The sequence below is a fragment of the Pieris brassicae genome, chromosome 3 (assembly GCF_905147105.1).
Source record: "Pieris brassicae chromosome 3, ilPieBrab1.1, whole genome shotgun sequence".
NCBI classification, from domain to species: domain Eukaryota; kingdom Metazoa; phylum Arthropoda; class Insecta; order Lepidoptera; family Pieridae; genus Pieris; species Pieris brassicae.
In genome coordinates, this window is record NC_059667.1 from 7,675,387 (window position 1) to 7,747,475 (window position 72,089).

The window sequence follows — 72,089 nt, forward strand, 5'->3', positions numbered from 1 at the left end:
TACGAGAGTCATAGTTTGTATCTCTAGTTTTGGTATACTGTGCGGAAATAGGTAGTAAAAATGCATTTGTTCACATAGATTATAAATTTACATGTATATTACATGGACTAGTCCTGTAATTGATTCGATTCCTAGTCCACCAGGAACTTCCCGTCTATGTGTGCAGAGTTGCTTCTATAGTGAAGGAAGACATCGTGAAGTAACCGGTATGCCTTAGACCCCAATATTCGACGGCGTGTGTCTGGCACAGAAAGCTGATCAAACTGCCTATTAGAAAACAAATGATCATGTCACAAGACATAAATAGATTTATAGTGTATGGGCGATACGGTGTATACGATGTAAAATGTTTGTTTTAATACACAAATGCATTAAAATCAAGAAATCAGCTTATATGCGGCCTTATCCGGCAACGCGAGCCCTCTGGCGTTAAGCGTGTCTATAGGCAGCGGTATCACTTAACATCAGGAGAGCCTCCTGCCCGTTTGAACCCTGTTCTATAAAAACGTCTCATAAAAATGCAGCTAATGTACTGAAAAGTTATTCTAAGTTGTCTAAGTCGAATTTCAAAGCCCAAAAAGATTTTTGTGATGCCCATTCTGGCCCCGTGCGAGTACACTGTAATCCCCCAACATCAGTCATTTATTAATATAAAGGCTTTTAATACCATTATGTCATTTTATAGCTTCCAAAATTGACAACGTTATGAAACAAGAAAATATTGCCTGTGTAACATTTATTGTCGTAGTTATTTTTTTAATGTCCATCCAAAAATGTGAATAAAATGCGGGTCTCATAGTATCTCGTAAGCGTTGATTTAAAAAAAAATCTCAAAACACTATTTTTCTTTTAAAATCTTCCTTGTCTATTAAAATCCCTTATTTTTTAATTATTATTGAATAAGGATTCCCGGCCTGTCTTAACCAATAAAAAGTGTAAATCCTCAGTAATGTTTTATGTGAATTAACCGAAATATCACAACTATTGTTGAAAGTCGTTACCTTGCTAAAATACTCGAATTTCATGTCATACAGGTGTTATAATTTCTGTCTAAAACTGATTTCCATATATACGTTATCTGATACAATATAGACTGTTAAATTTCGGATTTGAAATTTATTGAACGCCAATTAATTGATATGGGTTCCGATTTAATAGTTTATATCGTGACTAATTACATATACATAACCATATAAATTTAACTATTATGAATAAAACTTTTGTATTGTTTTAAAATTTGTCTACTACCACGATTATTAGCTTCGGACTAAAGCAAGCGATGCTAAAGTGTTTACCTTCTAATAACAATGCAATCGCTTTCGCTATTAAAAGTTGTAGATTACAAGCGTCGCCTATCTTTGCAATTAATACTTTTTTTTATACTGAGGCCGAAAGTACGAAACCGTTTAACTCAAAGTCAGCCGGCTTTTGCTAAGCATGGTCTACCCAGTCAGATATTAGATAGTCTAACGCTAGCCAACATAAACTAAAAACTTCTTTTATATGCATTTGTCGCGCTTCTAAGCACTGACTGTTATGGTTATATTAATACAAACCGCAGCGGTGTTCTAATGTGACATATTGTGATTCTATTATATTATTTTGTAAAATAAAGAAAAAATAATATCAACTCAGGGTTAACATACCTTATTATGATATTCCAGTGGCGCTACAACCTATGATAATTTTGTACAGACTCACTAGCTCACTAGCTTAAACAAGAAATAAGTGAAATAGGTAGGTTGGTTTAGTAATAAGTATTGCAATACTTTAAATGTTTAAATGAGAAAATGGTCACTCATGTGACACTGCAAGTACATAAATAATCAACACAAAACAATATTTATTGGGTTTAACACAACAATGTTAATTATTTGTGGCTTATACATTCATTAAGGGATAAAGGTTACTTTAGCCATATAAATTTAATCTGTTATTTGTCCTGTTAATTAAATTGAAGGATAATAAAATGTCTTTCACTGAGTTATGCTTTCTTTAGTTGTTAACTGATTGGAGATTGTTCGGATAATTTTGCAAATTACACCGTTCTTTATATTACAATTTTTTACCAACTATATGCGATAATTAATTAACTTTAAGTACGCAAAAAATATTGTTATATCATAAAGTGATTACGGGTTCATAAAAAATATTGGCTTGAAGTTTAAATTATACTGTCATGCGGAAAATTTATTGTAAATTTCATATATTTTAGGATCGAACGAGATGTCACCTAAGCCTAACCAAGTAAATTATGGCGGAATTAATATTTGGTTTTATGAGACGTCTCATTAAATACAGAACTGACATATGTCATGCACGGCAAAGAAATGTATTAAGAATTTTTTGAATTCAATGACATTATCGCACAGTACATGCTTTAGGACGTACGGTGTAGCAGGATATTTTTTTATAAGTAATCGCGCTTGTAACTCTTGGGTATAATTTTCGTAACTTTAAGGGATCTTGAAAGAAAACACTTTTTAACCGGATGCTGAAGGTATGTATTATTATTATAAACTTTTCCATCCATTTCCAATAATAAATAGCTTCAATCCGGTTAAAAAGTGTTTTCTTTCAATGTGTAAAAGCTATGTTAACAAAAGACAATACTATGTAAGGTATCTGTTCGTAATTTTCTAAAATGTAGTAAACAATGTTACATTCATTCAATTAACGGTCGCATTTACGCTTCACCCGTACCACTAAATGGCACGGCTGAACCACTAAAGGCTCTCTGTCACAACGCCTGGACAGTGGATGTTGTTTGTGATCCCTACGTTGAAATTCCTATAAATTCATCGCAGTTTTGGCATGTCATGGTATCGAAGGAGATACAGAGTTGGGGATTACCGCGAAATATAAATCCCAATATTAAAATCCAAAACCTTTTTCCCATACGTGGCGAACTTGCCTAAGTCCCTACAGCCTACGCAGTACTCCGCTAGACACTGACTATCCAATTCGGTTCTTTAAGGGCCAAAGTTCATCCATTCGATCAATGTCTAGCACCGGAACTTTTACAAATATGTTTACTACGTTGGGTCTGCCTTATTGGATGATACTAATATATTTTCTATATAAACAATTTTTTGTTATTATGGTATGTTATTTTTAATATTTTACACATTCGAAATAATTGAATCTGACATCATATACTGCGTATTGTGAGCTGCTTATGTATGTAGACATCTAATAGATTGTTTCACAACTTACAAAGTTATTTGCAAGGACATCGTATCTGGTTGTACGAGTCGCGAATACAGCATTATCATATGTCATTACTATCCCAGCTAATAATATAAATTACAATGCTGAATTTCATTGCAAATGTTTAAAAAACGCATTTTTTTACGCTTAGTCACGTTTGGTTTTTTGGCAGTGTTCGTTTATCACTGGCAGCATTTCCTTGCTGTATATCGATACTTATTCGTTGAGCTAGGAAGCACCAGCTCTGGGGCCGCCGGTACTATATACCAACTTAAATCTTTAATTAACGGCTGTGAACTTGAAACCCACTACCCAGAGTCTCTTCTCCAAAGGGAGCAAAATCCAAGTTGGAGGAAATACTCTTATATTTGTCCCGTTTATTATTTCCTGCCTACTAATGTTATAATCATTTTAATAGATTTAGTTGAGATCTAAATGTATTAAAAATGAGTCTAGACGAGTTTTATAAAAAAAATCCGATAATGTTAGATTGTAAATAAATAACTATGAATAAGAGAAAAATCTTTTCTAGTTGTTGTTTTGATGAGAAGCTTTCTGTGTAAACTAAAACAGCTAAAATAATGTAAAACATCATTCAATTTGATTTGCGTAGACAAAGTTACGTCACACAAGTTTTTATATGATTTGTTTATATTTCATATTGTTCGTTTTGAATGCAATAAAATTACTCACCCATAAGGAAATAATTCTTCAGTATTTGTTAATTTTTTATCAATACAAATAATTATACACGCGATAAATGTACTAAAACGGAATTTCCTGAAAAATATTTTATTGTTTGGTGATAATTGACTATAATAATCAGACATATAAGTTACGTTATATAAAAATTTCAATAGGATTTGTCTAATGTTTATCTCTTAGTATCTGGGGTTATATTAGGGTGGATTACAAAATAAATTGGAAAACAAAAATGCAAAAAATGAAACTATGCAGCATAACAGATATTTATATAAAGATTGAGTGCTTTAAACGCAAAAAGAAATCTTTGTGTGCGTGCTAAAGAAAAAAATAAGGTTCATAAGTTACAAAAACTAATTAAATAATACATCTTGTTACAAATACATATACATTTTTTAGATATGGAGGAAACCATAATTAGGTTTTAAAAGCTAGATTTGCAAACGAATTTTGTAATCCACACGAGTGGTAAGAAGAAAGTAACGTGGTTCATAAATAGTTTCTTAAATGGTTTAAATCAAAAATATTCACCGCAAATGTAAAAAAAAAATGTGGCGCCAAAACCTTATTCGGTCGGGGCTTTAGATTTCTGTGTCTATTTCATGATCATTTGTCGATCAAATAGGCAAGTATAAGTAAGTAAGTGATCACCCTCCTGTGGCTGATACACGCCGTCGACTTTTCGGGTCTAAGGCAAGCCAGTTTTCTCATGATGTTTTCCTTCACCGTTCGAGCGAATGTTAAATGCGCACATAGTCAGAAAGTCCATCGGTGCACAGACGGGGATCGAACCTACGACCTTGGGGGTAAGAGTCGCACGCTGAGGCCACTTAACCACCACTGCTCACCGCAAATGTAACCAACAATAATAAAAAGATAGTAACTGTGATTTATTTCGTAGAATTTATGTGTTGATTTCGTGAATTACCCTATTTTTAATGCTTTTAACGACCTGGCCTATCGCAACCTTGTCGATAAAGCGATTCCATTAGGTTGTGTCACGAAAACTGAAAGGTATTCGTGATTATATATAGTAGTTATACGAATTTAGAATTACGTGCGTGCGAATTAATGTTATTCAATAACACTCCATTATTACTTCATCTATCTAAGAGTACTGTTTACTAGTTAACTAAACTTTGTTGGTTTTTGATGGTTTAAGTAATAATAATATTAACAAAAAAACGGAGAGTAATAAACGTCTGTAATATCTCTCTCTTCTTATGGTCTTTCCTCCAACTTCGTTCCCTTTGGAGTAGAAACTCTTGTGCCGTGGGGTTCAAGTGTACAGGTGCTAATTAAAGATTTAACTTGGCACCTCGTACATAGTTCCAGTGACCAGAGCTGGTGATTTCATCGCTCAACGAATAAGTATCTAAAGAAGTAAGGTAAGAAAATTGTAAACACTGTATATTTGATTGTTATGATTACTAAGAAAAACTGTTTTATCTATAATAAACTGTATATTTTATGGTAATTAAATAAAAGATAAGCTTTAATGAAATTGGAGCTAGTATTAAAAGTATTTTTGGAAGTTAAATAAATGAGACTACACATAAGATATCTTCTCTCCATAGCTGTGTAATGATCCATATGCGGTGCATAAATATGATGCAGAAATGTACTTACTTATATATAATAATAGGAATAATAGGAAATTTTACATATTACAAAATAATGTAATAGTTTACCTTATTAATGAAACGGAACTCCTTGCCTAATAAATGTCCTTGCAATGTGGTAATTTATCAGACCTCCGTATTTACGTGCATGAATTGTGACAATTCTTGGAAATATTTCAATCAAATAGTCTTTAGCTAATTTCAGCAAATGCCGAATGGCATCTACGTAAGATAAACTTGTAAAACAAGGTTTTTAACAGTCGAGGCTTAATTATAAATGAAACATTACTTTCCATGCATCAATATGTCAGATAACTTAGAGGCGCTAAATAGTCACCAATATTTAGAATTTGCTAACCAAAATCATAACACGTTTAAAGTGAAACATCGGCCTGGTAGGCGACATAAAAATTAACTTTAAATAATAATAATAATTAACTTTGTATCGGTCGATTACAAGCAACGGCGGCGAACAAGCGAATTACAGGCAACCTTAGTAAGGAAAAAAAGCAATATGATGGGTAAAGTGCATAACCAACTGTTATAAAAAAACTATAGAATCGTTTTTTGTTAACATAGCTTTTACACATTTCCCGTTGACACACACACTTATAGTTGAAAGAAACACCTTTTAACCGGATTAAAGCTATGTATTAATATTATAAACTTATAATTAATACATAGCTTTAATCCGGTTAAAAGGTGTTTGCTTTCAACTTTAGAATCACCAACCATAGCCTAATACGATACAATTAATAAAATGAAACAATAAAATGAAAAAATGTACACTATTTATTCCTTTTCTTTTACACTACGGGGACAGATCCCCGATACGACTTATACTTTGTGTTATATCACTCTCGAAGGCTATTTAATAATCAATTTTATATATATTTATATACGAACTTTTTAGCGCGTCTAAAAGTATCAGGAGTGCCAGCGAAAAACGATAACTTTTATTTATTCGTTTCTTATTCCGACTATACTTTAAAAAACAATTATACCAATCATATAGCCAAAGATAGAAAGCGTAGTAAATACAAAAAGGTACTAAAAACTACGTAATACATAATGCGGCCATGCTGTGTGATGGTGTGAAAGTGAGGTTATGCACGTGAGGGTGTGTATACGGGGTGTTCTCATAATGCTGGTGATTTAGATAGCATTTGAGCAAATTCCGCAATAGCCTAGACAATTTAAAGCTCAAATAGTGGTCGTTGTTTATCCGGGCTACGGGATACAAAACTGAGTTTTTATCGAAATGAAGTCTGTTGTCATATATGCTAACTAGAGCAATGAGTTGAAAAATGCTTGTAATTACAAACATTCAGATAAAACTTATAATCCTCTTAAGCAATTATAACTTTATTGCATGAAGATAAAAATTGAAAATGTTTGACGCGTGAATCGTTTTTGAATAATATATGCCGTGAAGCTCAGACGGAAATGCAATTTATTGCTTCTGCACGGCTGTTCCCGTCGTGTCGCAGGTACGATAGTGACTTTTAAATCAAGAGTCAGGTTTTCACATACGCTGTATATTGATTTGCAAAGAAATATATCATTCTATTATACACAGTCACACGTAGCTATCTTATATATGATCTATAAAAATCGAAGACCGTCAGGCAGAGAGACCATTCCTATTAAGAAAAAAAATATCACAAGACACATACAAAAGCCTTAGATAGTCCCTGGTTTCTTGTACCTAAACAAGGTCTTTTTACTACTTCAAACACTTTCTACTTAACGTTTTGTTTATAGAACAGGGGGCAAACAGACAGACAAATAGACAGTCTCAAAGCCAGAGGGCTTCGAAGTACGTTGCCGGCCTTTTAAAAATTGGTACGCTCTTTTATGGATGGAAGCCAAGTCGAATTGGCTCGGAAATACATTAGTTTAACCACCACATAGTGGTGGTGGGCGGCAAATACTGTCTTAAAAAATCTCAGTTGTGGAACAACGGACGTCGAGTTGGAATTGCGTATTCTGTGTCAACGTCGAATTACAAGCGATGACCAGGAGTGAGGTACCATCTTGCCACACCTGGCTAATTTACCCTTGGAGGCCTATAGCAACAGGATCGTAATAAAGATTGTTATTTAATATTCTATAAGGAAAAGGAAACTATTAAAATACGTAAAAATATTTTATGATAAATTGGTAGGCTGCACTTTTAGCAAGACACCAACAAAATAATAGTGAATAGAAAAATCATGATCTATTTAGTATGGAAAAATTGTGTAGCGCTCCCATGGTTTATTAAGAATTACAAGGCGTGTGGTGGGAGGGGAAGCACATTCCACGCAGGTGCCAAGTTGATTTCTGCGTGTAGTAAGGGGAAACAGGAAAACGTAGTAAGAATAGTTTTTGTGTTGTGAAATCAATGCGTTCGGGCTGTCAAAACTGACGTTATCGTATTCTTCTCGTATCGTACTTGACAGGACTATAGCAAAACGTACTCGTACAGTGTTAAATTAAACCACCACGTAGGAACAAAATTAGTTGATTTTCGAGTAATAGCCGGTCTTTAATGTCCATATTCTTTATTTGTAAAAAGCAGAATCTTTTATTACTGTGTCGATTAGTTATTTTTGAAACTTATTAATATATACATGACGTATTTTAAAATATTTATTTTTAACGAGGTTACACGACATTTTATTTACCCTTAAAATTTCTTTTTGAAAGTTTTTATTTACAAAACATCAATGCGCAAACGTGCTTAGAATTTGAATGAAGGCTTTTAGGTCAAAGATGTAGTCTGTTGATAGACTGCTAGGGGCTTACCATGAGCTTTTTAAAACAATCCAGTTGAAATGCTTATGAGTTTGTTCCTAAATTCAATAGTATTATTTCGTATTATATTATAGTATTATTCGTATAATAGTAGTATTATAAACTGAAACGTATTGAAATCGGAAGGCTAAACGAAAGAACGATAACTTTTGTGGTTCAGAACTTACATTCTGAAATGTCAGACTTGCTTCGACAGATGATTCTATAATAATTAATAAAATCTTAAAACCTTTTTAATCATTGATAAATCATATTATATTATGTTTTAGTATATGTAATTACTTAATAAAAAAACAAGTCTTTTGATATATATTAAAGATTCGTAAAGATTTTTGGCGCTATAATTACATTTTTAAACGATTTCGTCAAATTTGTTTGTATCAGTTAATTATTTAAAGTTTTACAAATTGTTTAACTTATAAATATTATGGTATAAGTATTGGTTTTCTTGATATTAAACCCTTTTTTTGCAAAATAGATAACAGAATAACTCGAAAATCATAAGTAACTTTAATATAAAAAATTCCTTTTAATTGTACATTTTTGGTTGGTACATTAACATTAGTTAATGAATTTCATATAATATTATTACAATTGGACATTTAAAACTTGACCAACTCCTTAATAATTTATTTATTAATTTATACGTTCTGTTACAATGCCCAAAAAAAAAATACAAGAAAATATGACATCACAAATTTAACACACACATCAATTGTATTAGAACATAAGTAATCCATCAAAGGAAAAAATTAAAACAAACAAACACAAATTAAAAACTAAGTAAAACTAAAAAGATAAAAAATAAAATACCAAATAATAACCTTAACTAAATGAAAACTTTAACCTCATTAAGAGCATGATAACCAGGTTGAGAGACACATTGGTGAAGAAGAGCTCCTATGAAATATATAAATATATGTTTATATCCAATTTAACATTTCCTGAAGACACCTTTTTCTATAGAATATACAATTCCTGAACATAATGAGGAAAAGTTTAATAAAAACTACAAATGACATTATAGCATTCTTTTTTATTGTCAACTTAAGAACCAGGCGGAGGTGTCTTTTTCTTTTAGTTTTGACCTAGTTTTCTTTTAGTCTAAGCCTTATTTAGATTCCTATATAAGGTTTTGGTGTGTCATTCATTATGCATAATATTACTCGAAATTATAGTTAAATTTGCAAGAGACTGATAAAATACACGAATCCACGCGAGCGGAAGCTTGTTTAAAATAATATATGATATTTTATTGTATGTATAATAATGTAATCTTAATAAACTGAATGTAATCTTAATAAAAGTACTCCAACGACTTGTTTTTAAATTGTTTTTATTCAGCTTTCTGTGCCTGATTATTAGATTATTAGGATTTAGACACTGGTTTCGCTGTTTCGCCGTATTAGCAAGTATACTTATGTTTTGATCACTCTCGACACACACTCTCGACAACGAGACAAAACATATATTAAATCATTCAAGTTCAAGTACACAGGCACTTATTATAGATTTAAGTTGGTACCTGGTAGTACAGGTGGCCCCAGAGCAGAGCGCAGAAAGCACAATTTCCTCGCTCAACGAATACAGCGAGGAAATGCTGCCAGCGTTAAAGGCACACTACCATGAATTTTCTATTTATTCACTTTTATGTAGGTTAAGAAAATCGTAAATCCTGTATATTTGATTGTTATGTTTAGGTTTTAATAAACGATATATTTACCTTTATAATAGTACCTACTACTAGATTTCATAATACCTTTGTTGAATAGGCAAATATTCCTCAGCATTACACATCTAGGTAATGTTGAATTATGAATAGTTGGAAATTCCGTCTTACTCAATTCTCAACGCTCATATAAAAGGTACTGGAGATATTATAGCTTCAACTTACAATAGATTTTTCATTCGTTAACAGTTTACTTGGGAAAACAAAAGTTTTCTTTAGTTTTCCAAAGTAATTTCTCAAGTATTTTACTTAAAATTAAGCACCTTTAAATAATAAACACGATTTTCTGACGAGACGCAGATTTTTTAAATAAGAAACAATTAAATTCTTCAAAGGTATATTAAACTACTATACAATAAAATTAAATACAAAACAGTGGCTTTACAACTTTTTTAGGTCTGGGCCTCATATGATCATGTAACAGATACAGTAGTGTCTCTATCATGATCATTTGTTAATCTAATAGGCAAGCAGCCATTTGTGCCTGCGCCTTTTTGGGTCTAAAGCAAGCCGGTTTCCTCACGATGTTTTCCTTCACCGTTCGAGCAAATGTTAAATGAGCACAAGAAAGTCGATTTGTGCACTGCCGGGGATCGAACCTCATGAGAGTCGTACGCTGAAGCCACTAGGCCATCACTGCTTATTAAACTACTGTATATAATCCAAATACTTCGAATTACATGTTTTTGTAACTCAAGCGACATTTTTTTTTTAATTTGTTCACTCAGATTAAGGGCTTAGTTACTAACATTGAATAAATCAATTTGTATTTAATAAAATTAAGACTCGAATGCAAAGATTAAAAGATTTTCTTCATTACGTTAATACAAAGGTTGTTGTACTTTAAAAAGAGAACGGTTCTCGCTTAGAAAGGTCATGTAGGTCAGGGAATATTAATTATATCTTCATAGGATAGAAGTTACATTAGATGACATCACGTTTCTTGTAGAGAAAAACAGAGAATTATTCAAGTAAATAAATAAAGGTTACATTAACAGCCGTTTTCAGAGTATTTTTGTAAGATTTTGACTCAATTTAATCTTTAACATTTATAGTTACTATACTAAGTAAACTATTTTTTTTTCAAGGACCCCTACGTACTAGCCTGTCGGGCACGCAGTCAGCCAGATATGTGACCGAGTAGCTAGGTAGCAGGGGAGTGTCGAAGTCTCCCCTTTCTTAAAAAGGGACATTATTAACTAAGAGGGTTGGTGTCTCACGCCAGGCCCGGGCGACAACTACTCCGGAAATATTGTCATGATATTTATGGGCGAGTCGGAGCCGGACAATCTTGCCGCAGAATTTTTCCAGCTGCGATCTGTGCCTAAGGAACATGTCGGATAGTCCTAAGTAAACTATTACGATTCTATAAAGCAATAATCGGGGCGCTATAAATAATAGAGGAGTTTAGTTGTACTCTATATTAACCACTCGAGTACAACAATAGAATATAAGCGAAATAATGAAATGCTAATTGCCATGTAGCAGTTGAAGAGAGTGCCTACGTCTGGCAATTCTCTCGGGGCGTAACTCCGACGGTTTTTGTAGTTACCACGCTTATAAAACTGTGAACCAGTAAAAAGAACCAAAATATACAGCCTAGAATGGTACTTTAGAATACCTCATTACCTATTATAAATATTGCACACATGGAAGGCACGTGTGATGACATATTGCCGCTGAATGCTGTGGAATGGCGAGCAAGGAGACTAATTTATGACCGTTTACACTGGGTTATTTAATCACCGTTAAAGAGTATCAAGTCTTCTCCAACTAACCTTTTACACAACTGGGTTACGTTATCTGGTTGACGTTCTAAGTGTTCTTCGTGTCTCTTCGTCTTGTTCGCATGGTAAAGGAATGAAACATCATGCGTTTGTTTTTCCAGAAAAAGTTACTTTCATAAGATCAGAGTTGATAATGGCAAGATTAACTATTAGACTTATACTTACTATTATAATTAGTTTAGCAACAACAAATTCACTCATACATAAGGTATTGGTCGTCCTTTAATTATATATATATTTTTAAAATATGTGTTTATTCATTTTAAGTACAATTGCATTACAATGTGTAAGATTTGGGAACTCTTTTAAGTAAACATTACCTGTGTCAGGGTTTCCAGCTCTTTCATTACAAACTTAATTATACATTCCTTAAAATATTTAAATTATATTTATTTTCTTTTGAAATATTCTTTTATTTTTAAACATATATTAGGTATATACACGTAGGTACACGTTTCTGACAGAGTGGGTACTAGCATTAGAAAATGTTTATCATATTTTGTATTAAATAAAGTTTATTATACAATTTGCACATGCTTCAAAATTTCATACCATCTTAGTAAAGGCCTTTAATTATATTATAGTTACAAAGCCACTTAGTGCCAGCTGGCGTGACTGACATAACTTTGATAAATACTCACGGTTAAAATAAACTAAGCAAAATAACGTATAAACAAAATTAAATACAATAAAATATAACATTGACATTAAACAATTATATTTTGAATGTAATAAAGCAATTATGATTAATTCATTTATTAAGAAATGAATAAGAGAACAAAAAATAAAGTTTCACGAGTTCAACGTGCAGTTTAAAGTATTACTAAGTTTAATATTGGTTATAAATGTAAATTATATATCAAAATTTGAAGAGTCTAGACATATATGTGCATGACATTGATCTAAAAAGGTACTTCTATGCTTTGCGACTTAAAACTTTTATTAAACCAGGACCTATTTGATTTTAGAACAGTAAGCTAAGGAGGCGATCTGAACCACAATAAATAGTTTTAGATTTGCGTCTTTTATTTTGGGATCTCGTTTCTCTCAGTAATGTACCCACGTAATAATAGTACACTTGTACTTAATGTAAGTATATAGTAAAAAAATAAATGACTATCAATTGGCTCCTGAAAACGAAAACTACAAAATACTGAGGCACAATCATGAATTGGAAAGCCATTCAGGTTAGACACTCTCTACGCCCTTGACTTGCGAACTGGTAGTAAATGTAAATTTACAATTATTTTAACTTCTTTTTTGACGTTTATAGGTGTATTTGTTTATCTGTATGAATAAAGGTATTTTGAGTTTGAACAAAATCTGTTTAGGACAAAAAAGTAAAAAGTTAAGTTAAACTTGACCATAAAATAAAAAAAAACCTTGCCATATTGCGGAAACGTATGCAGTAATATACATAAGATGTCATTATTGATTGTCATTGTCGTTATCTGTAAAAGTGTGGTGAGGTGTCGACTCTATTGTGCGTGGTCTAATTCTTGGATAGTCTGTGACATATGTGCGTTAAAATGACAAAATTGAAAATATTTATAACGAAAAAATTGAGAAAAGAATGTCTATAGGAATGTACCCAATAATAATCTCAAATGTCATGCCAATTTGCATGTATATACTTAGTGTTGCTATAGTCATAGTTTATTTAGCGCTCCAGAGCAGGTTTTTTTTTATTTTATTGGTCTGGCTTTAAGTATAAAGATTAAACTGGCTGTGGGAACCGGAAAATACAAATATTAGTCACACCCAAATATGCCACCAATTAAGAACAATAGTAGTTCGATTAGGAAATGCGTCTGTAGTTACACAGATTAGTCCTTTTAAGCATACGTAGAATATGTGTGATATTATATTATACCTCTGTAGTAAAACATGTCGAAACAATTAAATAGATAAGAATTATTTATTGTACTTTTTATTACCTTTAAACTACATTTATCCTTTGACCTCTTTCCGCGCCTTGATAACATAATTTTTCGCCGTTAAGAATAACTGTAAGACAGGTCCGGATCGAAATTGTTTAGATGACAGCTAGCGGTGTTGAACATTTTTGGTAATTTTTTTTGTCTTTTTATAATTCAATTTACGAATATTTTCGAGATTTCATACATATTAATCGATACAGGTAGGTTAACCTTTGTTCGTGATTTACGTTCATAATGCTTTTGGCTTTTGGTTGCTTTTAGAATAATGTCAAATGTTTTTTGGTCTTGCTCGAAGATGACTGGACGAGTTTGCAATTATTTAGACGATGGAAACTTTTGCGAAATGTTGCCTCGGACCGACGATATTGATGGATTCTTGAAGCGTATACATGTGGCATCCTCTATACATGATCGTATTTGTTAATAACCGAAACAAGAATTGTGTTTGTATTTCACATATGCGACTTCTCAAAGGGGTTAAGAAACAACTTTCATTGGTTCGTTTATCAAACGCAACCGTATTAGTAAATATATTTTATAATATTAATTTATCGAGAGTTTCTAAAAAAATCGCACAATGCCAGGTTGGTACAAAAACGTTAAATAAAATGAAATACAATTTGGTTTAACAGAAAAAAACTTAGTCCTGGATTAGCATTTTACAGCATCTGCCTGGATATTCCGAGGAGTATTTGAATAAAGAGGTTTTTGTGCAATTTATGGGTAAATAAAACGACTATGAAATCTTAATGGACATTTTCCGTCACTCCAGGCAGTAGTAAAGTGTTACGAATTATCTCTATCTTTTTTACGGTACTTTTATGAGGCTTAAGGAGCGGTCGCGTCCATAAAATTCCATAAATGGTGACTAGTTATATCCTTTTATAATTACTACGCAGTCAAATTATATGATTATAATTGTACAACAAATAACTGCTGGTCGTTGATACACAATTTATATTAATAATTAATATTAAGCCTCGATTGACAAAACAGGCACACATTTGTTAATCGTAGGGAGAAGGAATAAATAAAGAAACAACGGGAAATGTAAGACTGATAATATTTTATTATTAAGATTATATTATTTAGTGTAATTATTTAAAACTGAGTAATACTACTGATGTTATGCGAAAAGAAATAGAAGTCAGAGCTCTTATATTATAACAAAGAATAGTAGAAATAATTTAACAAGTAATGTTATTCTGTGTGGGCAGTGTATATGGACAGTTCGCGTAAAGTTTATAGTACGCACAACTTACGAAATATTGAGAGAGTAATTAATTATAAAATGAAACTCGGCAATATAATTACAAGTACACCTAATAAAGCAAAAATATAAGAACATTAAATGAACGATCAATTAGTATGAAGTACTCTCGACAAAGTATCTATTAGCAACAAATTAGGTATAAACAGATTCACAGCTGTGAATCTTTTTTAATATCATTTGTTTTCAATAAAGAATTTGTTAATTTAATTGAAGTTATTTAAATATGATTATTAACTAAGTCATTAATTATTTGAGTTGTTGGTTATTATATTTTTGAGTCCACGGTCTGATCCTCAGCCTCCTAACACACTCCGTCGACCTTAATAAGGCATGCCAGTTTTCCTTGATCTTACGTGTGTTAATTTTTTTATAACTAGACAAGTAGGTGATCATCCCTCCGTATGACACATGTCGTTGGTTTTTGGCTTGAAGGCATGCCCGGTCTCGATTTTCTTCTCACCGTATGGGCAAGAGTTAGATGCGCACTTAGACCGTAAGTCCAATAATGAATAGCCGTGGATCGAACCTATCCCTACCTCGGATGAAAGTTGCACTCTGAAGGATAACACTTCCCACACAGAAATAACAAATAATAACAATACGTGTTCAATTCTTTTTTTTTAATTTCTTTTTAATGTAATAGGAGACAAACCTGGTGTTAAGTGATACCGCCCCGCCTATGGACATTCCCAGAAGGCTCGCTGAAAGATTCACGGCGGACGAGAACGGCTTTCTTCTATTATTTGTTATAGGAGAGAGCTCTGCCTTTTATTTCTTTTATCATAACAACAGTATTATTATTTATGGAATTTAAAATAATAGCTGTTTTTAATCATTTATATTAAATTTGGAAAGTAACCTAGAATGTGGACCATAAATATCGTGAATTTTGGCACATTTGCCACCTACTAAGAGACATGACGGTTAAGTTTAATTTTATTCACTCCTCCGATTTTATCTTAGCAGCTATAAAGAGGACATTGGCTCAAACAGTCTTTGGGTTTTGGCCATGTGCATAAAACTTATTTTTTTCTGAAGAAACGGTGAGATAAAATTATAATGTTCCTGTATAAAATGTATTGTATTAGATTGTAAAAATAATATTTTAATAATGGTTGATATTATACGAAGAATACGTTAAATAATACGTATCCTGGTTACAATTATTCATTAAGTTTTAAGCAAAAAATAGATTACGAAATTACTGTTATAGATTCACAAATTTAGAGTATCGCTTTTTACTCAGGTAGGAGTGTCCTTTACAATTGACAAAGGAGGATAATGCTTATCATGCCAATAATTATTTCTAATTTTTGTTCTTGTATTTTTTAAATATTAAGTGTTGATTTTGATGCTATATCTATCTTTTTTAATGTTTTCTATTAGCCAATCTTCATCAGATTATCTTGCAGAAGCTCTTCCTATTACATCTTTTATATAATTTTTAGCATTTATAATTGTTTACGGTTATTATCATTATACTGTATGCATGTAAATGTTTTCTCTCATCAATTGACTAACAAAATATTTTAGTGAACTTACAAACCGGTTCCACAATTTGAAGTATAATCTAGTCTTTAAATGGTAAATTTATTAGAATTTAAGATTTAGGTCTCACAATTAAACCTAATTTTTTGCACTTTAATACTAATTATAATTTTAAATTTGTTACAAAAAAATATCTAAATAATTTAAAATTTGTGAACTTCAACATCAGCGTCTGAGATACAGTCCACCGAAACATCTTCAAGATGTATAATTTTCTCGACATTTTCGTTAAACGTGACAACTGATTTTCTTCTTGGACGTACCTTCTCCCCAAATTCATCATTATCAGACTCATCAGCGTTATCTTTTAACTTATCAATTGATTGAATTACAATCGGCCATTTGGAATCAGTTTCAGCAATATCAATTATCTCAAAATTTTTAGAAGATGGCTTTTCTGGTACTTCTTTGGGGGCATCAAGACGTTCTTGAAGCTTTTTTTCACTCTTTCGTAGTTCCTCTATACCTATAAGCCTTGGTGTTGTAAATACAGGTTCCACTTTTGGGGATTCGATGGAATCGTTTCGTGAACGCAAACTATTTTGGTCACTGAACTGGTCGTAGTCGTTCGCTATTTTCCTGTAAAATAATATGTTACTAAACTCTTCAAAAGTTTTCTATTAGAGATTATCATTATACTGTACATCGATGTCAGTGGAGTTTGTTTTAAGTTTCACATTTTTTAAATTTCGTTGAAAAAAATTTACCAAGTATATATCAGTAAAGCTTGTTTTTACATTTATTAATTTGGTGATAAAACTATAAATATTTCGGAGGAAGATATTTTAGTACCTAGTTATAAAAGTTACCTTTATATTTTAAAATTCAATTCATAATAACGTTTTAAAACACATGAGAACTATTGGCATGGATCAGGAACGTTTTGTTAGATTCCTATATTTAAATTGAGGTTAAAACGTGACGTTTTTCAATAAGACAGTACAATTATTTTTTGTAAAAGACTTACCTTCGCAAGTAGAACCATACCCCGAAAGCTATAATTATGATAAGAAGTAACACTGCCAGTACAATAGTTGCCGCTAACAATCCAATCTCACGTTCAAAAGCAGGACATATCTGTAGTTCATCTAGATGATCTTCTAGTGATAGGATACGGGCCAAGCTGACCGTTGCTATGGTGTTACTAAGATCACTGTAATTTTTTTAGTTTTAGTTTAATCAAGTTTTAGTTAAAAAAGTTCAACCAACAATAAAATAATTGAAAAACTGGCAATTCTAGAGGTAACTAATAAATGTATTGCTATATTGTTACCCTACTCAACACTGAGGTCGTGTGTTCGAACTCAAGCTGTTCTTTTTCCTTCTAGAGGTGGGTCGTTCGTACCTAAAGAGAAATGTTGGCCTAGTGGCTTTAGTCTGCGCTTCTCAACAGCGAGCATGGGAATCGCAGGCACCAGCACACTTTTCTTTCTATCTGCACACTCGCTCGCGCGGTAAAGGAACATATTATGACAAAACCGGCATGACTTAGACATAAAAATCGAAGGATGTCAGGCAGAGGCTTTCCTATTTAGAAAAAAATAATCACGAAACACATACAAAAACCTTAGGCCAAACACTAAATATAGTGCCTGGTTTCTTTAGGTACCTAAATATTCATGTCTTTTTACTACTTTAAACACTTTTTATTTACCTATTTTTTTATAGAACGGGCAAACGGGCAGGAGGCTCATCTAATGTTAAGTATCAGATACCAACCGTCACCTATAGACAGTCTCTAAGCCAGAGGGTTTTCGAGTGGGTTTGCCTTCCTTTTAAGAATTGCTATGTCCTTTTCTTGAACTATTTAAGATCTTAAGACCACGGCAGTTAGGATGTTAGTATTAAAATTGAAAACTTACTCGGTCAGTTGTGTGACATCAACAGGTTCACGCTGTTTTAGGCCATAAACATAAAGTCTTAACGAGGCTCCATTTGTATTTACATCACGTCGCATCCTTGATTTGTCTCCTTCGTTGTCATAACGGCTTTCCGAAATTACGGTAGTGCGAAGTGGTTTTACATCATAACCAACAGCCTTACTCAGCTCATCCAGTATTGTTATTTCATCGTCAAGAAATCTACTTGAAACTGTTAGAACCGCAATCTGATTTCTATCTAATAACCGAACCTGTGGATTATTTTTATAATTAAATAAGGTTAATAATAAATTGGAAAATTACCGGACGAATTGGAAAATTCTTTCTTCCTTATCACCGTAACCTGAGGCTATTATATTTTCAAAATAAAAAAAACAAATGTCTGGCAGTGCGAAGCCGATATAGGCAGCTTGCATTCATAAAGGGCTTGTTAGGGTGAGTTAGTTTACTACTATGGCGGGACACTAAGTCTTTGTGTTTATGAAACAAAAGTATCATAACCAAGTAATATAAAAGTACATAATTAAAGATAAAAAAATGCCTATTTATTAGTCTCCTAAGCTAAAACAAACCAGTACTAGTAATATACAATTACTATAGATAAAAATACAAGCATTTAGCATTTTCATTGTTAAAGTAAGCTTCGCAGTGTATATTATATCTCAAATCTTCATAGTAACCAAAGTTATATATTTATTAATAACCACCAAAACGACCACACATAAGAAAGAAAAAGAACCGCAAATCAAAGCCTAGGTTAATAGAGAATAGGTGCAGATAGCGTGCAAAAAATAATGCTGAGTATACACAATAGGCAGAACCCAATATTTGTAGGCACAGCCTAAAACGATGTACAATGTGCATTACAGTGTCAGCAGTAAATAATATTATGTAAACAGTTAAGGTCAACTGGATAGTAAACAATGCTCTCTGAAGTTTACATTATTAAAAGATACTTCAAAGATTTGGGGTCAAGAACCGTTATTTTGTCAGATTTATAAGACTCTTTAATTAGTGCCTTTAATTTATTAAGCCTTTTATCGCCTGATACAGTGTTGAAACAGCAATGATTTATTTTAAATAAAGCTAATGTATATTAACGGTTTGTGTAACAAAGCGACTTTGAAAAGTGTATGGTCTTGAACATGTTAGTTTTGCAATCAGGAAAATTATGTAGGTAGTAAATTTATAATGGGTATGAATATGACTAATGATACTGAACATTATAGTTTTTTTCATTGAATTATTATTCATTTATGTGGAGCAACGTTGCATCAAGAATTATATAACAATGTTAGAGATTAATAGGAGTGGCGGAGAGTTCCTTGCATGTTGAATTCGTCCGGTGTATATATTAGTCTGAAACAACGGACTTTGACCTTTTAGTTAATTGTATTTATAACATACAACCAAGAATCTTCTGTTAAAATTAAGTTAAAGAAATGTTTGTGATAAGGACTTACAACTTATATGTATTTTTTGTTTTTTATATGTATGATTTTGTATATTATTGTAACGAAGTGTAAAAGTGTAAACAACGGATAGTTACGATACATGTATTTACATTAATTAAATATAAAAAAGTACGATCAGACATATACTTTGTTTTAAATTGCACAGTTAATAAAAGCTATGTCACGAACTCTTAGCTCTGTAGATCGGTTGACTAGTACATTTTGAACTTGGGCGTTTGTAATATAGAAAAAGACAGTTTTGGGTCTATGACACATAGATGCTATCATAGCTACGTGACGGCGGATTTTTCACGAGTCTAACAGTAAAAATTGGTGCAAACAGGATACAAGTTGTCACCAGAGACCCAAACCTCGTGAGACTGGTTTGGTGCAGGTTCACATCCTTAATGGCTATTGGCACGAAAATTTACAGAAATGGTCTTATAAATACCGAATGAATTTTTTGTTTGACTCATGCGACCACATCATAAATTGTTGTTCTGCGAAAATGTCGTGAGAAAATGCTTACTCGCAAGAGTTATAAAGAAACAAAAATTTCGGTTTTAGAAGATTAAAATTTTTAAACATTTAACAAAATAAACAACCACGTACAACCCCAGACCGCAATCATTGCTTAATTGCATTTAAACTTATCCTAGGTTTGACTCCGGTAAAACAACAGCTGTTCTGCTCAAGACAACAAGAAAATTTCAGAAATACAGTTGCGATTTATGTATCGGAAAGCTATGGAACTAATGGGACAAAGGAGGACCTTTTTTATTATTACTAAAAGTGGCGTAGTAACATTTGAACTTTGAACCTTATCATATCCAATATTCATAAAAACTTGTACGAGAGTGGAATAAATAATTGACCCCTATTAAATAGTTTTATGAATTAAATTTATGTCTCTTCTCGAACTCTGGAAGCCGATCGGCGTAATAAGTAGCCCATAAATCACCAACTGACCCAAATTTCTTGCAGATTTTATTCGAATTTTTGTATTAAATATTTTATATTCCGATTTATTCGACACTGAACTTCAACTGTGTAAAATTGGATAAGAACTTCTGACGTTCCTGTTAACCTCGAGGAAAAAAAATGTGCGTGTAATAGTTGTCACGCAAGAACTGAGACTTTTTTATGACCTTATTTTACGTTAAATAAGATAAAAGGCTTTTATTATCATAGAAATAAATACAAATAATACAATTATTTCATTTTACCTTATTTTTACCATATTACCTATACAAATAAGTCCTTCAAGAAGCAGTAAGCATATGGCAAGATTAACCCACAAATCTCTACAACATAATAATCCATAAAATCGCTATGTTCATTGGCCTAGGCTGTGTCAAACAGTGTACCAGGATCATACATAGATCCTGAGATAAAGTAAACTGTTACTAATCTTTATAATATACTTTTATTTTATTCCATACAAATACAACACAAAACCCAAAGATATATGGAGCTCCCACGGGAAAAAGCCTCCTCCAAGGCATTCGACAATTTTCGTTCATAACTAATTATTTTTGAATTTTATGTGGCTAAGTCTTGCCTACCACGATTGCTTAAAATCATTTGTAAGATTGAGTTATAAACAATGTACATTGTTTATAAAGAAATATTTTAAATAAATTTATTTCTATTATTAATTTTAAAAGAATGTGTTGTTACTTAAATTTCTGTGTCTTTAATAAACCCGCAACATAGGTTACATATAGACCTATGGGAAACTGTGGGAGAGAAAATAATAACATTTCTTACCGTAATTTCCACAGACCCCTTAAGCCCGGTGCCATTTCGATCAACAGCATCCACCACTAGCCGAGTATTATCTTCCAAAGTAACACGATTCCTCAAATGAACGGAACCAGTTGTTGGAGATACTACGAACCTCTCATCCGAAGTCATATACCGTAACAATGCATTCTCTTCTATATCAGCATCAGTCGCCTGGAACAATTGTTATACTGATTAAGCTAGCGAAAGGCATTAAATGCGCTAACGTCTTAGGGTATTCCCAAGGCACAAATTAAATTCTCCCAGCATTAAAAGTCAGGCCAATGTTCGATCCGAGACTAAATAATACAGATTTTTTACATATTATAACGCAAAAGCAGTGTTGGCCTAAGCTCTCAGAACACACATCCCTGATCTCCATCAGATCTACGATCTCCATCGTAGGTTTTCTCCGGCTGTGCACTAGTGGACTTTCTGTTTTGGTGTACATCTGAAACTAGCTCATGGTAAAGGAAACCCGGCAGAAGGAACTATGAATAAAAATGGATGCAATCTAAGGCCAAGACCCATTTAGGATTGTTATTTAAAACGAAAGATTTGTATTTTGTAAGCAATAAACTCTAAAACGATTGGACCGATTAACAAATTCTATAATGCAGATATTTCCAAATAAAAAAAAATGCTATTATTGTCTATTGCATTATTTTTTTGGTTTGAATGCACAGAATTAGTTTTTAATTATTTGTCGTATTTTTACTACGAAACGTTAAAAATGTATTGGATATTATATACAACGCTGTGACATGAAACATTATAAAATTTTATTTTAATTAAAAAGAAATGCTTTTTACCCATATCATGCAAGTACCATAAAGGATGTGTATCACAAAGCTAAATACGAATGACAATGCTAAAAACAGAGACAAGTTATATTCAATTTAAAAAGATACAAGATTGACAATGTTTTAATATATATAAAAAATTACGGGTTGACACTTGACTATTACATATAATATAATAGCATATTGATAAATATTGTTGATTGTGATTAGCGGAGAAAAAAGAACACACAAGACCTTGGCCCGATAATGAAATAAAATTTCTTGATACGGCCGTTCGAAATTTAAAGTTTTCAGGTGTTATAATATAAGACAAATCATTCAACATAATAATAAATAAAGCTAAAAGATTTCAAACATTTGCATTCGGCTGTTCGAAATTTGAAATTTCCAGGTGTTATGATTATTACATTAAATAATGCCAAAAAAAGAATCGGACGAAAATGTTCGCTGTGTGCTAATAAGTTATAACACTGATGTAATATTATCTAAGTGTTTTTCAAATATATTCTTGCCAAAACCATATGCAGTAAGAAAAACAAAATATTTTTAGACTTCAATTGATAAGTGTTTGTTTACTCAATAAATCTTGCTATAAGGATGTAGATAGTAATAATTTTAAGATGCCGTGCCATTGAGGTGAGTCACGACACAATTTTAATTTTATTACATTTTAGTATACATAATTCACTTTGAAATTAATACAAATCCGCTTTAGAATGCAATTGATTGTCAGTTCTAAAGAACTATTTGATTGTTTTATCAATTCGTAGTAACTTATTTGATTATGAATTCGATCGAGACTAGTTATATTGTATAACTTATCTCTTTTCCTTATGGCATACACCAATTTGACAGAAAGAGACGAAAGAGTACTAAAGGGTTACTGGTTAGCTGCTCGAGCCCGATATGTTCTATACATTTAGTATAGAATTTTTATTTGGTAGAGGGATTGGTAAAGGCAATTGTTTTCAGTCTGTGAAGAGTCTATAGTTAAGTGTTTAGAGAGCAGACGAATACATTTCTTGATGTATGTTATATTTCTTATTTATTTTTTATTCACATACAAACTCCTTTAATTCAATAAAAACGTAAGGAACGAAACGTAAATGTTGTGTACAGTATTGGTATGTTAATACAACTAAAATTCAAATGACAAACTCCATATTTGATCCATCGCTAACAAGTTAACATTCCATTTTTGAAAATAGTTCTATAGAAACTTTAAATATGTTTTTTTTTATCTTTAGGTAAATGTACTGTCCATCCATACGTCTGAACATACACATCTTTTTAAGCGCCCCCTATATCCTCAGCAGTATTTGCAGATAATAGCAATACTAATGCACTATTACACAATCCAAACAATGGTTTTAAACATACTGGGATATGATTATATTAAGTCCTTTAAGAACTTAAAAAAATAACTAACTAAGAAAAAAATAATTGAGCGTTTCACTTTGAGTTGATTTTTGTAATATTCCTCAGTTTAAATTAATACATAATTTAATTTAGTTTTAAGGACACAAAGGTAAGCATTACTTTAAACAAGAGATATTGTAAGAAGCCACAAGAAATCCTTTCTTATAGCGGTCCTACCCCGAGGGCTTTTGCTCTGATTGAAAATGCTAATGAACAATTGTTTCGGTTCAGAATTCGTGTAATCTACACCAAATAAGTATATAAATGATATAACCAACGCAGCAGTGCTTATATATCCAAACCTTTCTAAGTAGTCCCGTGATAATTTAACATAAAATTGAGAATATAAGACAAATTATTCAACATAACAATAATAAAAACAGCAAAAATGTTTGAAACATTTTCTTTCGGATGTTCGAAATTTGAAAATGTTTAAAGGTAGTTTAAAATTGGGAATAGTATTCAGTTTTGTTTCAGCTTTCTGTTTAAACTCATATATTTATTGTTCTGTCTGAAAGTCATTTATAAACGGACGAGACTCTCCGCCACTCTTTCTAATTGCCAACTGTTTTATTTACGAGTTGCAATCATTTCGTCTTGTCCCACATGACATGGAATAAGTCTTAATAAATTAGATTAAAAAATAAATCAATGGTGCTACAATCTTCCGCTACGCCCCAGTCTAGGCCTTAGATTTCTGTTTCTGTTTCATGATCATTTGTATATCGAATAGGCCTTCTGTGCCTGACACACGCGGTCGACTTTTTTGGGTCTAAGGCAAGCCGGTTTCCTCACGATGTTTTCCTTCACCGTTAGAGCTAATTTTAAATGCGCACATAGAAAGAAAATCCATTGGTGCACAGCCGGGGATTGAACCTACGACCTCAGAGATGAGAGTCGCACGCTGAAGCCACTAGGCCAACACTGGTCCTAACTTTCATAAACTTGGTTTTAAAGTAGCAAAACTACGGTTTAGAAACTTCTGTTAAGTCCCGAGTCTGAAATAAATTAGATTAAGCAAAGTTAATAATGTGTAATAGAAAAATTATGTGATAATTACCGCGTTAAGGATTATATAGTCAGTGCTTGTGGTGGCTGGTCGGACTTGAATCAGTTTAAATACTATGTTATAATTATTATCTTATTTTATTCATCTCTTTACGTGTTTGCGTGTTGTTAACAGTACTGTGAGCGCATGCTCATATTTCACTTGCCATGTTGGAGGTGAAACGTTAAGTTTTCCAATTTTTTTTATTGTTTAAAAAATAATAACAAGTTATAAGGAACGCGAGGTACCAGTTACAAACATTTTGTTTAAAAAAATTGCGAAATAAAAGAGTGAGTGTATTGCCAGTTCTTCTGGACCGTTCTACAACCTTGATTTGAGAACTGGTACATTTAAATTATTATTTTCACAGGTACATTAAGTTACCTACATGAATAATTGCAATTAAAGTTTCAATTTTATCATAATTTGAGTTAAAGGAAAATATTATTTACCTCAGTTAAAAACAAGACGTTTTGTTATCTAGTGTAGATAGAAGCAGCCGCAAAAAGGATGATTAGATACTCCTCCACAAAGGGGCGAATGAATACTTTTATAAAATCCGGAATATTAAAATCTATAAAGCATGAAATTAAGCAAAGAAATAAGGTGAAACTGTAGGTCAAAATCGATTTTTTTATTGCTTACACTACAGCTACAATTTTATTTATTGATAAAGACATATAAAAATAGATATATAATCATTTTAAATTTAACAAAGACAGGTTACCCAAAACAGGTTATATGAAGATACATGCTGAATCACAATTCAGTTTTGTAGGCCGTGGCATTGTTTGAATAAAGGAAAAGTTTGGAAGTTTTAATTTCTTCGTATTTCAAAAGATCCACTTTTGTACTTTTTTCGAATCTCGAAATTCTTTGTGAAGTTTGTCCTTCTTATGCCACTTAGCAAATAAATCAACATAATCATTAAATAATCGAGTCTTTTATTTCTTTCTTAAAATAGTTATTAATGAGATTTTATAAACTGTAGGAGGCCAATATGACTTCCATTTCCATTCAATTGTTAGATACACTAGTAAGTCGCGTAATAGCTTAAAATCTATTTCAGTACTTAGATAGTTCCTTTTCAAGAACATTGGCAACTATACTAATCCCCATTATATCCCCAATATTTGACTCAACGAACTAGAAAAGTATATAGATTTGAATTTAGCATATTATGATAACGTCAAAATATGAACTATTAAAATTACTTTTATAGTTAGTACTTACTTTTAACTCGGCTATTGCTCTTGGTAACACAATTTCTGCTAAATCACCGCTTGGGTACCCAACTGTCACTGAATCTGCTTTAAATTTCGGAGCATTGTCATTTATATCCCTAACTATTAGGTTTACCAGAGTCCTACTTGGGTTATAGGAGATACTATCTGTTAGAATCCATTTATTGGAACCATAATTTAGATTCTCAACGTTAGAACGCTTGCTTCTTTTATTACAATTTAGGTTCAGTTCCACTTGAACTTGAGATACAGGCATGAATGCTATGGAGTCGTGTTCTCTGTCTATGGAACGTGTGTGTAAACCTTCTGAATCCACGTAAAGCCAATTTTGGTCCAATGGCCATTTATTTGAAAGGCTGTATTCGCAGTTCGGATACTTCGTACGGTCTAGAGGTACTAGATTTAGGTGTGGTTCTTCTTCATCGCGTTCTAGAACGAGTAGAGGTGGTAAATTGATCGTGGTTCCAAGTTCGACGATTGTTAGCTGAACCTGTAATATAATTCATAAACATCATTTTCCTTATATTAACAATTATCAAGTTACTGAAACATTTGTTTCATTAATAATTTCGGTTTTAATAAGAGTATAATTTTGTTTGGTATGAGTATTGGCCTAGTTCCTTTAGAGTGTGACTTTCATCTCTGAGCATGTAGGTTTGAAACCCAGCTGTGCACCATTGAATGTTTTGCCTATGTGCGCATTTGACATTCGCTCGTGAAACGGAAAACATCGTGCTGTGTGCACCGTAAGCTATCACCACTTGTTTATTAGAAAAAATAATGGATTATGAAACAAATACAGAAAACTATGTCTAGATCTAAACCCCCTGGTTGTAACGCCCCTATTTTTTATATTTTCATTTCGTCAGTCTATTTCTTTTTCTTCTATCTTAAATTATTGTTATGAGGTGGTAATTGCCTATAAAATCAACTGTGCAGGGAATAAAATTGTACTACAGTCTAACTGACTAGCAGGCCCGAAGGCAAGAAGTGACTGAGTTTTTGGGGGAATCCAGCCTAGCTTCTTCAAGAAGTTTTCTGGGCACTTCGCTTACGGAGCGACCTCACTACTCTATGATTTCTACGCATTGGGAAGGGCGTGACGTCATCGTATTGATTTAAATGTAGGTTTACTACGAATTACACCAGCAATGCTTCATGCCTCATGCGACTTTATGCGTAGATGGTAAGTGAGCAACTAAGGATATTCCACTTACCGCTGCAGAAGCAGAGACTTGTGATATTCTTGTTCGGGCTATTGCTTTGAAACTGTAGACACCAAGATTAGCTGAAGCTGATAGATGTATCTCTCCATTGCTATTGACTGTAAGTCGTTGCTTTAAGTGTTCTGAAAATATTATTAAAATGCCTATTATAATATTCAAATTTAAACTTCGTATAAGTTTAAAATATAATTTAATTTTTTACTTTTTGAATTTTAATTGGAAATTGTTTAGCTTAATTGGACGTCAGCATATTTGCTTTGTCTGCCGTCTATAAGGATAAATTTTAAATTTAGAATTTGATTTTAATTAAAAATTGTGAAATTACAAAAGAGACACGAAACGATTCTTACGTTGAATTAGGGATTCATAAGCTATGGTGTAGAAGTGAGCAGGCACTAGGTGCTGGTGCACCCATACATCAATTCTATCATCAAAGATTTCAATATTAAGTTTAAGAGAAAAATATTTTGAGAGGGTTATATGCAATTTGCTTATAAAAACAAACCGGTATTATTATCGCTAACAGAAAATATAGTACCGGCAAACTTCTTGAGCATTAAACAAGGGAGTGGGGGAAAGTTTGCGCCTCGCACACAGAGCGCGACACAAACGTCAACTAATTTACCAATCACGCGATCGACACGTCACTCTCGCGCCGCCGCGCTCCACCACCTCCGAGTGATACCTAAAAATCGCTTCTGCGCAGGCAAGGAAATTTGTTCAACATGTTTGCCGGTATCTATACGAGTGACCCTGTCATCACACAGCGTTGTATTTGGTATCTCAATTGAGAGTGTCTCCTCTGCCTTAGTATATATCTAGTACAAATGTATTTCACTTTATAAGTAATATCATCATTGTTATTCTTAATATAGCTGTGAATATAAAATCATTTTAAATCATAACGTTAAATCAAACTATGCTATGTTAATTAAAAAAATATATTAGACGAAACGAGGTTGCAAATATCAAAACTCATAGTTACAGAGCTATTATAATAACTTATGATACCTATAAACAAGTATTATAGAGGATATGGAACTCAAAAAAAAAATGTTAATTATAAATTGTATATGTATCCTATTCAAATCATTAATACGAATTAATTAAGAGGCAAGCTTAACTGTTCTGATCTGTTTTACTTTCCTTTTCATTATTATTGTTTTTACAGAGGCACTTGAGCAGTATTGTGAAGAAACCAGCATGCCTTAGACCCAAAAACTCGACGGTAGCATCGAGGCGGATTACCTACTAGCCTATTGCTCATGTACAGAAGGCTGATGACAAGAACAAGGGTTGTTGCGGTTTTTTTATTTGTGGAGAAAGTGTCGTTTTTGGAACCCAAAGGATTCTACATAAACCGCTCTAGTGGTCCAATCCTGTAAACGTCCTCAGCATAGTATCCTTAATCAGCACTTGCCCTTCGGATAGCGCTATATACAATATTGATTACATAACTTAAAAATACCGTGTCACTATAACCCCTAGGATCTTAGACTCCTAGTGATCACTTTATTGTTGTTTAGGCAAGTTGGTGATCAGTGTTCTCTGAATGACACACGCCATCGACTTTTTAGGTCATATGCCGGTTTCCTGACGATGTTTTCCTTCATAATACGAGCGTTCAATGCATATATTACACTCGTTGATGGCGTTCGAACCCTCACCCTCATAGTTGAGAGACGCACGCTCAGATAATTACTAATCAAAACTGTATAGATACCGACAAACATGTTGAACAAATTTCCTTGCCAACGCAACACCGATTTTAGGTAGCACTGGGAGTGGGGGGCGGTGGTGCGCGGCAGCGGGAGAGTGACGTGCAATCGCGTGATTGATAAAACAATTGACGTTTGTGTCCCGCGCTGTGTACGATGCGCAAACTTTCCCCCACTCCCTTGATTAATGCTCAAGAAGTTTACCGGTATTTATACCAAAAACTTTCATTAATTATTTAACTGCAAGAACATTCTGTGTCTGAAACAGGATGTTTTGCTTCGTTTTCTCATATTGTACACTTTATATTTACTAAAATATTAGGAACAATAACATTAATATTAGATGAATAGGCAGTATTAATATCATAATCTCAATGCGAGATCGACTGCATAAATACCTGTATTCAATATAATTGTATTGTTATGAAGACAATAGCAATAACTAGGATATTAATTTCATATCACATACGATATATGCTTAGTTCGTCTATACTTATATATTAAAGCTTAGGGAAAGTAATAGTTAGCAACTTTATTATAGGTTAAAACATATTTATTAAAGTTATGAAATCTGATTCGAATAAGTATAGTAATTAACTAACCTAACTTAGGTAAGGTATTTTAAGTACGGTATTTATGTAGGTAGGTTACAAAAAAAAATTTAGGCTTAAGCTACAGATTTCTGTATCTATTTCATGATCATTTGTCTACCTAATAGGTAAGCAGCTTCCTGCGCCTGATACACGCCGTCGATCTAAGGCCAGTTTTCTCCCCATGTTTTCCATTACAGTTTGAGCGTATCTTAAATGCGTACATAAATGGAATGCTGGGACACCGGCTGTATCCCGGCTTGTATAGGACCTACGACCTTAGGGACGGTAGTCTCACAATGAAAAAATAATCAATGGCGCTACAAACATTGAGGCCTAGGCCTCAGATGTCTGAATCTGTTTCATGATCATTTGTTAAACTAGTAGGTAAGCAGGTGATCAGTCTTCTGTGCCTGACGCACGCCGTCGACTTGTCGTGTCTAAGGCAAGCCGGTTTCCTCACGAAGTTTTTGGCGTTATTAACAACTTACTTATACCGGTATTTCGACCCAAAGTTGACAACATGGGTAAAGCACAGACGGTTCTGAATTGCTAAAAACATTCATGTAAATAACATATAGGGAATTGTCTTTTGTTATCATGGCTTTTACACATTAAGAAAACACTTTTTAAACGGATTGAAGCTATCTATGTATTATTATTATAAACTATTTTTTTTAAATTTAATTATTTACATAATTTTAAAATTTAAAATTTCCGATGTTTCGCGTAAGCAACAGCGTGCGTGGTCACGGTGGCGGAAGCGGTCTTTTTGAAGTTATACAAGTCTTTGGCGCGTTACGGAAAAATTATGAGAGTAAATTTTTACGATGTGCGCGCACAAAAAACCGACATCCTGAAGTTTTAGTCAACATTTTGTTTTGTAATATTTAAATAAACTTTTTTTAACTAGATTAGTTACAATAAAACTTTCAATGTATTAAATACCTTTTTTCTATTGTTCGTTTCGTTTTTTCTACAATCGTAGAATAACATTTTTAATATGTCAAAGAAGTATAACTTGTAACGCGTTTACATAAGTACCCAAACGTTTTTTTATATTTTCTGTAAATCTTTAATTTCTTATTGTTTTCTTGAAAAACATTTATTTCACCATTTGATTTGGATTTTATATTTGATGGAATAAATTATAAATTTAATGTATCTGTATGCGATAAATCGCTGTTTGAAACAGCGATTTATCTAGATACATTTACATAATACAGAACTGACATTTGCCAAGGTGACAAATGTCAGTTTGACTTTGACTACCTTAACGAGTAGACGGTAAAACCATAGATTAAATTATATTTATGGAGAGTAATATTTGTAATGAGTTGTAATTTCTATACATTTCTTCTTTGTAACTCAGCAGAGCTCTCAGAAGAAAACTATTAAATGGTGACTGCTGATTTGACGTCACACATTGGGTGTTTTTTTTTTTGATTTCAACAAATAAATATAATAGTGACCCAGAAATAATAAAGCTTGGGATAGCTTACACCCTTCTGATAGACGATAATATATAATACTACTAAAATTATTTATACTGCACCCACTGCGTATATAAAATATATTGTAATATTTTATTTGTATAGTCTGTAATTCGCGCGAATGTGATAATAAAATTGCGTAATAAAAGATTCCAATGGTACATTAACAATTGAAGGAAACGTAATAAAATTATTCAAAAATGCCTTGCCACTACCTTACGAGTCAGTGATATCATTAAATTTATCTAGATTCAATAAATCTTTTCATCTTTTGTAATTGACATGCATTATGTATTCGACGTGTGTCATTATGTTAAACTGTGACCCGCGGTTTTGTTCGGGTGTTCGTTTTTTGTTCCTGATTAATGGCCGAGAAGACTTCAACGACAACATGTCAGAGAACGAAAGAATTCTTTAGTACTACGTGCGTTTTAGTACTAAATTTATAAGTAGGTTTACATATTTTGTAATCCTATAACTAACATAAATTGTATATAACAAATTACAATTATACAAAAGATATAACCAAATGTGGAATATATAATACATATACATAAAGAAAGAAATCAATAATATTATTAAATATTTTTAATGTTAGATACCTAATTCTGCTGTGTTATATGATGGTGTGAAAGTAAGGGTATGTATGTGTGGGTGTGCTCATGATCCAGGTAATTTAGCGCTAAGGATATTCTTAATACTCTTTTTAAGTATGTTCCACGATAGCTTAAACAACTCAATACCGAAATAGTGGTCGTTTGAAACTATGAATTAGTGATATTGTTTTGTTTCAAGGTATGTATAGGACGACAAAAGAAAAAATGGACAGATGACATTATAGAATTAGCGGGGATAAACTGGATAAATGTTGCTCAAGACAAAGAGAAATGGAAAATAGGAGGCCTTTATCCTAAATGGGGCCATACAAAAACTAGACCACTAAAAAAGAAATCTAACTTAAAATATTTAAAACTTATACTACCACAACTAATACTATTAAGGAATGTAAACTAACCACTTGTTGTATGGATTAATTAATAAATCTTAAATAATAATAATCAATGAGGCTTTTACCCTAAATGGGGCCATACATAAACTAGACCACTGAAAAAGAAATCTAACTTAAATTTTTTAAAACTAATACTATCACAACTAATTAAGGTATGTAAACTTACCTCATGTTGTATAGATTAATTAATAAATCTTTAATAATAATAATCAATGAGGCATGGGTAGTATAGAACAATGATTTCATTAATAATTTCCTATTTGACGGCTAAGCAGCTTTGATAGGCTTTGTGTGTCTACCAACCTGAATTAATTAGGGATATTTGTGGGTATGATTATTTTATCTATTGGCGTAACAGACTGTTAAATATTTGTATAAAAATAAATAAATTTTAATGATTAAGCGTTTTTTGTTCAACTTTATGCGACGAAAAATATAAGTGACACTTGGATACTTCTGTTGAATTAATTACAGAAATTCTTGCCACATACTTAGGGGTGAGCTGAAAAGCCTAGTTTGGCCTATGAGTTGCTCGTGACGTGAAGTGTAGAAAGAGCTAGAAGAGGTCTACGTGATCTGTCGACGAATCGACTACTTATTAAGACTGAGAATCTTACCCTATCATTATCTGTACTATAAAGTTTTATATTGGGCCAGATTTGGCCTAAGTTATCTAATACCTGCAATTAGATACTCATGTGTAGCCTGTACGCGAGGTTTATTTATTGTTCTTTAAAATATATTTAAAACGTGCTATTAGTGAACGTGGCTGTCTCTAGTATCGGAAGCAACGCTCACTTTAGGTCATAAAGTGCCGATGGAGTAAATAATAAAATAAAAACAATATTAAATTTTTACATTTAGTGTTATGGCGACAATTGTAATTATTTTTTGAATTAATTATGTTATAACTAAAATATAGCCTATCATTTTTCAAATCACATGATTTTTTTATTATAAATAAAAAAATATAAAGAATATTTTTTCTTTTTATCTTTTTGAAGTGATAATTCTTTAGGCGCATGAGGCTACTTTTTTACGGATGAAACGTATCTTCGAGACGTGCAGCGTTTTTTCGAAGAAAAGGGAGAGAGGGGTTGAGACTGATTGAGAGAGAGTGATAAAGGGAGATCGAGAAAAAATACACACGATTGATGATGACTGATGTATTATTGTTTAGTAGTTATATATTAGAACTTTAGATGGCAATTCTATCGCATAACGTCTTGTGCAGTAAACGCAGATTTTTTTATTTATTTATATTATCGTTAGCACGTATACATTAAACAGTATGACTATAAATATACAAATACATGGAGTGATAATATACTGGTACATGATCATCTATTGGACCTTAGTAATAATGAATTTACAAAGAAGTTTCACTTCTGACATATGTACTTTGTACGCACGCACTTTTTTATTATTTCTCCTCAGCTGTTGCGAATAATCAGCTATTGTTTAGTGTCTTAATTTTATACCGTATCATATTAGTAGCATAAGTAAGCCATTGCTAAAAGGACATTATCCCTGACTTAACGAGAAAGTTATTACGCTCATAAAATGAATGACCTTTGGGTTAAAAGTCTTAGTCTTAACATTGATTTCAAGATAAAAAAAATGTACTTTATAGTTATTTGGTAAAAATGCAACCATAATTATTTAGGTGGTATCTCGGTCTTAAAGGTTGAATGATCACTAAGAAATCATAATATTAAATAATCATGTACGTCGAGAGGCGGGTAGAATTTATATTACTTGTAATGTGTGGATTCCTACCCGTTTTGTGTAGGTTTTGGAAGATAAATGTTACTGCTTGAAACATTTCGTTTTAAAGTAACATGAAGCATTTCACCGTTAATGTAAAATATATTTTTATTTTTTCTGTAAATCTTTTATTGTGTTATTATTATGTACAAACTAGCAGCTTAATAATTAATAAGATATGAGATAAGATTTGGAGAAACTATCCAACCTATTTTTAAAAGAGTAGAAAGTGTGTGCACCCTGCACTAATTACACCTTCTAGACTAGAAGACTATTCCAGTCGGTCACTACTCGGTTTGAGAGAAAGGAAATTTGCTTTATATCGAGTGGTCTTCAGAACAACATACAAAACAGTTCACGTTTTAAATGAAACGTGTGCTTTATTATTATTTTTCGTTTTCGACGTTTATTATTTTATTTGAAATTATTGATTTCATCATTTGATTTGGATTTTATGATACAACTTTGGGTTCTGTGTTCTGATTTGTGTATCTGTTTGCAATCAATCGCTGTCAGTCAAAAGGATGTCGATGTCTGTTTGACTTTAACGCATTTACCTTAACCTTAACCATAGATTAAGTTTTATTTGGGAAGAGTCATATTTGAATGCATTGTAACTTCTATACATTACTGTAATCGCATAATTTCTTCTTGATAATTGAGCAGAGCTCGCAAATGGTGATCGCTGTTTAGACGTCACACATTGGGTATTTTTTTTTTGTCAACAGAATAGATTTAATAGTGAACCAGAAATAATTATTTTTGGGAAGGCTGAATCTGAACGGACACTGTAATTATGATTACTTCATAAAGTGACCAAAGAAAAAAGTATAATTGGAAATTTTAATTATCTTGATCACTTCGATCGGCTGTATCGCCATCTTTAAAATAACCTTTATATGAAGATTAGCTGACCGACAGACGTTCTCCTGTTTAAACTATGAATATTGATTTCGAATTGGTATAATTAACTAAAAATGCTTTATGATAAACTCGTACAACATTCTTTGTTTGTTTTTCTGTTGCCTATGTAAATATTTTTGTTGGTATTCCGACACGGGAACAGGCGACATATAACTAGCTATAGCCATGTGAGATATAATTTCAAGATATGAAGATAGATTTTCAACATTAATGCCCCAAACAATTAGCGACTGTTATTATTTTATATGTATTTTATCAATATAATAACTCCAATCGAAGCATTTATTTTAAACGATATTCAGTTTTCTTACATCCTCTTCGACGATATTTGCAGTACGCATTCTGTTAATGTTATGTCAAACGCCATAAGATTACATGAAAAAAGTTTGAATTGTAAAGGCGTTATTCACTGAAAAAAAAATTGATATCGTAACAAAAGTATTCTTAAATTTTCTAATTTTCCGAGCAATTGTCTCAATTTTTTCTTTTACCTTCTCCTGATAAACACAATATAAAATGGATTTGCGAAATCAATCCAGCCGTTCACGCGTGATGCCGTGCCCAAGGGAAATACGGATTCATTTTTATATATAGATAGAGAGTAGTAAGTAATTAATTAAGAACATTATTAAATTGTATCATTGCTTAGGTCACCTGTAATTCAAAATATTGTCTCGTTTTTGAACTGGGTATATCCGAGAAATTAGAAGGTATAGTTCAATTTCAGACGTACCGTGGTTACATCCAGTAGGATGAGGTACACAATCTGTACTGGAATAAATTGGTTATCTGTAAATCTGTCGGAGAAATCCTTTCGGGAAATGTATTTTGTCCACAATTTCAGAAAATCTCGGTGCAACCAAAATGATGTAATTTATTTTTATGTAAAATCATTCAAACAGAGGGCATGACTGAATAGTATTCATTTCTGTACTTATAACTGATATTTTATCAGTCATCATCAGATATGTTATTAATAATATACCAAACCATAACAAGTAAGTAATGATTACCAAAGGATAAAATCAGAATAGAGACTTAGCACGAACTATGACTACCGAATAATATATTCCAATATATTATACCAATTATACATTTTTGACGTTCTCGAGGCAGCCTTATCCCTAATCTCTTATCCCTCGTCTCGTTTCTGAATCTTTACATAGTAGTTTCCAGAATATTGAATAAAACAAGTGCAAAAATAAAACATTTGCTTCAGCAAGGTCTTTTACTTTTACCCTTTAATATGAATCACAGTTCACAATTTATAAGAAGTTTGGCTTAATATGTATAGAATATATTATATAGTTCAATATGGGCTCTCGAAGCGTTTAAATTTTCTATACAAATTATAACTACTATTATATTTTGTTACTTATTTTTCGTATTATTCCACCAAAGGGATGATAATAATTATTACTTTATTAAAACCTAAACAATTAATCAATTATACAGTATTTACAATTTTCTTAAACTACATAATAATAACTAATAATAATAAAAATAATTAAAAATTCATAGGAAGAAAATTAAAACAAATTTAAAAAGTTTGGTCCCTGTGGTAGTGTACCTTTAACGCTGGCAGCTTTTCCTCGCTGTGTTGCGTTACATATTCGTTGAGCAAGGAAAACACCAGCTCATAGGTCACCGGTACTATCTACCAGGCGCTAACTTAAATCTTTAATTAGCGCCTGTGCTCTTTAACCCACCGGCTCAAGAGTCTCCACTCCAAACAAAATCAAAGTTGGAGGAAATACTCTTATATTTTAGATTTATTATAAGAAAATTAGATTAGGCCATAAATATGGTAAACTGCCAGTCCTCTAGAAATAGTTATCCTACTCGTTTGGCATTCCTCATAAATCCTGGTGAATTACAACCTTAATCTACGACAGTACATTTATGCAAACAAGCCATACCGCAGTATTATCAAATATATACATTTGTATGCAATACGTATGTAATGATGACACATATGTATCCGGTACCAGTTTACCTTTAATATGACATTAATTAGATAAAGGTATTTTTATCTGTCGTCTGGTGGTACGCGGTTATAATATTGTCTATGGATTCATCGTTTATTTACTTAAATAATTTATTTTAATTTTAAATATCAAAAGTGCCATATGAATCATGAATAAGCTTATGTGTTTATATCCATGAGTTACTGTGAGACTCAGTGTAGCTGTGTGCTTGTAATTTTTAAAATATTGGGGTTTGTTTCAAACAATTACAAATCCCGTCGATACGGTAACCTCTCCCCTCAAATAAAAGAACTTCAGCCTTCAATAACCAGATATATCCACAATATTCGGCTAAAATGAATAATATCAGTAATAAAAAAGGATTGACAAATATTGATTGTCAAATGTCAAGTGCGCTCAGAAATGTATTTAGTGTAAACTAAAGCAAATATTTATCTCCTTAAATATAAAACAAATCCAGGCTCATTAACGTAATTGACGTTTATTAGTGCAACTTAATATTTACTAAACCTGCCTTAGACAAGAGTAAGTCTACAGTATCAAAACCTATATCCTATGTAATATAGATATTGAAGATACAATTCGGCTGGGAACTGGTTCCACATAGTGGTGGTAAGCACAAAAAAGAAGAGTCTGTCTCGTTTCCCGAATGTGACTAGTGAAAAGTAAATACATACCATTTTCTATCTCCAAAGAGTAGATGACAGTCTCTCCATTATCGGCGGTTGCGGATACTCGACCCACCTCTCCCGTAGAACCTTCATTGGCTTCGAGTATGTAGGATGAAGAGCTGAATGAAAGGGAAGGCCGCTCAACTGGAGTGTCTAAAAATCATAATGTAAGTATATTGTGACTGATGAGTCAGTATCAAAATTGTCTATCAATTGAAAATCAGGTTGAGTATCTGTGATTAATAGAACTGATTAAATTACCGATTTCATTTACATATTAAAAACGGATTTAAATACTGACACTATTGTGTTCGATATTTCTGTGATTCTTAATGTAAGTCAGGCTGATTTGAATATTTATGATTTATATTTTATTGTACAGTTTCCGTCTTGAGTCGTTTTTCATAGACTTTTTATATAATTGCATACTTATGACGTCTATCAAAAATGTATGATTTCAATTGTATTTTATTTATTCACTTTATAGAATAATACAATCTAAATCAAGTAATTATAGGAGTCTTGTCAGAAGCGCGACAAATACATATAAAAATTATTCTTCAACTTGTTTTTTATATTGGTTAATATTAAGCTATTTCATAATCTCCGCGGGTAGTCCTTTTTAGCCGCGGTAGTTAATACTTCAATGGTAAAAACCATAGACGGTTTGTTCTCGATATATATTTGTTTTCTAGGGATAAAGGAAAAATATTTACCAGATTTATATATATCTAGAAGTAGTACAGCACTTGCTTCATCAGCCACCAGTTTCAAGGTGACATACGAAAGAATTGATGGTACGCTCGTAGCAGAAAGCGTTACAGTGACGACTCCATTGGTGATAGTTGCTGTGAATAGTTGGCTATATTCTGAGAACAGAAACATTAATGATTAGAAGTCTCGTAACTACTCTTAAGTAGAAACATATTTGTAGTATCACAGATATGTTGGCAATGGTGTCATAGTTAAATTACTGAAAGTAAAAGAACGTGTCACGTCAACTTCAAACGACAAACTCCGTAAAATTATATACGTAAACAAACTAATGAAATATTATTGAAAACCGTTAATATACTAGTAAATCTATATAGTAAATGCTGTCACTGACATTTTTGTAGACATTATTAAACTCTACAACTTTTCTCTTACTTAAACATCTCTCAATGTTGGGGCAGCATTCGGAAGAAGCATTTTCGTTCGACACTTTTTTCTCCGACTTACTTTGCAAATCCGACTACCACGAAAAATAATGTAATTTGTTTGAGTTAAAAGCTAGCCTATGACAAACAACGGGGCCTTTTTATTGGTAAATGAAATTTAAGCTCTGAAAGGAAATCGATTTAGATAGAGATTTTAACCTCACAAACTTTATCACTTTATAATATTAATGTAGATCAATTATTACTTATTAAAATACTTTTAAATGTACGTATATTACATTATAAATAGGTATACAAAGATAAAATTGCCAATGACTCTCAAATAGAATCATATCTTTTGTTTTGGATAATCCATTCATTAAGTCTATATAACAGCACGCCTCCTCCGAATTAACACGAGGGAAATACAGCTAGTCATAATAATCACGGCTGAGTTATTAAAACAAGTAAGGTAAGAAGTCTTAAAAAAACATTCCTTTAGATAGTTCAAGTACTCAGCAATTGAACTCGTAAACTTTGCCGTACCGTCGGTTTATTTATGTTAGAAACACTGTTTCGTGGCATATTTCTCAAATAATTGTCTCAACAGTAATCGAACTGAGCATCACCAGGTTTTTCTACCTGTTTAACTCATTGATGCAATATCTTTATTGTTCATGAAATGACGTGGAACATAATTTTGTTTTAAGCATTCTTAGAATAAATTTTTAGTGAAACAAACATTGGTTTTCGGCAACTGGTAGCGACTGAAATAAAATATGACGCGCGCGCTCCCAAGTTTTCGTATTAGAAACATATGAAATTGGCGTATTTCGTACTGGCCACTTTAATCACGATGTTCTCCTCTTTGGTAAGGAATTCCAAATTCAAATTTGTACAGCTATTTACTCATGTATTTGTGCTTCGATGACCGTCATTCATTTGTTTTTTTGTTCTGTTTTTTTCTGTTTGCGTCACTCATTTTACAAAATGGAAAACTTAAAGTATCGCATTATTTACGAGTACGAGTTTCGCCGTGGCATTAGTGCTGCGGAAACGACTCGAAAGGTGAATGATGTGTATGGCGGTTATGTTGCAAAAGAAAACACAGTTCATTTTTGGTTCAAACGTTTTCGTTCTGGAAATGCAGATTCGACCTGCAGAACAAGCCCCGTGGACGGCCTGAGACCCAAGTTGGTAATGAAGTATTGAAGGCTATTGTGGAAACGGATCCATCGCAAGCCACGTCCCAGTTAGCTGCAGGCTGCGGTGTTAGTGATAAAACTGTTTTAATTCACTTGAAGCAAATTGGGAAGATTAAAAAGCTTGAATGGTGGGTACCTCACGAATTGACTGAAGCAAACCGGCAACTGACCGTCAACTGCTGCGTTACATTACTGAACCGGCACAATAATGAAGGTATTTTAAACCGAAGCATTACCTGTGATGAAAAATGGATTCTTTACGATAATCGGAAGCGCTCAGCGCAATGGTTGGATCCTGGCCAGCCAGCCAAATCCTGTCCCAAGCGAAAATTAACCCTAAAAAAGTTACTTGTAAGCGTTTGGTGGACTAGTGCCGGTATTGTTCATTGCAGTTTTCTCAAATCTGGCCAGACTATTACGGCTGATGTCTATTGTCAGCAATTGCAAACCATGATGGAAAAGCTAGCGGCTAAACAACCTAGGCTGGTCAATCGCTCCACGCCACTGCTACTTCACGACAACGCTAGACCACACACTGCACAACAGACGGCTACCAAATTAGAAGAGCTTCAATTGGAATGTCTAAGACATCCTCCGTACTCCCCGGACCTTGCTCCAACAGGTTACCATTTTTTTCGAAATTTGGACAACTTCTTGCACTACCTATGAGATGGCAAAAGTGCATAGAAAACAATGCTTCATACTTTGATTAATTAAATATATTATATTTAAAAATATTCGACTTTTTGTTCCTCCCATACAAAACGCCAATTTCATATGTAAGGACCTAATATATTAAGTAATTAACTTACCTCCTGAAACTTGAACATTTCCGCTAAATTCCACAACAGTTATAGCTTCATGTACCACAGCATTATTTTCCACGCGTCCTAAATACAAAACTTTGTCGAATTTCACATTCGTTATCGGATCTGAAAACACAGTTGGATTAAGAGAATGTATTGATGTTATTTCATCTTAATACTTTTACTGAGGGATAAGACGTAAACCACAATCTTTATTAAATTCATATTATTGTTTCAGATGCCATTCAATGAATAACTGAATTCTCTTTGTCTGGGTTATTTATCGGTAGATAAGATTAGAATACATATGTTTTGATAACGTTAAATACAGATATGTTAATATTTCTATAACATTGTAAATAATGCCCGAGTTGATTACGTTAAACAGTTTATACAATCTATTGATTATGTTAGGCATCTCCAAAAAGGCTACAAAATTTATTTGAGTAAGATCAGCAGTTTAAGAATTATTCGATAATTTTATTTCAGGTCTTCTAATTGTCTGCCGTGTCTATCTAACCCGATTCAGTTTAATTCACTTCTGAATTATTGAAAATGTTTATCTTAAAAGCATAAATATATTTACCGTTTGTTAAGGCTATTATGATGACCGATCGGGTTAGAACCACTTCGGAACCCACCCTTTGTGCGTATACAACGAATACGAGTTGATTGTTATTGTTTATAACACTTTCAGGTATGGAGGAACTTAGTTCCAACTGAGCGGAGTTTCCAGATTGCCGCAGTCTAAACCAAGTTGAGTGGTCTAAAATCAAGTAATTATGGCATAATATAAGTACATGGACGTTAAAAGCGTACATATCTTCATTAATAAATTGAATTTTCATTTATTATTTAAGCTAGAAAAAAACATATTAAAAAAGGTCTTACATTGGGGATAATCATCATTATTGATTACAAAATCGAAATGATAAATCATTATCTACCTTTTTTGATTATACAAGTATTGTAAACGGAATTTAGATGAAAAAGGTCGCTAATACGTGAAATCAGCTTCCCCGGCTAGAAGCTATTCATTACTTTCTAATTCATGATACATACCTCCCTCTAATTTGAATTGGATTGCTTCATCGAAGCCTGATTCCATTCGAATTATGAAGTCAAAGCTAAATTCAGAAGCTCCTGTATAAGTTCCCGAGTAATATGGTTTATCAAAATTTAGATTCTCCATGGATTGTTCATTTTGAACGATTTTCAAAACTATCGCAGCACGCGCGCTTGTATATTCCGATGTTGCTTGGATGTCAATTGTTATAAGTCTATTAATGGGAATATTTTCTTCTGGTATTGGTCGTAGAAGAGTCAAGGTTACTACATTTCGCTCATTCGGTGTATTAAAATAGCTATTAAGTTCTGAAAATATTGGATACATTTGAAATTATTAATTCCTTTAGCGGACTAAAGATTTTTACTAACAATTATCAAACTTTACACAATATTACGAAACTTCTTCTGCTTGAGTTAACTGTTACTTAAGCTTTAATAAAAATCAGCCGTTACTTATCGGACATTTAGTGTCGTCTCTGAGTTGCATTATTTCAGGTAATTATTATCCATACCTCCTATTAAACTAAATTTAACTTCGTCGTTGTAGCCTTCGGCTAAAACTATTGGGTCCAACAATATGTCACCCTGGCTTATGGTACCGACGTACGCCTGTCGTTCGAACTTCATGATAGGAGTAGATCCATCATCAACACCTGAAAGAATATGAAATTTTGTTTCATTTGCTGTACCAATAAAATCTTAGAAATCGGCCTTTAAAGAAAATAAAATTTAAATTATATTGTTTAATTAATTGTACCTTCAATGGTAATGATAATAGTTGATCTTGCTGATGCTGTATCGCTAGCTCTATTGGCATGGACCTCAAAAATTAACTGTGAATAACTATTAACCACGTCAGATGGTACTTGCCGAGATAAAGTTAGTTTAGCAGAACTTCCAGTTGTATCTAATTCAAACCATGTAGACTGATCTGAAATTAGTATTAGTCACTTTAGAGTAAAACAATAATAATATTAGATATGTCTTATATTAATAATTCAGTGGCTCTTAAACGCATGGCCTCAGAGTTTAGACTCGCACTTAAGCTATGGACAACACTGATTATAATGTATATACCTAATACAATTATTTAAACCCTTTTAGGTGATTTTCTAATGAGATTTCTTAACGTTACGATACAAAATGTTATTATTTTTTTGCAAATTAAATAACCTATAGAGGATTATTGATCGCTTATTTGCCCTTTTCTAATTCGTGTTAAGGCAAGGTAACAAGTGAAAGCAGTCACAGTCATGAGTTAAAAGCTTAAAAGAAATTAAATTCAGCATTTAAAAATCACAATGATAATAAGCTCTTTTTTGTATACCTCCGTATAAAGAATATGTAACAGTTTCGTCGTATCCTTCAGCAAGTGATATTGTGTTTTCAAACGTAAATACATTTTCTGATGTATATCTCCCAACATAGTATACACGATCAAATTGAATTCCATTAATAACTGGATGCTCGTTATCTTTTATTATTCTAAGAATTGTTGTCGTTCTCGCAGTGATAACATCATTTTTCGACAGTCGTATCTCAAATGTTATAAAATCGTTAATGAGTAGATCTTCAGAAACCTCCCGCTGAAGAACAATTTCAAATACTGGGCGATGAGGTGTTATCGAAAAGTAGCTTGCATAATCTAAAAATAAATAAACGAAAGGTGTTAATGGTTGGTGTTCGTTGCTTGTGAATTTTACAGATGTGATTCATACTTACTGCCATGCAAAGTAACATAATATGTATCGTCATAGTTTCCGATTAGAGTTATAGCATCCAAAGTTACATCAGTTTTATTTAAAGATCCGACATAGTATGCTCGGTCAAAGCGTAAATTCTCGGAGCATTCTGATAAAATGTATAAATAATAGTCAATAACATGTGATTAAATGTAAATGTGAACACAGTCTCTCTTAGATGATATATAGACTTAAAGTAAACACTTCATTATTTCATTTATGTGGATATATTCTAAACCCAAACTTGCATAGTACATACCCTGTAGAATTTCTATAAATATAGCAGCTTCTGCAGAAACAGCACCAGGCTTATCTGCCAAAACAGTAAACGCAATTTGATTGTTGCTTGCTACTACGTCGTTGGGTAATGTATTTGTTGAGTTTTCGTATAATCTTACTGAATTTCCATCTTGAGTTATATAGAACCATTGCGATGATTCTGAAATCAAAATGTTTATTAAGGTACAAGTGTTACTATTAATATTCAGAATTTTAAATACCTGTTGATTACTTTAAAGAAAATAACATGAAAAATGCATACCTCCGTCTAAGTTAAACTCTACAGTATCATCAAATCCTCCCGAAAGCGAAATGATGTCGGTAAAACTCAAACCATCAGCAGAATATTGGCCGGTATAGTAGGCACGGTTAAAACGGATTGGTTTGATGGTTGGTGCGTCATCAACTTCTTTTATGAATTCTATTAATACGGCTGATTCTGCAGAAACAGTACCAGGCTTATTTGCCAAAACAGTAAACGCAATTTGATTGTTGCTTGCTACTACGTGGTTGGGTAATGTATTTGTTGAGTTTTCGTATAATCTTACTGAATTTCCATCTTGAGTTATATGGAACCATTGTGATGATTCTGAAAGCAAAATGTTTATTAATGTACCAGTGTTACTATTATACTAAGAATTTTGAATAACTTTAAAGAAAATAACATGAAAAATGCATACCTCCGTCTAAGTTAAACTCTACAGTATCATCAAATCCCCCCGAAAGCGAAATGATGTCGGTAAAACTCAAACCATCAGCAGAATATTGGCCGGTATAGTAGGCACGGTTAAAACGGATTGGTTTGATGGTTGGTGCGTCATCAACTTCTTTTATGAATTCTATTAATACGGCTGATTCTGCAGAAACAGTACCAGGCTTATTTGCCAAAACAGTAAACGCAATTTGATTGTTGCTTGCTACTACGTGGTTGGGTAATGTATTTGTTGAGTTTTCGTATAATCTTACTGAATTTCCATCTTGAGTTATATAGAACCATTGCGATGATTCTGAAATCAAAATGTTTATTAAGGTACAAGTGTTACTATTAATATTCAGAATTTTAAATACCTGTTGATTACTTTAAAGAAAATAACATGAAAAATGCATACCTCCGTCTAAGTTAAACTCTACAGTATCATCAAATCCCCCCGAAAGCGAAATGATGTCGGTAAAACTCAAACCATCAGCAGAATATTGGCCGGTATAGTAGGCACGGTTAAAACGGATTGGTTTGATGGTTGGTGCGTCATCAACTTCTTTTATGAATTCTATTAATACGGCTGATTCTGCAGAAACAGTACCAGGCTTATTTGCCAAAACAGTAAACGCAATTTGATTGTTGCTTGCTACTACGTGGTTGGGTAATGTATTTGTTGAGTTTTCGTATAATCTTACTGAATTTCCATCTTGAGTTATATAGAACCATTGTGATGATTCTGAAATCAAAATGTTTATTAAGGTACAAGTGTTACTATTAATATTCTGAATTTTAAATATCTGTTGATTACTTTAAAGAAAATAACATGTCATAATGCATACCTCCGTCTAAGTTAAACTCTACAGTATCATCAAATCCCCCCGAAAGCGAAATGATGTCAGTAAAACTCAAACCATCAGCAGAATATTGGCCGGTATAGTAGGCACGGTTAAAACGGATTGATTTGATGGTTGGTGTATCATCAATTTCTTTTATAATCTTTAAAACAACTGTTGCTTGGGCAATATTAGTATTTCGTGTTGCTCTTATTTCTAAAGTAATTAAATTATCATCGGAAAGCCCTTCTTCTGGCAAATCTTGCTTAAGGATTATTCCTAGTCCATCGCCTTGTGAAGATGTACTAAAATAGTTGGCCAAATCTAAAATTATTATAACGTTACTATTATTTATACAATACGACTTTCATTATTGTAGTTTTTCAAATAAACTTACCACCATGTAAGGTAACGGTGTATGGTTCATCAAGATTGCCCCTTAAGTTGATTGTATCCAAAGTGATTTTGTTTTTATCTAAAGAACCTACATAATATACCCTTTCAAACGATAGCGAGCTGTCTTTATTTTCTGTAAACCGTAATATTTAATTGTATCACACTATTACTGATGAAATAAATAAACTAAAGTGGAAATTAACGGGGCACATGGAACAAGAAACAGAAAAGTAGAACATCAAACTGTTGCCCAAGGTAAAAACGCAAAAGAGGATAATAGTTTAGAAGGTGGATTGAGCAGATTAAGGAAATAATTGGTGGTACATGGTATAGAATGGCATAGTGCAGACAGAAATGGCGTGATTTAAAGGAAGCATTTGCCAAATAGGGCATACAGATATATAGGAATGAATTAAATTATAGAAATATAAATGTATTTAAATTTAGAGTATCTGAATTAAAAGGCTTTTATTATTATTATTACTGATGATAAAAAGCATTTTGATTACTGTGTGATAAAACTTTGATTAATCTTTGCAGTATTTGATTATCAATATTACCTGCATTAAGTTCAACTACAATAACAGTTCTTCCTGCAATCGCTTCTGGTTTGTTTGCAATAATTGTTAAGACAATAAGTTTATTGTTCATTATAAAGTCATTCGGTACAGAATTTGTTATATTTGCGTGTAATATAACTGAATCTTCAGTTTCAGTAATATAAAACCATTGCGAATGTTCTGCAATAAACATACATATAAAAGTTAAATGTAATCTCATTGTTTAATCCAAGTAGCCTCAATTTATTTGTAGTTTGACAAGATTCAAACTTAAGTATACTTATATTAACAAACAAACATTATTCTGCCCTCAAAGTCACCTTGTCTGTAAAGCATTGAGGACGCAATAGTTTAAAATATGACATTTTATTATAAAAGTATTTTCAAATAAAATTGGTCTTATTTTATGTGGTATTTATAAAAACTTACCGCCTTGTAAATCAAACGTAACAGTAACATCAAACCCAGATCTTAATTTAATAACATTGTTAAATTGCAATCCAACATTTTCTGTGTAAATTCCTTTATAATAAGGGTTTTCGAAAACAGGTTGTATTATTTCCTTCTTAACTATACTTATTACAACGGACGTTGTAACAGGAATCGCATTAACTCTTTCAGCTCGTACGTTTAATATTATATTGTCTTCGTTTCCTAAATTTTGATGTAATTCTTCACTTGCCAAAATAGATATAACATTTTCGCTCGTAGAGTATGTGAAGTAATTGTAATATTCTGGAAAAGGTAAAATCTTTTTATTTTGGTTTTCCGGCAGGTACTAAAAAATCAAGTTCTAGTGAATTAGCTTCTAGGTTATCCTTAAGTGAGCCAGGCATGCAACCACCACGAAAACTGCTGAGGATTTCCATTTCCGATATTCGACTTAACGATGAAATTTCATACTTACTGCTACAACATTCCAGGGGGAGATGAACAATGCAAATATAATGTCCAACCGGGAGTTTCATCCCTTTGCGATTAAAGGAATTCAATTTTATACGTAAATGTAAAATCATAAGAGTAATTCAAAGAATTTTTTTTATACATTTAATACATTTTTTTAACAGAAAAGTTAAAATTAAAATGAAATTAATAAAATCGACTTTAATTATAGCAATTATATGATAAAAATTATGAGTAACTATTGAATACTATATTTTCTTTTTATTGAGAGTCTACAGTTATAAATTAAATAAATGAGTAATACCTCCACTTAAGATAAAACGGACTTGGTTCGTAAAACCACTTTCTAGTATAACATTTTCTATAGATACCGCTTTGTTTTCCAAAGTTCCAACGTATGTGTGCTTAGAAAATTCCATAACAGCAAGTTCGGTTAGCTCTGCAATAAAAAGACATACATTCATATATATATAGATTTTTTTAATTTAAATCCATTAAATTAATGTGAGTTTCATATTTAACATCATGCAGAGTTATCATAAACTGAAATGCTGACGATATCGCTTATTCGGATCCTGTTTAACCCTTGCAGGTCTTGGTTTCAGAATTTCTACGCTTATTTGTATAATATTTTATGTTATACTTTCACCAATTTGCAAGATCCAGAATGGCACGTAGCTACGAGCCACCAATCGTTAAGTTAAATAACCAAGCATAAAAGTTAAAGGATTTTCAAACAAACCATGTTTATAGTTCACTCACCATTCGGAAACCTTATGACAAGAGCGGCCATGCCGCCAACAGTGTTCGGTTTTGTAGCTACAATGTATAAAGTAAAAATCTTAGCTGAAAATATCAGGTCCTCAGGAATAGCGTATCTTAGCGATACTATAACATTGTCATCGTCATTTTCTATTCTGAAATATTCGGCGTGCTCTGAAAATAAGTAAAAAGTGTAAGAAAAGCTAGAACACTGTGAAGATAATATCTATGATGATATATGATTTATTTATTAACACTTCGTTGCATTACAATATAACAATTGAACGTAGTTAAAAGGAGGGCAACTGGCGGCCTTATCGCTTTCGAGCGATCTCTTCCAGGCAACCACTGTGAGAATAGAAAACAAAATGTATTAAATTAGATAAGGTAGGCAAGAAATGCAAAAATACATATTACACATAGTTATTAAGACAAAACTAAGCAGGAACAAAAAAAACAAACTAAACTAAAAAAAGGATACATGAGAAGTAAAAAGTGCACATGAATCACGATAATTTAAGGTCAGTCTCACGTCATTTAGTAGTTAGTAAAAAACTAAGGGATACGATGTGGATAGGTAATAAACATATTATAACAAGTTAAGAGTCTGAGTCAGTTTTCATGCATATGCTTTAATCAAGTCTATAACTTTTCTTATTCAGTATTTGTTGTGTATGTGATGTATTTCCGTATTATTAAAATCCTTACCTCCAAAAATTTTAAAGTCCACTGTCCCATCATACCCTTGACTTAAACTTATTTCTTCAATAGTAACAAGTGTAGAATTTACGTATTTGCCCTCATATATTTTTTTTGCGAAAACTGGTGTAGTCAAATCATCTTTAATTATTTCAAAAATGAGGGTAGTTACCGCTGTATTCGCATAGTCACCACTTGCAGTAATTTCCAAAGTTAGAATATTGTTTGAGTTTACAATTTCTTGAGGTAATTGTGTCCTCAAAGATATAATTAATTGGTTTTCATTGTTTGTATGATTAAATAAGTTGGCATGATCTAAAATTCATTAAGTGAATTAATTTAGTGAATTACTGTTTGGGAGAATGAAATCATAAAATTCCCTTGATAATAACATTACCGTCCTACACCTTACAAATGAATAAGACATTCAATTGATGCCGCCTCACCGACTCTGTTTTGGTTATATTTCACAATTTATTTAGGGTAAAATCATAGATAGTATTAGTCTTTTTGTAATTAAGCTAAACAAAGTTTCTAATAAATAGTATATGTTAAAATGGAGAATTCGTGAGTTTACAAAATTATGTAAAAACGTAGAAATGTTACGTAACAACTTAGTAAAATATTGGCTTTTAATCGTGACCAACCATGATCCAAAGATTTACTAAAAAATCTTTGAAACATGCTTTTCTATCCCTGTATCTAACACTTGCAGTTGTAACCAGCTTATCTAAGAGTGTATACAGTAAATGTTTTATTATTAGTAATAAATATTTATTAATAAATCAATATTATACTGACCTCCTCGAATCCCAAAAATAACATCTTCATTATAGCCTTGATTTAAAAATATATCCTGATGCACAAAATAAATACCATCTATTATACCTTTATAAGACAGCAATTCAAAACTCAACTCTCTAGCTGAAAATAAGAAAACACAGAACAAAATCTTAAGAAACGTTAAACATGCATACAATCATTTTATAAATATAGGAAATATAATTTATTCTTACCTGATAATTCCAATATATGTATGATTTATAAAATGTGGTTTACGTCTTATATGGGGCAAATAGATCACTTAATTTATAAATTATATTGTTCATACTTACTTTTACGCTTTTAAAAATGCTTTTATAAATAAAAACTCTTTTAGAAAGTACCAGTAGTTTCTTAATTAAATTCTACACGTATTGTATTAATAAAATGCGAATACAAATGATAGCCTGCATGAATAAATGAATGTATCTTATTTAAATAAACTTAGTTACTAATCTGATAAATCGACAGTAATAGACATTACTACTGTGATGATTTAAAAAGCCAAATATAATATTACTCTAAATATAAGTCGCTCTTAATATAAAAATACCGTACCTTAAATCTCGTCTGAACTCACTAACTTTAAAAAAATAAAATAAATAAATCAATGGCGCTACAACCTTTTTAGGCCTGGGCCTCAGATTTCTGTATCTGTTTCATGATCATTTGTTAACCTAATAGGCAAGTAGGTGATCAGCCTTCTGTGCCTAACGCACGCCGACCACTTTTTGGGTCTAAGGCAAGCCGGTTTCAAGTAGCAAAACTACGGTTTAGGAACTTTTGTTAAATCCCAAGTCTGAAAGATCTTACCAGTTGGTAGTTGTATTATAATGGTAGCTGCAGCTCCACTTGTGTGTTCTCTCTCAGCTCGAACTATAAGGTATATCTGTTGTTCTCGTAAAATTTCAGTAGGTATTTCTGTTTTCATCTGGAACGTAATTCTATTCTCATTTGTAGTCATTCCGAAGTATTCTGAGTGTTCTGTAAAGTAGATAATTTATATAAAGGAAAAGCCATATAATAATTATTATTATTGCTTTTAGAATAATAATTAAGAATTAGTTGCGAATGAATAAATAATTAAGAATGGGCTCGTCTTATGGCGTATTAACTAATGCATGTAGTAAAATAATATTTACTTCCAATATAATGTATGTACGTGAGTATAATACATTGAAAATGAATCCAATTAACCAGATTAAAACGTGTTTATTGGATTCAAACAATCAATTCATGACTCTTAAGGTGTCTCAGAATAATTGTTAGTTCAATTCCAAGGCATTTTATTCTCATTCAAATATATTTTTTTAATTTAAGCGTACCAAAACAAAAACTTTAACTAACCTCCTTCGAAGCTAAATTTTACTTGATTATCGTAACCTCGAGTCAAGAATATATATTCATCAGTTACCAAGTTTTCATTAGTGTAATTCATTAAATAGAATGTTTTCGAAAATTGCAAATCCTCTGGCAATTGAAATTGTGTATCTGATATTATCCGAACGGTGCCTTCTGTTGTTAGGGGCGGATCGTTTGTTTCATCAATATCCTGGAATTTATTATCAGATTTTTAGTAGTTTTAGAAGGTCTCTGTAATTCATTTTAAGGGCGCTATATTCCAAGAGGATGGCGTGGTCTGTTTTGTGAAAATGAAAGACGAATTATGCAAATTTTTTGCATAACTGATATTGGTCTCATCCCGCATCACTTGTTTAAAATCCAAATACAATATTTACATATGCGTTGCACAACGTAAACTTATGAACGTTAATAAAAAACATGCATTTACTGACAGTTCTCAATTCAAGGGGGCGGAACGGACAAGAAGAACTGGCAATAAACTCTCCGCTAATGTTTTAAATCACCTAGTTTTTTTTGTAAGCAGCTGCAATGATTACATCATACTTCTCATCACCTTATCATCTTAATTATAATAATGAATAGTACATAAACAAACGTTATCGGAGGGTTATTGCTGATTAGCAATAAGCATACCTATGGCATGACAAAGACATGACATGATCTAATCCGACTTTCTGTTTAGCCAATCACAATCCAACGAAATATGCCATAACTTCTTCTTGCGATTGAAATTCTTGCTATGTATCGTAAATTAATATTAAAAAAAATGCATTGTTTAGCGCCTATCTGGTACATAATCCACATTGTTAACTACAAAATTATGTAAAGTATTTCAAGTGTTATATTTATATTTTTGTAAAATTTATGTTCACCGTTTATTTATGATGTGGTGTACTTTAATAAATAAATAAAATGAATAATTAACCAGTAAATGCAAGTGGGAATCATCGATACCTAGAATTGCACAATATGACATGTAAAACATATGAAGTCTCATTAGACAAAGGTAAAACTCTACTTACTGTTGCCATTATTTTTAAACTAAGGTCGTCTGGTATTGATCTTATAAACATCTTGGCTCGCAATGTTGCTGAAAATTCCTTTGTCGCGGGAGACGAATCGTAAAAAATTTCGAAATAATCATTTTCTTCTATCGTGAAATCGACTCTTTGAGTTGTCAAGTCGATATCTCTGGCTATAATTTGGTTGTCACATCCTGTCACCAAAAATCCCGGAGGTAGAGGGGGAATCACAGTAAATTCATAATTGTCTGTCGGAAGAAATCGAGGCGCGTTTTGATTCGTATCAACAATATCTATTTGAATAATCTGAAACATATAAAAACAAATCATATAGTAATGAAAATATTCATTTCTTTGAAGATTTTATGTGAGTAATATGAGAGCTTTGTAATATTGTTTAAGCAATTTAAGGTTGATACGTTTATGAATAATGTAACAGTCAACTAATAGTAGAAAAATGTTTAATAACGTTTTTTTTATTATCTGGATATATTCGGTAGTGGGCTGATCGGTTTTAGAGTAAGCATTGTTGGGTGCCTATCTCGAACCTAATTCGCTGTTTTGCTGATGATTTTTTTATTTCTACTTTACCAAAAGTTTCTTCTAATTTTATTGTATGCTTATTTTATCTTGTATATGTTTTGGTTGTATTTTTAATTCCTTTTTTGATACACTTATGTTTACTTCAATTGTCATACATTTTAGATGAAAGATTTTGTATATAGTAGATTTAGTACAAAGTATGATATGGTAAACTTTAATAAATAAATAGCAACTAGAGAATTCTACACTGTGCTGTTTGATAAAAGGCTTTAAATTCAATCCTAATACTTCACAAATTGTAAGGTAAAAGCTTATTGAAAGTTTACTTTTCAGTTAGGTAAAGCATTCATTTTAGTTTCATAAAAGCTTACCAGCGGTGGTTGATTAGTTGATCCTTGCGCGCAGTTGAACGAAACTGTTACTCTCATAGTTTTAGACGTTTCATGCTCCTCATATTCAGCGAAGTTGGCAGTAGTTGCCACGATAAATCGCGAATTTTCATACTTTACATCGATATATGGACCACGGTTTAATCCTTCGCTGTGAACTATAGTGTTAATACCTGAAATAATAGGTGTACATAATCTTAAGGTTCGTTCCTATCAAGCATATTACGTGTTTATTTTCTATTTTGTAGTAAGTACAGATACCGGCAAACTTCTTGAGCATAAAACAAGGGAGTGGGGGAAATTTTGCGCATCGTACACAGCGCGAGACACAAACGTCTGAACCAATCACGTGATCGACACGTCACTCTCCCGCCGCCTGGGTGATACTTAAAAATCGCTGTGCGCAGGCAAGTACGTTTGTTCAAGATGTTTGCCGGTATCTGTACCTACTCAATTATTTAGGTAACAGAAATTTTATTTTAAAGTGTAATTCCGAATTGGTACATATCTCGTAAAAACGGTGTAATTCACATCAAACGATATTTTATGAGTTTTGAGAGGTAAACGATTTTTATTCTTAAAAAAATTGATTAAATTCTTATGGTAACAATAATATTGCAATGACTTTTAAAAAATCCAGCAAATCACATTTTTTTATTTTTACTAACTTATAATATCAGATGTACTCCGATTTAACACAACTCCATTGTGAGTGTCTAATATGCTCTCTTCTACTCGGAGACGCCAGTTTGAAACTCCTTCCATTTGACATGCTGAAATGTATTAAAAAATATTAACTATGAAAGTTGACAAATTCCCATTTCATTTGAGACCCCAAAAATTACTTTGAGAATAAAAAAAAGATTTTACTTCTATATTTTACGTACTAGTTCGTCTCGTGCAGAAAACTGTAAAACTATTTATTAATTGAAAATAATAAATATCTTTTAGGATACAATCAATCAGCAAGTATCTTAGTCAGTATATTAAAGATGAATTACATTTATTTTTAAAGCACTAACTAGACTATTTGTTAGTTTGCTTCACCGCCAATCAAAAAGAGTGTAGCGACATCTACCATTTGTGAAACCCTGAATCATATAACGCGTAGCGTCAATCCCTAATTCTGAAGCGTCAGTCATCGGGCCACAAGATGGCGCCCTTTAGGAGATCGATGTGATAAGCAACATCGATCTCCTAAAGGGGATTTTGAGACGCTGTGCCGCGGCGATAACGTCATTTTAGTAGTAGGAGATCCATCCTTTAAGTCGTAGGAAATGCACAAAATCGTATTCCACAGTCCATTCCATGGGACTATGGAACCATGTTAGTTATTTATCATGATGCCTACAACGAAAAGCTGACGTCCATCTAAAAGCCCTTAGAACAACGGTAATAACTAAGTTGTTATCGCGAACACATTAAGAGTCACATGGCATATTACGAGATTGGGTATGTTTTTAGAAGGTTAAAAAAATTGTGGGTGTGTGATAATTGTCACGAAAGCAATGAAACACTTTTTAGCTGGCTGTTTGTGACTAATCAAACACGGGTCGTGGTTTGTTATAAAATAATCTATTAGTAAATAAATAATGTTATTGTTTTTGCTACAAATCTAACAACGTGAGTGTTCAATAAATATTAATAATGCACTTGGAAAGAGAAAATATAATATTAGCAGGCCTATACATTAGATATAATAATAATAATAAAAACCAATCAATTCTCTAGTTTATATGCAGTCATTTCTGCGTCTTATCGGAACGTGCTCTTAATAATTGGTAAAATGAAGTTTGCGCGGTAATAAAATATCTCTCCTAGAAAATATATATATAAATATTGTCCGTGACCACGCACGCTGTAAACACACGAAAAATCAGAAAAAAGTTTTTAGGTGCACAGCCGGGAATCGAACCTACAACCTCGGGGATGAGAGTCGCACGCTGAAGCCACTAGGCCAACACTGCTCAAAAATGGAGCTATAGCTTTAGAAAAAAATATATAAACTGTTTTACAATAACATTTAAAGGATAATTGCGTCATACTGAACGCAGGGAGCGTTACCAATAAGCCAATATTTTCCGAAACAGTAATTAGCCAAACACTGAGCCTCGGCCTTCTTGGTAGTCGTAAACATAGATAAGATAAAACACAATAGAAAAGACTCACCGAAACACAGGTGCATAAGTTGTATAAACACTATACAGTCTAACCACAGTCGTCGCTCCATTTTCGGCATTTTCACATAAAAATATGTAACATCACTTCACTGGCACTAATAATGTCACTATCGACCACTTAAAACAACAATACCTGTACTGACTTGAATTATGACTGCTTTATCATTGCGTTGGTCATTACCTGCCAATCACTTGAATCATATCGAAGATAATTTCAAAAGATATCAAAAACGTTGAAATATAATTAAAGTTTATCAACTTATTGTTCGAGTATAAGACTTGTGCAGAATGTAGAATATGTTGTTATGGTTATTTAAATCAATAATATTAACATAATAATAATAATAATTTCTTTCAGTCTATATGGTTGTCGGTGTGTTAGTTAGAATATTGTCATAGACATTATATTAGTAGGTTAGCGTTAAAGTAATCATAAAATTAAAAAGGACACATGCAGTCCATTCCAATGACCCATGTAAAGGGCAATCCAGCCTTTCCGCTTTTACGTGGGTAACACCGATTTTTTTTAGAACTGGCCAGTGAGAAACATTGCTAATGAAAACTTTTTTGAATTTTAATTTTAGAACTCTTTGGTAACCTATGTAGTATATAAGAATTGGCAACTTTCTACATTAAGACGTTTTTCATTTTCTAAACATTTTCAGTGTTACCTAGATACCGCCAGTACGCTGTTAGGGCTCCCTATACCAGAGAGAAAGCTCGATTACGCAACGTTGCGTAAAAACAGTCCATACCAGCACATAATGAACGTCAATAAAATGATTCTAAAATTACACGTGTCCTCAGAAAATCCAGAACCAGTAATCCAAGAAGAAACCCTCCTCTACTTTTGTCATCAAAGTTTTTGTTTTACAAGCTGCTTGTAAAGATGCGACGAATTCAACACCTCAAGATATAAAAAAGCCGTTTTTGTGTTCACATAATGATAGATTACTAAAAAGATTTGAATGCCATTAAAGCTAATTAACTTGCTCGTATTATTTCTAAATTTAGATCAGTCTAGTATAAAAACGCCAAAGAAAGTACTCCAAGCATTTTTTTAATATTGACTTCTAGGAAGTAGCGTGTATGAATACCCCAAAAAAATTGCCGGCCTTTTAAGAGTTGGAATGCTCGAACGCTATCGAGCTATGAGGCCTTAGTAATGTCAGGTTTTCTGAAAAATATATGACAATTCTTCTCGCCCCGCAAAGCTACACGCCACGATGAAACAATAGCATTAACCAAGAATAAATTGTTTTCTCCTAATTTGTTATATCCTTAAATTTTTATATAATAATACTGTCTATTTGTGTGTTGGAGATAAAAAAACTAATTTTAATTATATTTTATTTTGAACTTGAAATATGTAAAGTATACATTTCAGATAATAAAGTATTTATTAGGTCATTAATCATGCAGATTGTTATCTTATCATTTAATCATTAATTGCAACTTCACAAATACCGACTAAGGATTCCAGAAAGCTATTTCCGTTATTTTAATGTGAAGGTCAAATTTAAAAAATCTAAAATTGTCTATTTTCGCGCATTATTGACTTGTCTTGAGGCTTTCATTTAGGAAATATGTTTTATTTTTGAAGTTACATTTCATTTGGCGCGTTACGGAACAATGATGAGAGTAACTTTCACTAAGACTTATACCCTGAATTTTACTATAGTCAACATTTTAGTTTTTTTTATTGTTAGTGTCGTTTTTTCTACAAACGTAGAATAAATTTTTGAAAAGATTTTTATCTTGTTACGCCAAAGAAGTATAACTTCTATCGCATGTACATAAGTATACACACCATTTTTATATGGTATTGCGACGTATCTGTTTTCGTAGAAAATTCTTGCTTTTTTATGATAAACGTTTTGGTACAAATGTATGTATATTTGATTGTATAATTGAAAATCAAAAAGTCTTTGCTTTCATAAGTATTGTTAGCAATATGTATTTGCTTTGTTTTGCTAATAGTATTATGTAGGGTACATATTTTAAACGTATTACTAAATTTTAACCAAAAGTATGCTTTCTAGATGACCATGCCAGAGCAGACACTTGCCGCGCACCACTATATGGAACCAGATGCCACGTATTTCCAAACCGTTAACGACTCAGGGGCCTTCAAGAGGACTACTACTGTAAAGGCCTGCAACAGCTTCAAGCCTCTTGGTGTTTTGGGTGTCAATAGACGGCGGTAAACACTAAACTTTAAAACTCCAAGTCCGATGAATGTGAATTTTTGTAATATTATGCAAATATTACACCAAAATTAACTATGAACAATAGAATACGATAAATGAATCGTTAATATTATGTTTAAAAACTCCACTTTTGTGGATCAGTAGATGATGATTAAAATCGTCAGCCAGATGCGCTCTTCTGCATTTAATGTGCACTTTCATTGCACAGCATTAATTTAGCAATAAATTATATGAGTGCAACTTCTTTATCGGCGTTGGCGTCACATTTTTGGGTTACGCGTCACATTTTTCCGTTGCGTGCCATCTTTTTCTTCGAAGCTATTAATAACAAAAATATACGAATAGGTGATCAGCCTTTAGTGCCTGACGCACGCCGTCGACTTTTTGGGTCCAAGCCGGTTGTCTCACGATGTTTTCCTTCACCGTTCGAGCTAATGTGCACATAGAAAGAAACTCAGCCGGGGTCGAACCTACGACCTCAGAGATGAGAGTCGCACGCTGTAGCCACTAGGCCAACACTTCTCAGAATACGCTTACGCATAATAAATATTTGACAACCTATATGCTATATATCAATCCATCTTTTCTTAAATTTTCCAATTTTAATAGCATTTCAGGTAGAAGCTGTTTCAGCGCAGAGGAATCAGTCACCCACGTAGTACTGGAAGGCCACTGGCTTCCCAACGAACGAAAATCGTCGGAGCAGCGAAGTCACTCTGTGAAGCCCAGGAAACTTCTGAGCTTCTGGAAGGCTGGTAGGCTGGTATAATTAGCCAGGACTTTACACACTGAACGTCTAAATGTGGATATAATGCGGAAGCCACGCAACATCACACACTAGCTATACGGGACGGAGACAAACACAAAAAATAAAAAAGACAAGAGAATCAGTCCAGCCCTTCCCGAGTTATACACTTCACCAACCTCAACTTTGTTTTTTATATTAAAATTATCATTAGATATACTTTAATTATGTTTAATAATTGAAATGGAACTAAAAACAAGACAGGCGTTCATAATATTACAAATTTGTTTACCGCTTTTGAAAACCATCAAACCGTGCGTATTCTAACTGATAATCTCTCAGGCAGTAAATAACATCATAAATTATTTTGATATTTAATATCCATTTGAAATGGGCAATATTTATGTCTATCCAGAAGTTTTATTTAAATATAAAGTATTATGTAAATCTGTTTCAAACTAATTTAAATTTCCGGCAAGCTTTGTAAACTAACACGCAACCTCAAATAGCTATGAAATGTTTTGTCCTATTTTATCTAGTGTTAATAAAAATAAAAATCAGTGGCGCTACAAACTTTTTAGCTCTGTGCCTCAGATTTTTGTATCTGTTTCATGATCATTTGTCAATCTAATAGTCAAGTAGGAGATCGGCCTCCTGTGCCTGGCGCACGCCGTAATCTTTTTAACTGTATTTGTAACTTTTTGTATATTTTCTACAGCTTTTTTATATTTTATATAATATGGAGACCAGATTATTCTCGCATACTCCAGCACGCTTCTGACATTTGCAACAAAAAAAATACTTTTTATGCAATTAATGTTTTTAAATGACTGGCGTGACCACTTGACAAATCTTAGTTGCTTGTACGCTTTGCTTGTTATGTCATTGATATGTTCTGATGGGCCCATTTTTTCATCTAATAATATTCCAAGGTCTTTAACTAATTTTACTTGTTTTATTGGGGTGATACCGATTTTGTAAATGTATTATATTTTTTTATTTGTACGCGAGAAAGTTATCTTTTTACATTTGTTTATATTTATTGAAAGTTTATTTTTTTGTAATATATTTCTAGCCTATTAAGATCTTGTTGAATTTGATCACAGTTATCTGTGGATTTTATTCTTAAGAATTTTTTTTGGCATCTGCGAACCTAACATGTTTAGAAAAGTGAAAACAGTATTTTATTTCATATAAATAAGCATTAAATAATAATTGAGATAGGTTGGTAGTGGTCAATTTGGTTTTTGGAACCTTTTTTATGAATTGGAATGTGCTTCTTTCCATTTTAAAGGGAATGTACAGAATGTGTTAAGGGAGAGATTATATTAGGACATTACATATGAAATTGGCGTATTTCGTACTGGCCACTTTAATCACGATGATCTCATCTTTGGTAAGGAATTCCAAATTCAAATTTGTCCAGCTATTTACTCATGTATTTGTGCTTCGATGACCGTCATTCATTTGTTTTTTTCTTCTGTTTTTTTCTGTTTGCGTCACTCTTTTTACAAAATGGAAAACTTAAAGTATCGCATAATTTACGAGTACGAGTTCCGCCTTGGCACTAGTGCTGCGGAACCGACTCGAGGGGTGAATGATGTGTATGGCGGTCATGTTGCAAAAGAAAACACAGTTCGTTTTTGGTTCTAACGTTTTCGTTCTGAAAATTTCGACCTGCAGAACTAGCCCCGTGGACGGCCTGAGACCCAAGTTCATAATGAAGTATTGAAGGCTATCCTGTGGGGGCTATGAAGGCTATATGTGGAAGCGGATCCATCGCATACCACGTCCAAGTTAGCTGCAGGCTGCCGTGTTAGTGATAAAACTGTTGTAATTCACTTGAAGTAAATTGGGAAGATTAAAAAGCTTGAAAGGTGGGTACCTCACGAATTGACTGAAGCAAACCGGCAAACGCGCGTCGACTGCTGCGTTACATTACTGAACCGGCACAAAAATTAAGGTATTTTAAACCGAATCATGGCCTGTGATGAAAAATGGATTCTTTACGATAATCGGAAGCACTCAGCGCAATGGTTGGATCCTCGCCAGCCAGCCAAATCCTGCCCCAAGCGAAAATTAACCCCATAAAAGTTACTTGTAAGCGTTTGGTGGACTAGTGCCAGTATTGTCCATTGCAGTTTTCTCAAATCTTGCCAGACTATTACGGCTGATGTCTATTGTCAGCAATTGCAAACCATGATGGAAAAGCTAGCGGCTAAACAACCTAGGCTGGTCAATCGCTCCACGCCACTGCTACTTCACGACAACGCTAGACCACACACTGCACAACAAACGGCTACCAAATTAGAAGAGCTTCAATTGGAAAGTATAAGACATCCTCCGTACTCACCGGACCTTGCTCCAACAGATTACCATTTTTTTCGAAATTTGGACAATTTCTTGCAAGGGAAAAAAATTAACTCTGATGGGGCAGTCCAAATCGCCTCCACAGATTTTATTGATTCCCGTCCGACTGTTTTTTTTTAGTAAAGGGATCAATGAACTACCTATGAGATGGCAAAAGTGCATAGAAAACAATGGTTCATACTTTGATTAATTAAATACATTATATTTAAAAATATTCGACTTTTTGTTCCTCCCATACAAAACGCCAATTTCATATGTAAGGACCTAATATATATGTGTCAGTGGTGTTGCAAGTTCCTTACTACGTCTTTCTAGGAAAACTGTAGGTATTCCGTCACAACCTGGACCCTTGTTTATATTTAATGTCATGTTCCGTTATGTGAATACTATTATATATAACATCTGACTCCGGTAGGTCAGGCAGGTCATAAGTATCGTCGGGAGAGAGGAAGACGCTGTTGAAGAATTTATTAAAACCATCACAGATCCGATTTGAAGGACTCATCACCAAGAACTAGCATAGTAGGGTACTCAGATTTACATTGCCTCTTATTTCTTAAGTATGACCACAATGCCTTAGGATGTTTAGCCATGTTAATTTGTATATGCTGTTCGTAAGATAGCATGCACTTTTTGGATATACTTTTTTGCCTACTACCAATGAGAACTCGTCATAGTCTCGTAGGTTCTTATACATTTCCCAACGTCTGTCAGCTTTTAGTTTATCTTTTATAACGTGTATCAGAGACTTAGAGTACCACACGGGATATTTATTATTACAATTATTACGACTTATTGGGACGTAGTTTATAATAATTCTATTCAGAATATCGTAAATTTTTTCTGTTACTTCATCGATTATATCTCCATCTAGATGCTGCGTCCAGTTTGATCTCGCTTAATTCCTGATTAATAGCATCATAATTGGCATAATAAAAATTATACTTTAGACAAACTTTTGGAGGCATTTTGCGCAGAACCAAGTCCGTTGCATCTATACATAAACAGGGATGATGTATATCGGGCTTGACCAATGCTACGTTCGCTCTGGAGAGATCTCATTATCTAGAGAGACGTTACCTAATATTAAATCCAACACATATATAGATTAACAAACCTCCCCTATATTTTTTATGTGATGTTTATTTTGTTCTATCGCGACGAAAAATAGTATAATCATCGCCGCAAAGTTCGTTGTAGTAAAACTTATCGATTAGCCAAGATTCCGTTATTAAGACTACATCAAAGGTAGACAAGAGTAGATTATTATAAAATTCACTCGTTTTTGTTCGTAAGCCTCGCACGTTTTGATAGAATTAAGTTAGAGTTTTATCCAACATTTAAAGGAAAATGTAAAGTTACCGACAATTGCAGACATTCTTACTAAGGCGGGAAGATCTCGACTTTTGTGTTACTATTGATATAAAATTGTAAAACAAGAAACAAACCGTTGGTAGAACTACTGACAAATACACGAACGATACTATGGTATATTTATTAAATATTATTAAAAGACAAATGCAAAGTGGAATCTGAGAAATTTTTGATAAATCCCGCTGCGAATTTATTGTAATGGCTGGGGACTCTTCGTTTCTGCGTAAAAAATGCAACAGTTCCTGATCCAGACGAATTTGTAACCTTTCTTCGTAGCTAGTGTTTTAACCTCTTTTAACAGATATTTGTTTTCAAGGGTCAGGTTCTCATTTACAAAGAATTTCTGTGTATTTCCCCCAATCAAATGTTTGAATTCCTCGTCTTTTTCGTAACCTGTATTTTTTTAAAAATAAAATAGGGGGCACACGGGCAGGTGAGCCTTCACCTGATGTTAAGTGATACCGCCGCCCATGGACACTCTCAATGCCAGAGGGCTCGCGAGTGCGTTGCTGGACGATTGAAAATTGGTACGCTCTTTTCTTGAAGGACCCTAAGTCGAATTGGTTCGGAAATACTTCAGTGGGCAGCTGGTTCCACATAGCGATAGTCCGCGGCAAAAATTTGCATAATATTTGATGTCTCGAGATCTGAGACGCCCTACAATTGTTTTTGGCTTTCCTGGCGTCGATTGCTTCGGTTTGGCGAATTGAATATCACCCGGTTGCAATTCCACGTCAGCATGTTTTGCAATTTTTTGTATTAGTGAGCGTGTCGACTAGTTGCTAGTTTGAGGTAAACCTCAATCTCTATATTATTCATCCAATTCCACTGCTGCTGCTTCGCAATTTGAGATTTTAGTTCACTCACAATGGCATTGCTATTTGAGAGGTCATTCTTAAGTATCCTTAATTTCTCTTTTAGAGATTTTGTTCCTTCGACGAATGGAGTAATGAGGGACTTAAATTCTTCTCTCAATTCCAGAATAAGAGAAGCTTTTAGAGTTTCGATCAGATTATTCTGTATATGACCCAGTTTAGCGTCTATGGCCTGGCTAATTCCCTCTGCAAGTCATCCCTTGACAAGTGCTTGTCACTTTGCCATGGGTCCTTTTTATGGCGTCGCGTGGAGGTTTGCTGATTTTCAGGCGATGCGTCAGGGCAGCGCCGTTCTTTTCGCGTGCAAGGTGGACATATCCAAGTATCACCTGATTGCTCTACTGTAAGTCCTGTACATTTTCTGTGACGACCTATAAAGCACTGTATACATTGGATCTGCGTGCTTATGTCTAGGTCCTTGGAGCATACAATGCATTTAAGCATTTTATCTATTCGTTAGTTTCCCCTTCCTTATTATATATAAGAAAAAAAAAATGAAACAAGTAACTAAAACCTCTAAATGTGCTCGCTGCTCAGAATAGAACTGGCTACAAATAAATAAAGCGTTAAGAACTTATTGCACAGAGCTACGACGTTCGTTACAATTAATCTGAATATATCGTATAGTATTGTACATTTAAGTTTCGTGAAAATCTATGACTTATTTAAATAATACTTAATATATATATATATATTTCTAGTCACGCACTCACACACTACTGATCTTGCACATTATTATTTATATAATTTCATTTAGTATAGGAATATAAAGAAATTCGAAATTGTACAGTAACAAATGCTCCTTTAATAATGTGACAGTACAAAATGACACTGCAATAAATGCTCTTTATAGTAATTGGTACGTACTATTACTAGTATTTACCTCGACTTTATGTGATATTGTGTTTAAGAAACACGGTCGTAGATAAAAAATAACCACGTACAAGATCTGCCAATCTGGATTCTCTCCGAAGATAGATAGTCCACTGAAATTATCTAATTATTACTTTTTATAGTATATTTTTAAGATTTGAAGTAGATTGTTTTTTGAGGACCGTGTTACCGTTACGACTACCCGCAATACTAAGAAAATACTTTTTAAACGGATTGAAGCTATGTATTATTATTATAAACTTATAATTATTTACATAATTTTAAATTTTTTTTCCGACGTTTCGCGTGATTTACAGTGTGCGTGGTCACGGTGACTGAAGACAAAAGGTGTTAAATGTCAAAAGTATCACAGCTGTAGAGAAAGTTGTGTTATCTGTATTTATTTACCCGGAGATGGTATCGACTAAAAATTCAAATTATGTAAATAATTATAAGTTTACAGTAATGATACATAGCTTCAATCCGTTTAAAAAGTGTTTTCTTAATGTGTAAAAGCTATGTTAACAAAAGACAATACTATACCTGTGTAGGTGATTAGTACATGTCGTAATGAAACAGTGATGTGTCCTGACAAGGACAGTTGTAAACGTTATCGTCATGAAACAATAATTTGTTCTGAAAAGAACAGTTAATTGGCGTTATCGTTAGACCACGATATCAAACTGTTCTGAGAAGAACACGTTCGTACCCTTCGACGGGTGCGCGCAGAAAAGGACAACTTTTTGCCGCGCCTCGATTTTATTGTCTACGCATCCTTCGCATCTTGGTACCACATGTTACCACTAGTGGCCAGTGTAGGATAACTTTTGTATATAAATCTACAGTTTTTAAAAATTAAACACATTCCACATTCCATCTTCACCTCTTCTCAACGAATTATTAGGAAGTTTTATTTTAACCAAATAAGGACCAATCAACATAACCAAACAACCTAAACCTGCAATAATATTTTAGGTTGCAATGATTTTTGTCTTATTTAAGTTGTCATCAACCCTAGCTTAACGGAAACAGTTTAACACACTTGTTTTTAATTTATAATTTGTAAAAAATTAGAATAGATGAAAATTTATAAAAATTTAGATACGCCTGATGTTAATTGAAAAGCAAACTAGACGGAAGTAATAATTGCAAGCAAGAAAAGTATCAAGCACAATTAGGATAATTTCGTGTAATATAACACTCTAGGAAAAATGTAGCAGCCGCATAACATATTTTTAGAATAAAAAATGTTTCGTCATCCTTATTTATTTTTAAAGTCATACAAGAGATAATTTAGAATTTACTTTGACAATTGCGTTTTAATTCTATGAAAGTTTAATAATTTATAGAGGTCTCCTATAACCTTCAATTGACGCCCTATCAGGGGGCTAGAAAGTATATTAAATTTGAATGAAAATGACAATTCGTGTCGACAAAATTACCCTACTGTTAAGGCATGAATAGAATAAACGGATCTTATTTCGTTCATAACAATATTTTGTATAAATTTAATTGTAATTAGTACCGACACAACTTAAATATTCAAATGTCAAAGACACACTTTTACAACTCGTAAAACTATTTTGTAAGGGTATATAATTGTTTGGAATTAAATAAACCCTAAACATTTGATAATTTTATGCTCAAATAAAACAATTTGCTACGTTTTATTGCAATACAAAATTACGGTTGCTATATTGTAAAAAAAAACAGAATTATTCGATCAACAAGGGTCGTGTTTATGAGGGTTAGTCCGCTGAAACAATGTCGAAGTTTGATTGCGCCAGTCTCGCGTGTTATTTGTTTCTATATTTAAACAAGAGCTATTTCACAGACCAAACATTTAAATTTACCAAGTGTAAAAATATTAATACCTACATACATTAACATTTTATTTTGATATTTCTTTACTTATTTGGCAAGTTGACGTGAAACATAAGCGCCTGACATACGCATTACGATAAGTTTCTCCTTTATTCGTGACCTGTCTCCTAGCACATAGAAACTTCGGGTCCTTCAAGAGTGCTGGTTTCCTCGAATGTCAAATGCGCACATATAATGAAATTCCATTAGTGCACAGCCGTGATACCTACCTACGACCTCAGGGATGGGAGCCGCACGCTGAACTACGCCAACACTAACCTTCTAGTTATGTAGAAGTATGTATCAGGAACCCTCTCCGGTGAAGGCATTTTCTCTATCCCTGTCACACTGATTATAAAAATACTTTAGGCTACAGTAGAAACACAAAACTTTTACCAACACGCACAATCGCTCATGATACAAAATAACTGTTGAGGACAATAATTTTGTAATGAACCAAGAAAGTTTATTAAAAGGTGTTTATCTCTAGTTATAAATTTATCGCGACGTTTCGTGTGATTTTGAACCGACTTATCATGCAATGATTTTATTTAATTAAAAAAAAATAATCATTTTACAATATAAAAATATTATAAATCTGGATGAAACTATTTTTAGCAGTAAGACCACATGCTTTGTCTTCAATTATTCTGTGCTGTTTTTAGTTATGTATGATGTAAGTAAAATGTGATTACAATCATGTAAACTGTACTTATAAGTTTTGACTTCATTTTAATGTAGTTATAAAAACATAAAAATTTCGTGTAAATATTTCACATCTTTATTTCTCTTTTATTGTTTATTTCTCTTATTCATTTTAATGAGAGATTTATTCAATATTTGTGGTAAATGGAAGCCGGTTAGTTAGTCCTTTTGATTATCAAACAAATAATTTTCTTATTTCAAAAGAATAAAACATGAATGCAATCATATACTTTATTTAAAATAAAAACACGGCATCTTAAGGGTGACAAATTTATAGTCATTCTAATACATTAAACAATGGAATGATATTGTCTTTAGAAATCCTTAGAATCTCTGATTCCAATCATTCCTTCTAAAAATATACTTAATCAAAGCAAACTTAGCACTACTTATCCAAAGTATTACCAATCTTCCATACCCTGTATTTCTTCCATACTTTCCTGTGGCTTCCTATTAACAGTAACATTAAGAGCCAGAAGTTGCTGCATAGGCAATCGTGGTGATAAATTAACCATACTCGCCCATTGTCCAGCACAAAGCTCAGGGAACTTCAATTTCTTCAAGAAATGACCTTCTAAATACCAAGGTGAGACGCAAGTGGGTGAATAATCCCAGATTTTCATTTCATTTAATCGGACCCATCTAAAAATCGTTATAATGACTATTGTAGCAATAAAACATCGAATTATAACCGAAAAAACAAACAACACTTGCACAAATATATTGGTAATCAAAAGCTTGTCTAAGGTCTCTAGTCACTAAACGCTTCATTTTCTGTCTTCTTAACAGGCAGATAAAAATATGAACTCTTTAAACAGACTAGGGGTGCGAGGAGATAGCTGTGATCAAGAATTATTTGAATTGTATGTGGTATTTTCATTAGTTAAATTGTATGTAGTACAATTGTAAAAACGAAATTTAAATATTGACAATATCCCACAAACGCGAAGACATTTTCTGAGTAACATAACCGAGACGTTTTAGTGAATTTTCCAAGAATAACGCTTACTTACGCTGAAATATACAGAGCGTGACAGTCGCAGTGCCATGGGTTGTTTGACAATTTTACGTTAGCGAGTTTGGGCATATAGTCAAATGTACGTGACGGAAGGGAAGGGAGCATGTTGATGTCCAAATATCTGAAATTATTTTTAATCATATCAAAGTTATACTTTATAGTTACATTATTATATAGTTGGAACAGTGGCTTCAGCGTGTGGCGGCCTCATCCCTGAGGTCGTAGGTTCGATCCCCGGCTGTGCACCAATGGATTTTCTTTCTATGTGCGCATTTAACATTAACTCGAAAGGTGAAGGAAAACATCGTGAGGAAACCGACTTGCCTTAGACCCAAAAAGTCGACGGCGTGCGTCAGGCACAGAAGGCTGATCACCTAGTTGCCTATTCAATTTACAAATGATCATGAAACAGATACATAAATCTGAGGCCCAGACCTAAAAAAGGTTGTAGCGCCATTGATTTTTATTTCTTATAATATAGTTGCCAAATGGACTGGAAGCTTACCTGATCAGCTCAGGGCTCAGCCGGTGACAGTGCATTGCCGGCCTTTTTATTAGATATACTAATAAAATTACTGTACTAATAGTATCACTATTTAATTTAAGTAAATAGTATTTTAAATCTTAACTGGGCTTACACAATTAAACATTTATTCGTTCTAAAATGTTTGTAGAACGAATGTGTGTTTCGAACATTCAACGCCTACCTATTTGAAGGTTAATGTAAGATTATAAGACCCTAATGGTGGTCGGAAATGTTAATTAAGATTTTACGATCATTTAACACTTCACGGGTAAGATTCCAAGACAGCCATCGGTGTCACTTCTGTATTACTGTAATCGTTACCCATAAGCACTTTGTGCTAAACGAGTCCTATTACAGCCATGCTTCCTATTTCCTAATCCATCCTAATCACGATCAAGAATGCTGCTGTTATTTAGATTTATTAATAAGTTGCCAATACAGATAAATTAATCCAAATACATTTACCCCCTGCCTAAGTATTTGCCATAATTTCACTTCATGAAGTAAATAATAATAATACGTGTGCTCATGCAAAAATGTGCCCTTGTTATAAAAAAAAACATCTACCTATTGTTAGAGTGTATACAAAAAACTCACAATGTTGTAAGATTTTTAAGCATTGCAAATGTTTTGAAATGTATTTCATATATTTGATTCTCTGAAAATATTAATGACGTCATGTTTCCCAGCCCGTGAAATGAGCTTTCATTCAAATATTTCAACTTATTTCTGGATAAATCCAGTTTTTCCAGGCTTGAACAGTTTGCGAATGCGTTATCTGGTAACTCTGATATGAGATTATCTTTTAAGTCTAAGTTTCTCAAATAACCAAGATTTCTAAACTCGACTCCCGATATCTGAAAAAAAAGTTCAATGATGTAAACTGATATCAACATTTCTAGGTAGTAAGTATCTATGAGAGGTTATTTTCTTTAAGCAAGTAAGTTCCTCATTATATTTTCCTTTACCATAAGTGTTTTTTGCGATAGAGTGAAATCATTGCAGCAATCGATAAATCAACGACATTAGGTATGAGAATTGGTTAACATAGTAATGTTTCACATTTGAATGTAGTTAAAAAATATATATGTCGGAGCAATGGCGCTATATCATCTGCCGTTATGATTATATAATATATATCACAGAGCTCATAATTTAATAACGTCGAAGTCAAATTGGTTCAAACCGGTAACATACTGGTGGTTTATTAGATTTGACAATATTACTAGATCTAAAAATGAAACACTATTTAATTGTCTGTAGTTATAGTAATTTTCTAGTCATTATTGTTAATCTCGGAGCAATGAGGCTAGTGTCAGCTATTATTGTCATAATTTAATAACGTCGAAGTCAAATTAGTTCAAACCGGTTAATATTGGCAGTTTATTAGATTTCACAATATTACTAGATCTAAAAACTAAAGACTATTTAGTATTTCATAGTCTGTAGTTATAGTAATTTTCTGGTCATTATTATTAATGTCAGAGCAATAGGGCTAGTGTCAGCTATTACTATCATTATAATTTAATAACGTCGAAGTCAAATTAGTTCAAACCGGTTAATATTGGCGATTTATTAGATTTGACAATATTACTAGATCTAAAAACTAAAGACTATTTAGTATTTCATAGTCTGTAGTTATAGTAATTTTCTGGTCATTATTATTAATGTCAGAGCAATAGGGCATGTGTCAGCTATTACTATCATTATAATTTAATAACGTCGAAGTCAAATTAGTTCAAACCGCTTAATATTGGCGGTTCATTAGATTTGACAATATTACTAGATCTAAAAACTTAAGACTATTTAGCATTTAATAGTCTATAGTTATAGTAATTTTCTTGTCATTATAATTAATGTCGGAGCAATGGCATTAGTGTCAGCTATTATTGTCATTATAATTAAATAACATCAAAGCCAATTTAGTTCAAACCCGTTAATACTGGTGGTTTATAAGATTTAACAATCTTAATCTAAATCTATAATTTAATGACTATGAATTCGATTATAATAATGAAAATACTTACACTCATTATATTATTCTTTGAAAGATCCAAAAACGTCAAGCTAAAAAGATGGCTGAATAAATCGTTCGGGATGTAGCGCAAACCATTTTTATCCAAGAGCAATGTTTCCAGGCATGAGAGGCTCTCAAATGCACTCTCTGTTATATTATTTATTTGATTATTCGACAGTTTTAACATTTGCAAACTCTTCAAATGAAAGGTACCGTTTTGTATCTGTTGAATTTTGTTATTTGATAGATCCAGTATTAACAACGAGCGTAAACCCACGAAGCTGTCAGACGGTATGTACACAATCTGATTGTTTGAAAGGTCTATTGTTTCTAAATATGTGTTGTTTGCGAATAACCTCTCTGGTAATGTGTACAAGAAATTATTAGATAAATCAACGTGGAATAGCTTTTTTGTGTGGCGAAAAGCCTCGCTGTCTATCTCCTCTAAGTAATTCCTTTGTAGGCGGCTGGAATGAAAGGATTTTCTCAGTAAATGATAAATCACAGAGAGCTGGTCATAAAGTGTCGTTTTTCAACACGACTTTGAACTCTCGTATCTCCCATCGGGACACTGAAAAAAGACGGCGAACGTTTTCGAGCGATAGTTGAATAAAACTTTTATTAATCAGTATTCGGCATACTTCATTTAAGACATAAAAATTTAATTAATCTTATTTCATTATTTTGACTGGAGTACTTATGTCTTTTTTCATCACATCGTAAACAGAATAAGACAAAAAGAGATAAAAGATTAATTTAATTAAGAGTGAAATTAGACTGATTAGTTAATCAAAAATATGTGCGTCTCGGGACGCAAGGTAGAAGTGACAACATATACTAATCTAAATTGAACTATTTAATTCTGTAATTTTCCGTGGATCATCTTTTGATTCATTCATCATATTTTTTTATAATCACTTTCATGAGGGGTGATAATTAAATGCTCACTTTCAACAGTAAATGTCTAACGCAAACTAAACAATGAGTAGAAAGAGGGGAAAGCGTATGTCCAACATACGCATGAGAGAGGAGGAGCCTGCCCAGCGTTGCCGTATGTGTAGGAGAAAGGTAAGCTGTATAGACTGGCACCGTAACGCGTTACGTAACGAAGCGGTTTACCCTCCTAAAAACATTATTAACAATTTGAGGTCCAGACTACTCACGGTTGTAGCGGCACTGGTTTTTTCTTAATAAAATGACGTCGTAAAAATATTTTTAACTTAAAGCGTAGTTCGAAGTTATTTTTATGCACATATTCTTATCATAGCTAAACTTTAATTTCCCTGAAATGTAACGTGGTTACAACTTCAGTACATTGTTGAAGTCCTTATGTTACTATTGATTACAGATAAAACGTGTTTGAAAACAACATAATTCGTAGAGCGAGAACTTTAAAACATTATAAAATATTTTACTTTAAAGTTTAAACCGTTCAGAACATTAAAAAAAGAATAAATATATTTAAAGAATGCAACTTTAATTGTGGAATGCGACGGTGACTCTAAAATATTATTATGGATTATATTTGATACTAATTAAATTTTGAGCTTCTATGATCAAAAAGATCTATAACAAAGGTCCTCGCAAAAACCGAGTAAATAGAAACCAATTTGCTTTATTTGCTTTTTTAAATGTATTTTTATTTAATAGTATACATGAATAACGAATACTGACTGTGAATATACGACACATATAATACAAAAGGCCATTTTTTTGGGAAATATATATAACCTTTATTACTTCAGGGTTAAGTATTCATCCCTAAGTCGCATGTCCAGTCTTTATCTCATCATTCTAATTAATAAAAAATATTAAGCTGATCAAGCCGTTTTTGTGTTTACACACACAATTTTTTCCTATATTAGTTACTCCATCAATATTCATTCATTAATGAAATACTCACAGTATCCTTAAATTGACAAGTGACTCAAAAAGTCCTGACGGCAAGTACTCCACGTGATTGTCAAACATGTCGAGCTCAGATAATGTTCGCATACCTTTGAAAGTTGACTTGTGTAATGTACGAAGCTTATTCGTACCTAAGTCACTGAAAATACAAAATAATTATGAAAAACAAAAGAAAACTATAGATGTTACATTATAAGAGCTTTACATCGCAATACAGCGAAGAAATGTTGCCAGCATCAAATTTCACAGCGAACTTTTTAAATTTAAATTTGCAATACAAAGAATTTATTGTTTAAATAGACTTTTATTTGAATAAAAATCGTTTATTTGAAAAAAAGGCTGTAATATGTGTGTCTCATTGTAGATTCTGTCTTAAGCGAACGGATTTCCTGACGACGTTTCACTTCACAGAATTGCGTGCACACAGATAGAAAAAAATGATCGACATTCAAACAACTTGAGCTGAGGGTGCAAAACTGTTATTTAAATAAAACAGGCAACATTTAACCCATTTAAATAAAAATATATACAATACTTCTGATAATATTATCAGGCGCAAACAA

General features: G+C 32.7%; 2 protein-coding genes across 3 annotated transcripts in view; both read right to left on the reverse strand.

Moving 5' to 3' along the window:
- Positions 1–14,847: 14,847 nt before the first annotated feature.
- On the reverse strand, positions 14,848–55,188 carry LOC123706667. 2 transcript variants are annotated; one of them, XM_045655980.1, is made up of 33 exons: positions 55,032–55,188; positions 53,531–53,635; positions 52,845–53,035; positions 51,931–52,236; positions 50,891–51,095; positions 50,357–50,527; positions 49,523–49,645; positions 48,731–49,036; positions 48,023–48,196; positions 47,565–47,699; positions 46,787–47,092; positions 46,358–46,537; positions 45,799–45,930; positions 45,408–45,725; positions 44,978–45,304; positions 44,549–44,875; positions 44,131–44,457; positions 43,849–44,028; positions 43,570–43,698; positions 43,175–43,492; positions 42,605–42,778; positions 42,360–42,500; positions 41,842–42,153; positions 41,366–41,545; positions 40,786–40,905; positions 38,346–38,498; positions 37,636–37,782; positions 27,461–27,591; positions 26,233–26,733; positions 21,715–21,903; positions 18,473–18,741; positions 17,578–17,763; positions 14,848–17,189 (listed from the first exon to the last, which is right to left on the reverse strand). In XM_045655980.1, exons 1-33 carry the CDS (start codon positions 55,099–55,101, stop codon positions 16,754–16,756), a joined length of 7,269 nt encoding a protein of 2,422 aa, XP_045511936.1. In that variant the 5' UTR covers positions 55,102–55,188; the 3' UTR covers positions 14,848–16,753. The 2 variants fall into 2 exon arrangements, with proteins under 2 accessions (XP_045511936.1, XP_045511937.1); XM_045655981.1 differs by lacking the exon at positions 44,131–44,457.
- An 11,086-nt stretch (positions 55,189–66,274) lies between these two features.
- The window catches only part of LOC123707706 (carboxypeptidase N subunit 2-like), a 23,113-nt gene continuing 17,298 nt past the window's right edge, over positions 66,275–72,089 (reverse strand). The window contains exons 4-8 of the mRNA XM_045657988.1: positions 71,522–71,665; positions 69,629–70,085; positions 68,199–68,458; positions 67,071–67,196; positions 66,275–66,699 (exon numbers count right to left, since the gene is read on the reverse strand). Of these exons, the coding sequence (XP_045513944.1) occupies positions 66,459–66,699; positions 67,071–67,196; positions 68,199–68,458; positions 69,629–70,085; positions 71,522–71,665 (1,228 nt within the window). The 3' untranslated portion in view covers positions 66,275–66,458. The remainder of the gene's footprint in view (positions 66,700–67,070; positions 67,197–68,198; positions 68,459–69,628; positions 70,086–71,521; positions 71,666–72,089) is intronic.

Bases quoted from the DNA above. Each gene is read 5' to 3' on its own strand.
- LOC123706667 (XM_045655980.1), bottom strand. From the start codon at position 55,101: ATGCCGAAAATGGAGCGACGACTGTGGTTAGACTGTATAGTGTTTATA. The intron at 50,528-50,890 runs GTTAGTTAAAGT...TCTACTTTACAG, and splicing joins AAAATTTAGCTTCGAAGGAG to AACACTCAGAATACTTCGGA. The intron at 38,499-40,785 runs GTAAGTTAATTA...TTCTGTTCTCAG, and splicing joins AAATGTTCAAGTTTCAGGAG to AATATAGCCAACTATTCACA.